Source organism: Gorilla gorilla, chromosome X, assembly GCF_029281585.2.
Source record: "Gorilla gorilla gorilla isolate KB3781 chromosome X, NHGRI_mGorGor1-v2.1_pri, whole genome shotgun sequence".
Lineage (NCBI taxonomy): Eukaryota > Metazoa > Chordata > Mammalia > Primates > Hominidae > Gorilla > Gorilla gorilla.
Window position 1 is genome coordinate 163,613,502 of NC_073247.2, and position 72,089 is coordinate 163,685,590.

Genomic DNA, 72,089 nt, shown 5'->3' on the forward strand with positions numbered 1-72,089 from the left:
AATGTCCCTGTTTATTCAAAGTAATTTTCCTTCTTATGAAAGCAAGAATTTCTGATGTTAATATTGTTAACTACAGTTTTCTCATTTTCTTATTTTATTTTTTTAAATTGTCAAATGATAAAACTCTTTTTTTCCCTTTTGCTGTATGTACAGTTTTAGGCTTTAACACATGTACAGATTTGTGTAACCACAACCACAAGGAGAATGTGGAACTGTTTCATCACCCTCTGCAAAAAAATTTCACGTGCTATTCATTTATAAAAGAAAAAAAGATAAATTAGACTTCCTCAAAATGAAAAACTCCTTTCTCTTCACACATAACCTTGACAACCACTCATCTGTTCTCCATCACTATAGTTTCGCTTTTTGGACAAAGTCATATAAATGGGACAATAGAGAATGTAACTTGCTGAGACTGGTGTCTTTCACTTAGCACATTATATTTGAGGTTTATCCAGGTTGTTGTGTATATCAGCAGTTCATTCCTTCTTATTATTCAATAGTAATCCATTGTATGGATGCAACACAGATTATCCATCACTGTGGAAGGACATTTGCATTGTTTCCACATTTTGGCAAATATGAATGCAGCTTATATAAAAACTGATGTGTAGGATTTTGTGTGAACATATGTTTTTATTTCTCTCAGGTGTGGCACTTCTGAGTCATACAGTAAGTGTATGTTTATGAGTAATTACCCAATCATGTTCCACATCTGCTGTACCATTTTACATTCCCACTAATAATGTATAAGAGTCAAAGTTGTTCATTATTGCTATCATTTTGTAATGCTATTTTTAACTTAAAAAATTTGTTTGAATTTTATTCTCTCTCAAATGTATGCATTTAATTTGCATTTCACTAGTGCTAAAGATGTAGAACAATTTTCCATGTGCTTACTGGCCATCCACATGTCTGCTTTGGGTGAAGTACGTATCGTTATCTTTTGGCAATTAAAATACTGTGTTGTTATTTTATCATATTGGAGTTTTGAGAGCTCTTCATGTAATTTGCGTGTAAGCCTTTTTTTTTTTTTTTTTTTTTGAGACGGAGTCTTGCTCTGTAGCCCAGGATGGAGTGCAGTGGCGCGATCTCGGCTCACTGCAAGCTCTGCCTCCTGGGTTCACGCCATTCTCCTGCCTCACCCTCCCGAGTAGCTGGGACTACAGGCGCCTGCCACCACGCCCGGCTAATTTTTTTGTATTTTTAGTAGAGACGGGGTTTCACTGTGTTAGCCAGGATGGTGTCCATCTCTTGACCTCATGATCCACCCGCCTTGGCCTCCCAAAGTGCTGGGATTACAGGCGTGAGCCACCGCACCCGGCCGTGTGTAAGACCATTATTAGATATATGATTGGCAAAAATTTTTCCAGTTTGTAGCTTGACTTTTTATTCTTTCTCAAAGCAAACGTTTTTCGTTTCGAGGAAGTTTAATTTATCTTTTTTTCTTTTATGAGTCATTCTTTTGGTGTCATGTTTAAGACCTTTTTGCCTAACTGTAGGTCATGAAGACTTGACTCCATGTTTTCTTTTAAAACTTTTATAGTTTTTCATTTAACATCTAGATAATGCATTTTGAGTTAATTTTTGTTTAAAGTGTGAGGTTTAGGTAGAGTTTCAATTTTTAACAAAAGGATGTCTAATCGTTCCAATAGCACTTATTGAAAAGCCAATATTTCTCAATTGAATAGCCTTAGTCTTTTGTAAAAATTGCTGGGCTGTATTTATGTGAGTCTGGTTCTGAACTCTATCTGGTTTTATTAATCTATGTCTCTATCTCTTAGCTAAAACCACACCATCTTGATCACTATAGCTTTGTACACTATTGGCAGAAATGTAAATTTTTATAGCATTATTAAAAACAGTATGGAAGTTCCATTAAAAAAATTAAAAATAGAACAAACATATGATCTGACAATCCTGCACTGGATATAGATCTAAAGGAAATAAAATCACTATCTCAAAGAGATATCTGCACTTCTATGTTCATTGCAGCATTATCTCGGCTACTGTGGTAGCCAAGATATGGAAACAGCTTAGGTATCAATCAACAAATGGATAAATAAAGACAATGTGATATGCACACATACACACGTGCAATGGAATATTACTCATCTTCTTTATTGAAGCATATTTTTTTCTGGGTATAGAATTCTAAATCAGCAGCTATATTTTTTCTGTGCTTTGAGCACATCATACTATTGTATTGTGTCTTCTATAGTTTCTGTTGAGAATTGAGCTGTCCATCTAATTATTTCCTTTTTGAAGGATGGTAGACTGAGTAATAGCCTCCCCAAAAGATATCCACCTCCTAATCCCTGTAACCTCTGAATATTACCTTATATGACAATTTACTTTATAGGTCTGTATGAGAGAGTGGCAGAAAGAGATTTGACACAGACAAAAGAGAAAAAAGCAATGTGATCATGGAGGCAGAGATTGGAGTGATACAGCTACATGCCAAGGAATGCCGGTTGCCAGGTGGAAGAGGCAAAAAACAGCCTCTGGAGAGAGCACAACCCTGCTAGATTTTGGCTCAGTGATGCTGATTTCAGACTTCTAACCTCCAGAACTGTGAGAGACTAAATTTCTTTTAAGCTACCAAAGTTGTGGTAGCTTGTTAAAGTAGGCATAGGAAAACGAATACCTGATGATAATCTATAGAATATTTGTAGATGATTTGAATAGGTGTTTATTCAATTGCTGCCCATCCTTATCACCATTTATAGAGACTTTAAAAGGTTGTTTTTAAATAGTTTTTACTAGTTTCACTTGGCAGTGGGTCTGCAGAGTTCCTCATACTCTCATGCAGGAAGAAGTTTTCTCCTCTTCAGTTTTTAATTAGCAAAACTCTGCAGAGTCCTAAGGCCAGAACCCTTTTCCCAGACTTCCCCAAAACTTACTCGCATGATTACTCTTCCTTCTATGAACTTTTTTCTTTAACTTTTATTTTAGATTCAGGGATACACATGCAGGTTTGTTATATAGGTAAATTGCATGTCACAGGAGTTTAGTGTACAGATTATTTTGTCACCCAGGATATAAGCATAGTACCTGATAGGTAGTTTTTCCATCCTCACCCTCCTCCACCCTCCACCCTGAAGCAGGTCCTGGTGTCTGTTGTTCCCTTCTTTGCGTCCATATATACACGAAGTTAACTCCCACTTATAAGTGAGAACATGAAGTATTTGGTTTTCTGTTCCTGTGTTAGTTTGCTTAGGATGATGGCCCCTAGCTGCATCCATGTTGCTGCAAAGGACATGATCTCCTTCTTTTTTAGGGCTACATAGTATTCCATGGTGTATATCTACCACATTTTCTTTATCCAGTCTACTATTGATAGACCAGTTCATTCCATATCTTTGCTACTGTGAATAGTGTTTCTATGAACATGCACGTATATGTGTCTTTATGGCAGAATAATTTCTGTTCCTTTAGGTACATACCCAATAATGAGATTGCCGGGTTGAATGGTAATTCTGCTTTAAGTTATTTCAGAAATTGCCAAGCTGCTTTCCACAGCAGCTTGACTAATTTATATTCCCACCAACAGTATAAGTGTTCCCTTTTCCCTGAAATCTTACCATAACTATTATTTTTTGACTTTTTATTAATCACCATTCTGACTGGTATGAGAAGGTATCTCATTGTGGTTTTGATTTGCATTGCTCTAATGATGAGTGATGTTGAACATTTTTTCATATTCTTGTTGGCTGCATGTATGTCTTCTTTTGAAAAGAGTCTGTTAATGACTTTTGCCCACTTTTTAATGGGGCTGTTTGCTTTTGCTTGTAAATTTAAGTTCTTTATAGATTCTGGATATTTGACCTTTGTTGGACGCGTATTTTGCAAATATTTTTCCCATTCTGTAGGTTATCTGTTTACCCTGTTGATAGTTTCATTTGCTGTGTACAAGCTCTTTAGTTTAGTTAGGTCCCATTTGTTAATTTTTGTTTTGGTTACAATTGCTTTTGGTGTCTTCGTCAAGAAGCCTTTGCACATTCCTATGTTGGTAATGCTATTTTCCAGGTTATCTTCCAGGGATTTTATAGTTTTAGGTTTTACACTGAAGTCTTTAATCTGTCTTGAGTTGATTTTTGAATATGGTGTAAGGAACGGGTCAAGTTTCAATCTTCTGCATATGGCTATCCAGTTATCCCAGTACCATCTTATTGAAAAGGAATTCCTTTCCCGATTGCTTGTTTTTGTCATCTTTGTTGAAGAGCAGATGGTTGTAGGTATGTGGCATTATTTCTGGGCTCTCTCTTATGTTCCATTTTTCTGCGTGTCTGTTTTTGTACCAGTGCCACAATGTTTTGGTTACTGTGGCCTTGTATATTTTGAAGTCGAGTACTATGTTGTGCTCAGCTTTGTTCTTTTTGTTGAGGATTGCCTTGGCTATTTGAGCTCATTTTTTGGTTCCACGTGAATTTTAAAAGAGTTTTTTTTTTTTTTCTAATTCTGTGAAGAACGCCATTGATAGTTTGATAGGAATAACATTGAATCTGTAAATTGCTTTGGGCAGTATGGCCATTTTAACAATATTGATTCTCTCTATCTGTGAGCATTGAATGTTTTTCCATTTGTTTATATCATCTTTAATTTCTGTGGGCTACTACCTAAAATGTTTGCCTCTTTTCTTACATTCTCTTGAACTGGGATCTAATCTAAGTATAAAAATAGAACATAATTGCTTTTCTCATGAAGGGCCAATATTTCCTGGCATGGCATTAATACTGTATTGCCCCTAACAGACTGGATTTAAATTTTGACTACCACATGGATGGCTGCTACTATTTCCCTTGTTGTCAGTCAGACTTAGTGATAAAAATAAGAAACACCTAACTGACCTTCCCGTAGGCTGCTATTATTCAGTTATTAAAATATAAAACAGATTTGAAATACACACCACACTGGGTCTCCAATTTTGAGGCAATTATTTTACTTTTAGACTAGCTCATAAAGCTTTTAGAAGTCCATCCTTTTGGCTTACAAAGCATCTACTTTGTTACTACCACCGTGCTGGGGTCCGTGCTGGACTGATTACAACTCTTTTGAAATGCAACATGGGACTATCATGTGCTTCGGACCACACTTTTTGTCCCTTTTATGAATTTTTCCCCCAATTTCAAGTGCTTTACTTGAGACATGTATATTTGACCTTGGAGAAGTCATAACGCTGCATTTTCCCTCATGAGTTTATATTTACTCCAGTGGGAATTAGAGTAATCCTCTGTCTGAGGATTTTACTTGTCTGACCTTACTTCAGGTCCCTATCAGCTTCACTGGGGCCAAGGCAAAACTGCATTTATCAAAGAATTAAACATGCCACATGGTGGCGTGAACCTGGGAGGCGGAGCTTGCAGTGAGCCGAGATCATGCCACTGCACTCCAGCCTGGGCGACAGAGCAAGACTCTGTCACAAAAAAACAAACAAACAAACAAATAAACCAAAAACAAGCAAACAGAAAACATGCCACATGGTTATTGAGCTCGAACTAAGAGTGTGTAAGCTGCACTAGATTGAATGTGCCCCACAGGATAAAGCAAACATCAGTTTCAGTATCCATTCTTAGATCTTATGTTTTCAAATTTATAAATCAAGAGGTACAGGACCCCTTGGATTCCCTTTCTGATTTGGAATTCCAGGAGTGCTCCTTTGTGCAAAGACTGAGAATTGAAACAATTCACTGGAGGGAGAGAAAAGTCTCACTTGCAAGAATTTTATCCACTTCATACAGGAATATTATTCGCTAAACCCTAACAATATTCCCATCATTTTTCTTCTTTACCCTGGTCTCAGCCATCATGAACTCTCACCTAGACTCTTGCAGTAGTTTTATAGATAATATCATAGACTAATTTTAACAGTGTAGCTTGGGTGATCCTTTTAAAAACTAAGTCAGATTAGAACATTTCTCTGATCAGGAGCCTTCACACTCAGAGGAATAGTCAAAGTACTTACAAATGACCAACAGATTGTGATAGTTAACTGTATGTGTCAGCTTGACTGGGCTAAGGGATATCCAGAGAGATGGTAAAATGTTATTTCTGGGTGTCTGTGAGGGTTTTTCCAGAAAAGGTTAGCATATGAATAGGTAGACTGAATAAAGAAGATCACCCTCTCCAATGAGGGCTGGCATTTTCCAATCTGGCTAAGACCTCAAATAGAACAAAAAAGTAGAGGAAGGGCACACTCTCTCTGCCTGAGCTAAGACATCCATCTTCTGCCCTCAAACATTGGTGCTCCTGGTTTTTAGGCCTTTGGACTTGAACCAGTACTTATACCAGCAGCCCATAGTTGCTAGGGCCTTCAGACTCAAACTGCAACGTACACCATTGGCTCCTCTGGTTTTCAGTCTTTCAGCTTGGACTGGAACTGCACCCGGTCTTCCTGGAAGATAGCAGTGCAACTGATAACATTTACTCAGTGATGAACTGAGATGGTAGAGAATGCATGGCAGATGCAAAATATCAAGTATTTGAGAATTGCAGAGGAATTAAATACAAGAAAAATAGAATGGGTGAACGGTGCTGGGAGCAATAAAAATATTGGAGAGAGGCAATCAAAGGCTGAGGGTGATTAGTCACCCATTAGAGGTTGTGTGTAAAATAGAAGACCTCCTTGGCAACATATAGAAACTCTACTTGCAGCCAGAAGGTAGGCAGGAAATGCTGACTATGAGACCCGGGGCGTAATTATGAGAAGAGCAGGATAAATTCTAAATTTCTGGAGGTCAGCTACGTAAAGGTCAGTGCCCTGATTGGTACCCTGAGACAAGAAGGAAGAACATCTAAGTTGATGTACTCTAGCATCTTGATTGCCCAAACTTCTCTGAACCTCCTAGGCTTTCAAAGGGGACCATTTCTCCCTATTAAAAAACAGTACCCCATGCTTGCTTAAAGTCCATGTGACCTTTATAGACAATATGTATCCCCCTCAAGGTCTGCTTCCACTCACCCTCCCATATACCAGAGCAATAACTAGCATTAAGTTACTGTATAACCTGGTCAGAGAAGTGCTAAACTTGCTAGAAGATGAGACAAACTGTTTTCCAAAGGAGCTACAAGATCTAGCAAATATATACCATCAAGCTGTGACGGTAAGCATGGGACTAGGTTCTGAGAATGTTGGATCAATGGAGGTGGAGCATAACATTGGATAGGAGAGATATTATAGGTATAGGAGTACTCTCCTGTAACAAAAGATGTAACAGCCTGGCCAGGCCCCTGGGAAACAGTGTTAATGTACTGTTTACATGGTTCTTAGAAGCATTAGGAAAGTGATGGGCCACACTAAGTGAAGGTAAAATGCCAGAACTGTCAAGACTGACAGTGGAAGAAGGGATCAAAACACTCAGAGAAATTAATGTGGAAGAGTGGATATCCTGCATCAGACCAGAAAACCCACAAGAATGGCCATGGGAGAGCCAGGAGGATGCTCGGTTTAGCACAGCAGTAAGTAAATAAGTAAGTACCAGTAACATGAAGAAGTTCAGTGATGGGTATCTGAAGGTCAAGGTAGCCAGTAAAATATGCTGTTACAGAATTGGGTTCCCTATTAACAATAAGAGGATGCTTCAATAATGGAGACCAGGTGATGGTGATTAACCGTTATAAGGAAGGTGAGCACAACTATCAGAATGAGCAACAACATCAAAGTAGCAGCCAGAGGTCTGACTTGAAGAGGGCTATGAAGATAATTATTAGAAAATAAATTTTCTAGTGGCAGACACCAAGGCTGTTGCTCCATCTGTACCACCAAAATAATGGATAATCAGGAGGCAGATGAGGGACACTTCAATAAAAAGTCATGATTCCGTGCCTAGTTTCTGGATGTGAGCCATTCTTCAAACTCAGAATCCATTCAATGAATTTGTGTGTGTGTGTGTGTGTGTATGTACATAGACACACTAATTATTATGTATAATATGTACACTATTCATTATATATATGTATATACTATTTTTTATATATATATACACATTAACAAACATACATATATGCTCTGTGTGTGTGTGTGTGTGTGTGTGTGTGTGTGTGTGTGTGTGTGTGTGTGTATGCGTCTCATCCTGGGCCGCGTCTCCTTCTACACAAAGTTAACGACCAGGTAACTAGGTGCACTGCTTGCAGCTCCACTCGTTGGGGAGATTTTTCCCCTCTACTGACTTTTAACATGAGTAACTTCACACTATGGGGCAACTGTAACACAAGGGTCTGGGCTACTGCTCTGGCACTGACTCTTGCCTTCTGGTGATGCTCAGGCTCAATTTAGGAAGGATTACTACTGGATATGTCTTTATGACTTGGTAGTTCTGATAGCAACTAGCTAGCAGGCACACAGTCACTTGGTGTCCCATGGTCAAGCATTGTCTCTATCAGGGCCCAAAAGCACAATGGAAGCTAGTTGTCTTACGTGGATGGCATGGCCATTCTCCAGAACCCTAGGGGTCTGTATGGCGATCCTCCCATGGGGAATGGCCTTAAACCCTACCCTGCCTCCTTTCTTATCACTGACACCTCTGACACTGCACGGTCTGTCAGATGAGATGGTCCAAGAATTGCTTGCACTGCAGCCAGGACTTACTGCAGATCCCTCTCTTGCTCCCAGACTCTCTCACAACTCTCAGCCTTCCGTGTCACCCAGTGTGTGGACTGGAGAAGTTATCTTATGGGCGGGACATTTTCTCCCACAAACCCAAAGAGGTCTACCAGGTGCACTACTTTCTTCTTTGCAGTGGGAGATTCAAGAGGCAGTGATTTGTCTTTTCCTTTGGTGGGGACATCCTGGCATGCCTTTGACCACTGGACCCTTAAAAACTTCACTGATGTAGAACTCTGAATCCCCATGGCCTTTATCTTCCAATCCTCTGGTGTGCACATGTCTTACTAAGGCCTCCAGTGTGCAGGCTACCTCTTACCTGTCCTGTCCAATCAGAATGATGGTGTCAGGGTAACGGATCAAAGTGATGTTTTTCATGATATCCTGACAGCCTAAATCTTGTATGACAATATTATGACTGGAGGTGTGAGAATTAACATAGCTTTTAGAAAAACTGTAAGTAAATGTTCTTATCTTGCCCACTGTTTTTAATCCTCTCTTCTAATTAGAATGGAAAAACACACACTTGCCAAATCTGTTGTATACCATGTACCTACTCTAGTGACAATATTTGCTAGCAACAATCACGGCAGCTGTGATCTGAACTACCACTTAGTGAAGCCCTGGCTTCTTTAGCCAGGATCCATCCAGTTTCTACAGGGGCCAGACTGATGAATAAAATGGAGATGCAATAGGAACATCCTTAGGATATTGAAGGGTAGCATTAATTTCCTGTGTTTGGTTTGCAAAATTGTGTTTGATTTACTATCTTGGCAGGAGGAAGGTATTTTAAGAGGTTTTCACTTGGCTTTTCCCACTACAGAAGCTCTTATAATGATCAGAAACTCGATGTGGGGGTTACTCCAACTTCCAGGTACGGCAAATCCAATTATGCATTCCAGAACTGGGAGGATGATTGGATGCGTCTGTGAATCTGATTGGCCCACTAAGAATTGTACTCCAGCCAGGACTAAATTTATTTATTGGTTTCCAAAAGCGTGCAACTCTAACAGAGAAGCCTAATAATGCTTTAGTCTTCTGGTATCGGTGTTAATTTAGACCTATATCCAATAGTTCTTGAAATGTCTGGGTGTTCCCTCCTCTCCCAAGTGTACAATCACCTGAGTAAATAGATGGAAAACCCATTGGAAAAGGAGTGGGGATATAATCACAGTATATACTTGCCACGGTGTTGCAGTGTACTTCCTCCTTCAGACCTAGCCACTTGTTCTGTCAGTAGGCTACAGTTCTGAAAATTGTCTCAGGTGCAATAACTGAGCAAAGCATCATGCCTTTCTAATTTGAGAAATCAGCCTTAGCTTTCTGATCCTGCATCCTTGTCTTTTGAGTGTAGATTTTAAGCAACACCTTTGTTTACTATTAATCTGTTCTTACCTGCTTTGTTGACCATCTCTACAACTTCCTGTAGGTCAAGTTTCTGTGGATGCCCTTCCCACTTTGCTAGCTAACATAACAGACCCTGGTTTCTGGTGGTTAAGTACTGCTACTTGGTCTCTATTCCTTCAGGGCACTGTCATCCCCATTGCTATTAGCCATCTACTGTAGACTGAATGATTGTTGCCCTCAGATTCTTATGTTGAAATCATAGCTCTTAATGTGAGAATATTTGGAAGTGGGACCTTTAGGGAGTGATTCAGTTATGAGGGTGGAGGCTTCACGAATGGAATCAGTGTCCTTATAAAAGGGACTCCAGAGAGCTCCCTCACTTCTCCAGCCATGTCAGGACACAATGAGAAGATGACTGTCTGTAAACCAGGAAGCAGGCTCTCACCAGACACAGAATCTGCCAGGGCCTTAATTGTGGAGGTCCAATCCTCCAGAACTATGAGAAATATTTTTTGTTGTTTATATGCTACCCAATTCATGGCATTTTGTTTAAGCAGCGCAAACAGACCAAGACACCATCCAAGGTAATATTTCTGCTATGGTCAGTCCCGGCCTGCAGAGAATAACTACTTCATTTCTTAGTGGTGTTGGTGCTTCTCTAATCAATGCATTCCTCGTGGTTTTGGGGAATTACATGCCCTCTGGGTCCTCTCATGGAACGTAAGTGTCTTTGGGCCTCACCTAGTAGATGATGGTTCTAATCAATATATTGTAGCATGCAGATTTCCCTCAGTCTTTGAATCTTTTTTTTTTTTAATACTGTTTGCCGAGGCAACTCAGGCATTTCCACCTCACTCAGGGTTGATCATCACTTTCTTCAAGCTTCTAGGAGCCACTCTAGCAGAGATTTTTGACCCATCCCTTGGGTTTCTTGCCAGGTTTCAATCATCTCATGTCTTGAAAAACTGTCCCATGTCAATGGATTTCTGTTTATCCATTTTTATGTCTCAGTTATCTTAACAAAGGATCCTCAAACCAAGTCCCTGTGCTACCCCCCGACGCCTTCTAGTACATGACAGTTAATTCTTATAGCTCATCCAGGGTGTAATCTTTTATCTTTTTATGAGACCTAGGACTGTCCTAATGGATTATGTCTATTTCTTTTTTTTTTTTGAGATGCAGTCGCGCTGTGTCCCCCAGGCTAGAGTGCAGTGGCGAGATCTTGGCTCACTGCAAGCCCCGCCTCCTGGGTTCACGCCATTCTCCTGCCTCAGCCTTCCGAGTAGCTGGGACTACAGGCGCCCGCCACCACGCCTGGCTAATTTTTTGTATTTTTAGTAGAGATGGGGTTTCACCGTGTTAGCCAGGATGGTCTCGATCTCCTGACCTCGTGATCTGCCCGTCTCGGCCTCCCAAAGTGCTGGGATTACAGGCGTGAGCCACCACGCACGGCCTTGTCTGGATTTGATTCCAATTATTGGCTTAACAGCCAGGAAAGGAAGTTGGGGTGCTCTTGAAGCAAACACCTGTTATCTTGATGGAGAATAGTCTCCAAAAGGTCTTCCACTACTGAGAAGTGCTAACTCTTATAGGGAGGGGTGGACCACCTCTACAGGCTTTGAGAGGGTTCAGGGAAGTCTATGAAGCCTCAATCCTTGATAGCACACATCCAGATGACCTCACTCAATGTTTTGGAGTTCCAGGCTTTTCAAAACAGGGCCCTCATTTTAGCCTAATAGATAGGGCTTGGTTGGACATCTGGTCATATCTGCAAATTTGCAAATCTAACTCTCAAGTTCTGCATTTGATCCTCATCTATGCCTGATTTCCCACTGAAGGAGATAAAGTCCTCTTCGTAAGTTTTCCAAATGGCCCTCTGACTCTCTTCCTTAAATTTTAACTGTTGTTGACTATGTCCTCAGTTTCTCCTTATTTCTCTGTAGAGCATCAGTACAATCTAATAATAACTGGCCAACTCTACCCTTGTTGTGTATACAATGTTCCCCTCACAGCCTTCAAATGCCTGAATCAGCAATGGGGTTTCCCCCCAACCGGGATGTTTTCCCAGGTAACCATCAGTGAAATCTTCAGGATCTGGACTGTCACAGTGTGCCAGGTACCATCTATGCCCCACATACTACTCAAGATGGTGGTGAGTAATCCAGTCTGAGAACTCCCTTTAATTGCATGTTTTCTTGTATTATTGCAATTGGTAGACATATCCATGCTCTTGTACCCCTGTTATATTCAGTCCTGGGCTAGGAGTAGCCCAAGAACAGCATGACCTCACATGAAGCATATTTATGCTGAAATTTGTCATTTACCAGAATGAAATTTGGCTATATTTGCCAAATCCAGCAACCCTTCCACAGTGGCAGGGTTAGAGGTTATATGTAGGCACAACAGCATAGCTACCTACACATTAAGGCTCATTTAGCTATTGTCCTTGCCTATAAAAGATGCCAATGGTGAGTCCCCAATATGTCACCATTCTTGAAGGAAACCAATAAGCAACTTGGGGACAAATATGGAGTCTCTTCAAAACTGGATGGAGCAATAATTCAGTTTGACTGCAATTGACACAAATTCTAGTTGTGATTATTTTCCTGGAGGTCCTCAGCCAGTTGTTGGTCAAGAGCATAGTGTTTGACTATGACAAGATTTTATATAATCTTGTCAACAATATACAGAGACAAGATTTTATATAACATTGAATTGGACCCAGAGGTTCCCTTTCCAGAAAAAGGAGTGCAACATTGGGGACATGATCTGGAATTCGATTACCTGCCATACTACCCTGAAACTACTAGCCAGATAGAGTGATGAAATGGTGTATTAAAGACAGAGCTGAAGTGTAAGCTTAGGGATGATACTCTAAGAGGATGGGATTCCACTCACCAGGAAGCATTTTGGACCCTAAATCAGTTTGCACCCTATGGGGTAGAATGTACAGGTTTGGGAACTGAGGAGTAGAAGTAGAAGTTGTTTTGCTTATCCACTCCTGGTGACCCACTTAGGGGAATCTGTGGCTCCGGTTTTCATAGTTCTGGGTCCTACAGGTTTAGAGCTCTTAGCTTCCAGATTGCCAGTGCCTTTACCAGGGAACACAAGAGTTCCATCAGATTTTACCCATGGCCGCTGCTTGGTCATGTTTGGCACCAGCCAAAAGAAAACAAGTCACCTTCCTAGAAGGGGTAATTGATTCTAATTACCATGAGGAGATCATGCCATTTCTTTACAGTTGGGGCAGGCAAGAATAAGTTTGGTATCCAGGGGACCCATTTAGATATCCCTTAGAAATGATAAACAAGTCCACCAGCCATGGCCTGAGAATGACACGGTATCCAGAGGCTCAGAACCTCCAGGGGTGAAGGTTTCAGTCAGTCCATGAGGTAAGCTACCTAGATAAGCAGATACTAGCTAAGGGTGAGAGGAATTCTGAAATGAGTAGTACAGGACAGAGATGATGAGTATCAGTTAAGGCCCTAAGACCAGCTCCCATAACAGATGTGTAGTAGTGTGTTTCATTAGTCTTGTAAATCCTCTAAGGAAAAGAAGCTCAACATAACCAGGGGAAGATGATTCTGGTATGTATTTGTACGACGCAAACGAGCCTCAGCAAGGTAAGGGATGAATGATCGTGGATGCTGTAGTGTTCCACCAAGTCCTTCCTCTACCACTGCCCGTTGGGCACAGCTCTCACTTCTCCAGCTGCTGAGATTGTTGGAGGCTGACAGCCTTTAACTGAGACCGTCTCAGGCATACCCATGCTCATGCTCACATTCAGTGAGAGAGTATAAGGGCCCATCCCCCTTGCCCTGATTTGTGATCATTCGGAAGGACCATCTCAGCTTGAGAACTTCTAATTTGTTAATCTGAGGCTCTTAACAGCCAATGCATCATAGTCCAAATTCTTCTCCACCTGACATTGTTCCCTGCACTCTTCCCAAAGGCAGGGATCCAAAGAGCACTCCCCAACCAACTTCCTGCCTTCTAATCTTGGTCTCAAAGACTGCTTCCCAGAAAACCTGACCTATGAAAATGTGAAAGTGTGGTGAAAGTGTGTTTTACTCTACATTTTTTTCCTTTTTTTTGTTATTATTTCTTAATATGAACACTGTTTTCAATCTTTTCCTTTCTTGTTTCCGGTATTTTACGTCATGCTTAGAAGGACCTTTCCCATTCCAGGAATATAAACATATTCACCCATATTGTCTTATAGTGTCTTTATGGTTTCCTTTCAAAAAGTTTTTAAATTTTTGATTCATCTGTAATTTGGATGAGGAGAGACATAGGGACCTAGCTTTATTTCTTGTTTTTCAAATGTTTAATTGGTTCCCTGTGCTATTTATTTTTAAAATTCCTTTAACGCTCCAAATTTTTCTAATGTATAATGTTTTTATCCTTTTTCCAATTTCTAGTTATCAATGCCTAACTCAGTTTTCTTCCATTGTGTTTAGCAATTGAAATGTTTAAATTATGAATTTTTCTCTAAGTGCAGTGTTGGCTGCATGTCATTCATTAATTTTATTTTTTAGATATTATGCACTTAATTATGATTTTAATTTTTTCCTTTCAAAATAACTATGTGAGCTTCTAAAAATTTACCGATGTAGGGATTTTATGTATTTGTAGATTTATTACAGTGATTAAAAAATCTGGTTTGCACTATTTCTGTGTTTCAAAATCCGTTTAAATATGACTGCTTACAAATTTGCATGTCTACATTGCCCAAGAGCCACACTGCCTTTTTTCCTCCCTATATCTTTAGTGAGGTACTACTTTCCTAGTTCTAAAATTGTTCCTTATATTTTCTGTGAGTTTCTTGCATGCAAAGTGTTTGAGCATCATCGTAAAGGCTTTATGGCAAAAATGGCTGTTCAAATATAGCCTTTTTGTCTCCTCTTTGGTTCTCATTATTGTTTCTGAGTTCCTTTAGAGTTAGAAGTGTCACAGGATGCCAGGGCCACACTTCCCAACATACCTTTAGAGTCTCTTATTTTGAAAGGTGAATCATCCAAGGTGTCCAGGCTTGCTTCAAGCCTAGCCAGGGTATTAGCATTTCTAAGGTCCAGCCCCACTCCACTATTAAGTCCTTGTGTGACAGGAGACAAGTATCTCCTGTTTTCTGTGCCTCAGAATCCTCATCTTTCCATGGTAGAGGAGGGGAATGTTTTGAGTCTGGTGGTCCCTAGGAACCGTCTAGTTCTGATAAGGGGAGCTAGAGTGATAGGCAAGGCAAAAGGGACATGGAGCCAGCAGGGGCATAGGAGCAATTAAGGGAAACTGTAAAGGGTGCCACATACCCAGGCGCACTTCTCCCTTCATTCCCATTCCTTACTAATGAGAGAAGGGTACATGGTCCATGCCTGGCAGGTCTGGAAATTATGGATGGGAGAGGGGAGCAAATATTTGGGTCATGGATTTCAGATTTAAAACCTGGGCTGAGAACAACCTTGAACACCAGAGAAACCAGCCACACCTTGAATGCTTTGCTGATATATTTATTTACATATTTCCCCATTTCAGATGATGGTGACAAAAAGTAGATGGAGACCCCACCCTATCCACCCCCCAACAAATTACAGACACAGATTTCACTTAGCATATAGAAGCATTGGGGCATGTCCAAATTCATTCCACTGGGTTACTACAGCCAGGAGAGATTTGATCTTGGGGGCAGTCTGAGCACCTCAGGCCCAGAAATTGAGCTAAAGAGAGGTCGCCATTCTGGGCCCTGCCACTGGTGTGCCAGCAGAGGTGACAGAATAGAATCATGGTGAACTGAGCTGCCTAGCCCTATCATGTGGTCTAGAAGGCGACAGTGGGCTCTTGGATAGCTTCCAGTGAGATCCACAGTCCCATAGAAATCTGTGCCTCAGGGTTTCCATCTGCAAAATGGGGATAAGAATCCTGCCCTAAAGATGTCACAGGGCTATCATGAAGCTCCAATCAGACACAACTTGTCAAAAGTGCTTTGCCAAAGTTCCAGTGCCATACAAATTTAAGGGAATTTGATTGATTGATTATGATTGTTAGAGTGCCCCGGGTATAACAGAGGACTGGTTTATGGGTCCAGGGATCAAGCAAGTGATAGAACTCCGACGGTGTGCCCTGGGCGGCCACCAATCAATGGCGAGTAATGCCTGTTGCAAAGCCGAGTTTCCTTAGTTTCTTGGCCCCAGGAAGTCACCAAGGCCTAGTGCCTGGGTCAGGGCTAGGGAAAGTCACTGGGAAAGTTACAGAAAAAGTCACAGGGGTCAAAGAGAAGGAAGAAGGTGGCATATAAAGCAGGGAGTAGTTACTATAATCACACACAAAAATAGATACCCATTGGATGAAGGGCATTGAATTGGTAGTGCAGACGAAAGATGGAGCCAGCAAAGAGAGGGAGATGTCACAGCAGCAGAGAGAGAGGAATGCTGTCCCAAACAGGCTCTCTTGCTGCCCCCCCCCTTCCTAAAGGGATAATGCCAGTGTCTATCTATCTGCAGAGAAAGGGGTAGCAGGGAGAGAGAACTGAGAACATAATAATCTGACCAAAGGAGAGGGATCTCTTCCTCCTGTTATACTGCTGCCCAGCATCTTAACGAGGTGCCAGGTATAGGCAAGCAACTAGTCGGTGCACTTTGAGGCTGAGGCCAGAACTGGGCCGAAAGCACTACAAAGGCAATAGTGGGCTTCTGGAAAAATGCAGTAGTTGTCTGGTTGTCAGCATTGTTGGAAGATAGCTAATCCGCCTGTACTTAGGCATGGTTTTAGGGAGCTGATCACTAAGTGGCTATGGTTTTTAACACTGAGCATCACGGATGCTCCTTGAAGAAGAGGAAGGTGGCCCATTTATTAATAATTTGAAATGGTCTGCTAAGAAGACTCAGTGAATGGGCCAGGTCGGGGAGAGGGGCAGCAAAGACAAACCCTCTGCGAGCTTCTGTTTGGGGAATGGGGCAGGAAAAACTCTAGTTGCTCCTGCTGCTGCTTTCCCCCAACTCCCTTGGCAAGGGGCTTGGACCTCCTGGGGAACTGGAGAGGTTGCCCCACAAGGTACCAGCTGGTACCTACAAGTTAAGGCAAACAAGCCAGTAGAGCACATTGAAGAAGAAGAAAGTCACTGGGAAAACAACTCTCGAGTAGTTATCCAGGCGGTAGACATGGATGCAGAGGCGGCCCTGCTGCCAGGTACTGCCCTCACAATCGGGGACCATGCAGAAGTACTTCTTAAAACCCTTGCACCATTCACAGCAGGCCAGCTTGGAGCAGAGGCTGCGGGGACCCTCAGGGCTACCTGGGCTAGGGGGCTGCTGGGCTGAGCAAGACGGGCGCTCCTCTCCATCACTTCCCTCAGTGGTGACAATCTGGCACACAAAAGCTTCCTGATGTTGGCGGGCACAGGCTCGGGAACGTGCACGGGTACGGGCATGGGCACGGCTATTGATACAAGGCTAAAATGGACAAGGAAAGAAGTGGGGAAAAGTCAAGGGAAGATAACCCAAGTCTAAGTGCTGCCTCCAGATTTTCTGGAAACTGTCTTTGGCACACCATATCTTGGCTTCTCTCCTCCAACTTCTCACCATTACATCAGGAAGTTGATTCAACCCCCCCGACCACCCTGGGTAACATTCCATCACTCAGCAAGCTGACCACCCATGTGCCATAACCCCAGTACCCTTGCTAGCATGTCTCCACACTCCAAAGCCTTGCCACCACTCCCATACCCAGCTCATACATGGCGGAGTTTCGGAGAAGCATGGGCTTTTGTCTGGTTGTAGATCAGGAAGTTGAGGACAGCAAACTCCAACAGAGCGCAGAAGCAGAAGACGAAGCAGATGGCGATATAGAAATCCAAGGCTGTGATATAGGAGACACGCGGGAAATTCTTACGAGAAAAGGTGCCCAACGTGGTCATGGTCAGAACAGAGGTGATCCCTGCAAGAGCACAAGAGTGATGGGCTCAGCTCCTGACCTATGTGCGACATTGGTTAAAAGACTCCATGACAAGGCAACTCTGACCTGGCCCAGCCAACTCCCAGCCATGTGCCTATGCGTATACCTGTTTCTCCTCTTACCTAGAGAGGTCCGGGCTGGAGCAGACTCTGTCTTGATCCAAAAGGAAACCCAGGAGAGCATCGTGGTCACGGAAGAAGGGACATAGTTTTGAAAGGCAACATAGCCAAACCGCCTGCTCACATTGAAGAAAATCGTCATGACCATGAAGTCACCTGAAAGACACAAAAAACATCACTGCATTACAGTGCTGACACGACGGTCCCCCTTAGCAGGACGTGAACAGTAAGGGTCTCATTTTTCAGCTCACAGTATTCCCTAGGATAGAGGCATGATGTGACATTGCAATACATACAAATAGGACCAGAAGAAGCCCAGAAAAAAGACTTACTGCAAGACCAATGGCCAGTTGAGAACTAAGCCAAGGCCAGAATCTTAATAGCTTCCTTCTCAGTTCACTGTCCTACACCCAATGTCTGTCTCTGCAGGTTGGCAAGAGAGTCAGGTGAAAGTGAAAAAATCAATTAGCCTTCTAGATATCATGCCCACGCAGCTGATATCCAAATGGCTGACTAAGGGCTTCATACCCTCTGAGGCACATCACACCCTCTGAGGCACATCACACCTGCACTGCTGGCCCTCAGAATGTCTACTCTCAGCAAATGAGACTACGGAAGTCTGTGCTGTGGTGGAGAAGCACAGAATGCTTTTGGCCTCCTTTCTGCACATTCATATTTTGGCAAAATGCCTTAGTGAGTGAGCACTGCTCCACAGGTGGTCAAAACCGGCACTAGCCTGCTCCCCAAAGTTTTGGTGGTTCCCTGTTTCACATGAGCTATATAGACTACCTGCACTCTGGAATCTGATGCTAAAGGCCCACCATGACCCGGCTCCAACTGACATTTTACACACGCACCTTACCCAAAGCCAATCCCATCTGCTCACAGATTTCCTGAGATGGCCTGCAATTTTACACCAAGATTCTAACCCTGGACTCTTTGGTCTTAGTCTATGACCCCTAACCCAAACTGAGTGTTTCAGGAAAAGAGAAGAAAAAGCTTAAAATGAACATTTCAGTCAGCCCTCCAGAAGTCAGGTCTGTGGCGTACACATCCACAGGGCAGACTGAGGTCCTCACAGTCACTTGGACATTGTGTCCTTGGTCATGGCTCTCAGCTAGACGGTCATGGCTCCTCCAGGACCTGATGACAACCTGTATCTCTAGTTGGCATCTTCTTTTGTAGCATTCATGCTGCTTTATGCTCTGACACACCCTCCCCAAGCACTCTGCTGCTATCATGACTCCTGGGCTGGTGTGGGCTTTTCTCTGAGCCCAGGACATCATTTTCCACTTTCAGCATCACATTGCAGTTGCAATACTATGAAATTCCTAGGCCTATAATTAGGTGGTCTTTTAAGTCCCTTCAAGGCAGGGCTCATGCAGGCCCTGTGGCTTAGCCCCTGCCCATCCAAGCTCAGAACAGCCTGGAACCCAGCAGACACTCAGCAACTCTTGCTCCTGTCAGGCAACAGCTTTGTAAAGCAGACCAGAACACTAACCTGTCCGTGTGTCCTCCTATTTTGGAAAGTGGATCAACTGCCCAGCAGGTCTGGGTGGGCTGGAGCTGAATGAGAAGAGCAGCCTTTCCTACTCACCTTGGCAGCACTGAAACTCAAGGAGCAAAGCTTCTCAGATTCTTCTGGAAGAAGGCAAGGGAGCGACCTGTTGTCAGTGGGAAACCTGTGTGTTGAGTATAGCTTTGGGATAGAACTCCTCCAGAGCTGCTGCACGGACCACCCTCGCACTTGCCTACTGGCCAGAATGTATTTATCAAAAGTCCTATTGCCGTGGGATCTTGACTGCAATTTAAGACACTTCTAATTAGTTATACCCAAGCCCTGCAAAATTGCTGGGTTTATATGATATATTCTTGTTGCACGAACATTTATTATTCTGTTGGATGATTCTATTTTAATTTTATTTATTCTGGCCAAAAAAGAACCTTCTCCGCTCGTCAAGAGATGCCAATTTGTCTTGAAGGACAAGAGAAAGATGCTAACACACCCTTTCTTCTTCTTGAGGAGTGAGAGAAGCACGGGTAAGGAAAACAATACATCTGGGGCTGATGAACCAAAGCAAAAAGATGGTTTTCTGCTCAAACTCTTATCCTCTTTGAGCAGATCATGGTTGGTCACTGCAGCGTCAGAGGGACACAATTAAATAGACCATGTCCAGAGGACTGGGACTAGAAGAATGAATGGACCCAAAGCTTTGAAGAATAAGGGAAGAAAAATAAACTAGGGCTATGTAGACTACAACAGACTATGATCCATGCCGGGAATGATGATGCTGATCGTTTAATCTCGGCCCTGTGAAACAGTGGCTGGACTAATGTAACCTGGATAGTTCCAAGGAAAAAGAACTAAGCCTAATGTGTGGAACTTCCAGAGACTCCAATTTCAGAAGAACAGGGAGAGTTTTCTGATGAACAGAACTGTCTAGAGAAGAAGGAAACCTCCTTGTAAGACAGTGAATTCCTGACCAGCAATAATATTCCATCAGAGGCTCCACAGCCATCAGTGAAGGGCAAGCCTCTCTCTGGAGGCAGGGCTGGACTCTCTTAGAACCTCCTGAAGCAGAGATTCTCTGGATCAAGGTCCAAGATGGCCAGAGTAGCAGGCTACCACTGCATTCTGAACCCTTAATCGCCGAGCACGTAAGTATGCTCCAGATGGAGAGACCTGCCCCAGGGCCCAACTGGAAGAGTTTGAGACCAGTCCCAAAGATAACTCTGACATTGAAGGAACCATGTCTCCAGATCAACTAGTCTCCAGCAGAGGAGAAAGAAGACCTCTTTTCTCCTCAAGAATCCTCCTCACTCCCAAGGAGGTCTGGTGCTTACCTACTGTCATTGCTTTGATGATGATGCTGGCTCTGGGGCTTTGTAGTCACTAGGGCACCATTTTGAAACAATGCACAATCATCTACTAAACGGAACCACTAGTGACTTGAAAGCCCCTGGGCCTTATCTTCTCTGTCACTTTTGATGATGGGTCCCCACCTATCCGGGAAAAGCTGAGGTGCAGAAAACCAAGAGGCAGGCCCACGGTTAGCTGGCAGAAGAGCAAGGCTCCCAAGTCAAAGGTAGTAAAACTGCTTCCCCAGAGTCCCCAAGAAAAAGGGCAAGTATTTTTAAGGTAGCCCAGCCCTCTGCCCCTGCCTAATACTGTGCAAGCAAAGCTCTAGCCACATGAGCATGAGCTTTCCCTCATCCAGAGACTGACTCAATAAATGAAACAAAAGCAGATTTTCTGCCTAGTCACATGGTAGCAGAACAAGATGCCTCTCACGACAAATGGCTGGTTGGGTGACTGGCTCCATCCACATTCTGGAAACGATGAGGGCAGTGCCTTCACTGCCCTGAACTTGGTCAGGATGTGTGAAGAGCGTTTCCAGGATTGCTCTGGGAGCTACCCTGGGGAGGTCCCTTGGCTCCTCATTCAGATCACCTAGGAACATAAGTGAAGATGCTCACATCTAATTGGGAGCTGAAGTGTAAGATACCCAGGACCTTCCCGTTTAGTCTTTGTCAGAGAAAAGGTCAGAAAACCAGTGGCCACTATGTCTATGTGGAATCCACCATGAAGCCTTTGATAAGAATCTGTGCTTTTCAGACCTGTTCCTTTAAGATAAATGTCAATGCAGCAGCCAGTGTAGCTGCTGTAACTTTCTCCAGACTTTCCCAGCCTTAAACTAGCTGACATTAGAACTCTAGCCTCCACCTCCCGCTACAATGGACTTTGCTTCCCATTCAACCAGACTGGATTGTTTCTGGGTATGGAGAACTCACACGAGCTCCATTCCCCAAAGTCATCCAAAGAGGTCAGTGTTGTAACCTTGAAACTGAAGGGTCTGCATGAAAAAGCCAGCTGCACATTCTGACAGCAGCAGAACTTTATCTACTTACCTAACCTCTCAAGGAGCTTGGCAAAGCACTTACTTCTTTGCAGATGAGACTGAGACATAGTTACAAAGTCTCAGTTTCCTCTGCAAACAGTTGTAAGTGCTTAGCAATTATAAGACAGGAGCCATGTCTTACAATGTTTGCATGGGATGACTGCAAAGCATTTGTATGGATGGCCATCTCCAATCATCCCTACCACCTTCCTGGACTTCCGCCAAGCCCTGGCACGCTTACCAACTGGGGTTGTGATTATTTCAGTTTTGTTGCTCACTCCTGTAAAATCAAACTGGAAGAGCTTCCAGGAGTTCTTCTCATTGATTTCAAGCTTGAAATTTTCCCACTTGTAGATCATCTCATTCTCAGGATAGGAAACTGGAAAGGAATGTGAGAAAGAGGGTCTTATGAGACTTGGAAGCCCACCTGAGGTCTCCAATAGCATGAAGTCAGCCTGCACAATGCCTTGGAGTCCTGTCTCTGGCCTCACCAGCTGTGGGACCTTGCCTCTCTTACCTCATTGTTGAAGTCCATTCAATGAGTGCGTTTACTGAGCATTCCTCAGTATCAGGTCCTGGGCCAGAAATACAGAGATGAGCAAGGCATGAACCCTACCCTCAAGCAATCACATTTAATTTTATAAGACAGTGAGTATATTACTGTGATTCTTTTGGAGGAGCTCTGAAAAACCTATGTCCACAGAACAGCGGGGAAACAAAGTAGATAAAGATCACTTGGGGACATACTCAGAAAAGACTTCATAAAGCAGGTGATATTCCCATTAAATCTTGAAACTCAAGTAAATATTCTCAATAAGAATGAGGTTGAAGGGGTTAAGGGGCAGTATAGAAAGGTGACACACCTGGTGTATTGTGGAAAGGACAAAAGTTCAGGATGGCTAGCTCACAGAGGATGAGGTGCACAGGATTGGGTGGCAGGGTCCAGTTCATGAATGGCCTTGAGGTTCATTCTAAGGAATTTCAAATTGCTCCATGAGAGTTAACGGCAGATTTGAGACTAAGAAGTGACCCAACCTAGGTGACCCTTCACCTAGGTCACTCTGGTCCTTCTGTGAGGACAACATGTTGTCAAGGAGGCCAGTGTAGTAATCCAGGCAGAATTAAATTAATGCAGGTGGAAGTCAAAGCTGTACAGGGTGCAGAGAAATAGACAGCTTCGATAGAGACTGGGAGGAAACACCAACAGGATGTGCTGATTGATTAGATGCAGGAGGTGAGGGAGAGGGAACATCAAAGTTCTTGATTTGGGCAACTGGGTGAGTGATAGTCCTCTTCAATGAGACAGATGGGAACCCAGAAGCAACACACTTGTTTTGGTGGTAGAGGTTTGGAGGAGACAATGAATTTCATTTTGGACATGTGCAGTTTCAAAGTGAAGATGTGGCAAAAGTCCAGGTGGAAGATAACAGAGGCCTAAACCAAGGTAGTGCCAGTGGAGATGGAGAGGACCAGACATACTTGAGATACACTTCAGAGGCACGTGGAAGGGATGAGCAACACAGTAATGTTGGCAGGAAAGGAAATGAGGGTGGAGGATGGAAGTCCTGCACAACCTTGGCAGCATTTTAGAAGAAAAGCAGAGGCAGAAAAATGTAAATGGCAAGGATGAGAAAAAGAAGGAGCCCAGCATGTTTCTGGGGCCCCAGAAACTTAAGAAGGTACTCACAGCTAGAGAAAGATAGAGGGCAAGAGTGAGAATCCATTGGAAATCTGAGCATGTGGAGTGAGCATCCAGCATCAATGGTCATCCTGGAAGGGAGAAAGGAGCCTCATTAGGCTGGCCCTAAGCACTTCCGTATCCACCCAACTTTGGTCTAGGGACTACCACCAATGAATGGCCGGAGTCAATTTTTTTCTTTGTTTGTTTGAGACAGAGTCTCACTCTGTCACCCAGGCTAGAGGGCAGTGGCGTGACCTCAGCTCACTGCAGCCCCTTGCCTCCCAGGCTCAAGCAATTCTCATGCCCCAGCCTCCCGAGTAGCTGGAATTAGTGCCAGCACACCCTGCTAATTTTTGCATTTTTAGTGGAGACAGGGTTTTCCCATGATGGCCAGGCTGGTCTCGAACTCCTGACCTCAAGTGATCTGCCTGCCTCAGTCTCACAAAGTGCTGGGATCACAGGCGTGAGCCACCGTGCCTGGACCTCGCTAGAATTTAAGACAAAAAGCTCAAAGGAGAGATAACAAGAGAGAAAACAAAACAAAAAACAAAACAAAACAAAACAAACAAACAAACAGCTTAGAAGTATCTGGTTACTCTGGGCTCCATCATTAGAGAAACGTATGGAGCAACTTCGATCGGCTTTTGTTTTCTCGCCCAGCCTAGTTTCCAGGACCTGCCAACATCCTCCCTACTATCCCCCACATACAACCTTCCCCTGCTGGGAATTCAAGTATCCAACTTGATCTTAGGTACCTTTGCCACTACCGTACTGCTGCTCTGCCTGAACAATTCCACCACTGTGGACGTATCTTTATATCGAGTGCCCACTTAAGATGGAATTGTCTAGATAATGCAGTCATACTGGCACATCCTAGTTGAGGGAGCTCTGGACTCGGAGCCAAGTAACTGAGTACCAGTTCCAGCTCTGCCACAAACTTGGTGTGTGGCTTTAAGCAATATCTTTCTATTTTGAGGCCTCTATATCTGTTACATAAGGGGGCTGAGCTCATGGTCTAGGAAAGCTGGACAGGCCCTTAGAGGTATCACTCAGGATGAGATCTCTGCCCATGGATCTTTAGCTAAAATTATCAGAAGAGGAGAGAGAATTCCAGGAAGTGAGACTCCAGAGGCTTGACATACCTAATTGTGTACAACACCTTGCCATCCTTGTAGATGCGGACCATCTGGTTGGGCATGGTGATCTCATGCTCGTGGGTCCTCTTAGAATTCCTAAAAAAGGTGTCCGGGATCCATAGCTGGCTCACCACATTGCCATTCAGAACAAGAGACTCAAAGGTGTCGTTGTAACAGAGGCGTTCGTCGTACCAGGTCTGGGAGAAGATGATGTCAATGGTGTATTCCTGGTGGGAAGGACAGAAAAGCACATACTTGGGGATGAACAGAAAAAGGACATTCACATGCAAACACATTGTTTGCCACTCCCTAACCTAGAATCCTAAAGGCAGTGTGGTGGAATGCATTGAGCACTAGACCAGGAAGTAGGAGTGGGATGAGGTCCCTTCTCTCTGCTCAAAGACTCTTCCAATGTCAGAACTAGAAGGGAACTCAGAGGTTACCAAGCCTAATGATCCCAAATGAGAAGTCAGTCATGCCCCGCTTGATTACCGTGAGCAAGGGGAGCTAGGTCCTCACATCATGCAGCAGTTAACACAATTCTCACACAACTCAGGACAATAGAAAAGTTTGCCTTAAACAAAGCTCCCTAATACTTTCTCTTATAATCCCCACTGTGCTCTCAGGTAGCACATAGAGCAAGTCTAGTTTCAGTTCCAGAGGAGAGATCTCCAGAAATGATACGTCATTGAATCTGTCTTTTTCCCACATTTCTGAAGTCAGGGTGCATCTTACAATTGACACATATCTTTAATGGGGCATTTCTTATTTTTTCTTGACAGTGGCTTAAATTGGTTATGATCTTAAATCAGAGCCAACATTGAATCAAGGAAAGGCACTTGAAGACTGCAATCTTGCCCTCCTGAGTCTTTTCTCTAGGGTAGACATTCATGACTAAAAGTTTTCAGCTTCAACAACCCAACCACTTGTTTTACCAATAGATCTGCAAGGATTGCACAGTCAACTGACAGTCTGCTCACAGGCAACTCTTTTCACCAAAGTGTGATAGTACTTGTTAGTACTTGGTCCATAGCACTACTACTCACTTTGTGCTGTGTTTATCCTACAAGGTCAACCACACATTTTAAAATGATTCCACACTTTGGGAAAGTGTTGCCCAACAGAATGGCAAATGTGACTATGGTCCATGCAGATCTTACTGACATGGAGCAAATTGAAAGACACTACTGGATAAAACTGAAATCTAGAGCACCTTCCTGGTCACACCATAGTCAAGACTACTGGATTAATGCAGCTGAATTAAGGAAGCCTATGATCACTAGGTATACATAATCAACATGAACACAACAATGGGATAGGTGAGATTTGGTGACCTTTAAAGGTACCAAAAGCTCTGATGTTATAGACTCTGAGGATTTTCATTAGCACATGTTTCAGGTTTGTGTGTCACCACAACTATCCAGTTGTTTTTATGTTTCCTTATAAGTGAGAGTAAGAGAACATTTCACTTAGGCAAACAATAAGACAACATAGGACTTGATCACTAAAAATGACATGTCTGTACACTACGCCCACATGTGGAAATATAAACATGGAATTATGTCAAAATAAAAAAAGATTAGAAAATATCCAGAAGACACGGACTGACACTACAGAAAACTGAATGTGCCCCACAAATAAATGATTTCAAGGTAATGTGGAGGCAAGGAGAACTGTTAGACTCTAGCGACAATTAGTCTCACTTTTTTTTTTCTGTAGAATTGTTTCCATTTATAATCAAAGTCTTAAATAAATGTTCTTGTGACCTTGGCTAAAACTTGTATCTTTCTCTGCTATCCTCTTTGTTAAATGGGAGACTATAAATAATTTGTAAGTGCCCTCCTCCTCAAAACAACTGCCCTGTTTCCAGAGCTGACATTGACACCCTCCCTTTACCAGTGGGCAAAGGTTCCATGCTGTTCTGTGATGGGCTTATCAAGTAGATGGACCCTTTGGAATCCACTTAGGTTTGTACAGAGGAAGGTGGCATGAGTTTGGCTGTAGGAGTTTTCTATTTCCAGGTGTTCCAAAATAAAATATAATTCCCAACTAGATCACAGTCTCACAGGATACATTTCATCTAGAAACAGACAGGCGATGGTGGCTTAATTCCATGGGCTGGGCTCTTCATCTTATTGCTCCTGTGTAGGCCGTGATGCTACTCCAACCAGGTCAACACCCTCTCAATCCCCACATTTCCATAGTAAATCAAAGATCCCAGCTCAAAATTGTTTTACAAATTTGCAAGCACACACACCATTGACTGCATACAGTGGAGTTTCCCCTTTCAGCTTTTATTTGGGGAGCACCAATGTTAATTAACCCCAATCCTTCATTCTCCAGAATTATAATAAAAATGAAGTGTTTTGGAGGCCAGGCGCCATGACTCAAGCATGTAGTCCCGGCACTTTGGGAGGCACATGTTTAAGGTTTGTGTGTCACCACAACTATCCAGTTGTTTTTATGCTTCCTTAAAACCTTCTGGGAGGTTTTACAGCCTTCTGGGAGGGCGGATCACGAAGTCAGGAGTTCAAGACCAGCCTGGCCAACATGGTGAAACCCCATCTCTACTAAAAATACAAAAATTAGCCATGCATGGTGGCAGGCATCTGTAATCCCAGCTACTCGGGAGGCTGAGGCAGGAGAATTGCTCGAACACGGGAGGCGGAGGTTGACGTGAGCAGAGATCGTGCCACTCCACTCCAGCCTGGGTGATGGAGCGAGACTCCATCTCGGGGGAGCGGGGGGGGAAAGGAGTGTTTTGAGTCACAAGAGAAACCTCTGTTTAGTCTCATGTTTTTTAAACAAGGAGAATCTTTTTTTATCTTGCTTATTTTGTTTTTCCTTTCAAATAAGCACCTGTAACCTCTGAATGTGTGTGTTCGTGTGCATAGATGTATCCGTGATTATTTGGTCTCCAGATATTGTCTGTCCCATAAAATGTCTGTTAAACATCAACAATGATATTGAATAGGAAGAAGCTAGAAATGTGCACCACTGGTGTTGAAGGGAGAAAAAAACCCTACTGCAATAGAACTCCAAGCAGCTCGAACAGCAAGTACCACAAGTAGGCCAAGGCAGAACTCTGAGTTATTTTAGAGATAAGGAAACTAAGGCTTTATGAGAAAGGGGGCTATCCAAAGTCACACAAATAGTCAATGGCAGCCTGGCCCTGGGATGGCTTTCACTTGCACCAACAATCTCTTTAGGTACCAAGGTCCAATTTTCTCTGCAGAATCCCTAGGTCTTTCCGCTGACTTCTTGTGCATCAAACAATGAATACCCACAACCATGGAGGCGGGCACGGCCCTCGGGGAAGAAATCAAGAAAATCCCTGATTGCCTTTGCTGCCCAGGACAAAAGATTGTAAAAGCAGCCACCAAACTGCTGGGGGCCAGCCATGGAAGGGAAGACTGAGAATGTTCCCTGGAGTAGGCCAGAGAAGCAGACAGAAAAGAGCTGGCAGAGCCTGGCTCCCATTTGAATGAGAGCCTCTGACCCCGACCTGCCCCACCTGCCTCCACAAATGTCTTCCAAGTGTTTCTACTGTCCCAAGTGGCTGGCAGTTTAAACTTGGCCAGCAGAGCCTCCTTCATTCCCAGGCCTCGTGAACTGCTTGGTAGCCAGTGGGAAGCCTTTCCCTCTGCACTCACACTGTGTTTATGCTCTATGTTATGAAGTGTTTCAAATAAGCATTTAATTTCTATTCAACAACTGTAAGTTCATCACATATCAACTAATAACTAACAGTTCACTTTTTCCCCAGTTTGACAAAGGAGCTTGCAATGTACATCCCTTTTAGCTCAGCCGAAACTCTAGAAATTCAGTGTTTTGGAACTAGAATCAACTGCGATAATTACCACAGCAAGAAAAAGCGTTAGCAACTATCGATGCTATGATGGGCAGTGATTCCCAGATTGTTCATTGCCTTTTAATCTCAGACTGGGTGTTACAAAACTGTGCACTCAGGTTTCCTTCCTGGAGGACAAGGCCTGCTTTCTAAACAACATCTGACTGAAAGGTGTTGAAACTCCCCTCAAGCAACTACACCAACTATGTACCCAATGCTGGGACTCACATTTCTGAGAAGGCTCAGCTTCCTCAAATGTAAAACAGGGATCCATATCCTAAAGGCAGCTTTGGCTTCCATGCAGGCTGTCATGAGGATCCAAGGAGACAAGAATGTACTGGGTACTGGTATGTTCTGTGACTATGTGGCAGAGACGTGTGTCCCCTCCTTACCAAGTACACCACAGAACAGGGACCTCCCACAGCTTTAAAGAACTATTTGGAACCATGTAGAAGGCAAGGCATTTCAGGAAAATTTAACACCACATGTGAGGGTTTGGAATTTTCAAAAGACACTTGGCTCAGGCTAAAGTGCCACCTTACTGGCCAAAGAAAGTAAAGTTGTTGTCTCTTTTCTGAACCAGTCCTGTGTTCCATGCTAGGTTTGGTGACTGCTGGGTTATTAGACTATATCCTTCAAGCATTGTCAGGTGAGGCCACTGCTGGCAGCATGAATAGCCATGGAGCAAGGAGAGACAGCGCATTCAGCTACTGTGAGTGGGGCTACTGCTCTGCTACAAGGGCTCTTGTAGATAGAAATTGGTTTCCCAAACAGCAAGGAGATTTTAGTCACAAATTCTCCACTACTCTTCAGTTTTACAGGATGCTCTGTCTCACCCAGAAAGCAAACCAAAGCATCTTAGCGCCCCCTGCTCCATTTGTCAGTGTGTGGTTCTCTCCACTCCACCTAAGGAAATTTAGCCACCACCAACTAGGTGGAGATTGACATGCTAGAAAAGAAGGAGCAAACCAGCTTGCTGGAAATTAGACCGGTTACTTCCAAGTCAGGTTGGCAGTGCCTTAGTCAGCCAAAGGAGCAGAGAACTAGAAGAAAGGAACAAACAAATAGCTATGCAAATTTCTGGGAGCCATGAGGTTACTGTGGACTGAGCACTACATTTGGCTTTTGGCATGCTGAAGAGGATAGGCAGAGACTGCTGTAGGAGGCTCTCTGCCCAGCTAGAATAGCATCGTGAGCCACTTTCCCCACTCCTACACCAATGACCTGAAAGGGTCAACAGTGACAACAATGGTGGGACCACAAGCCCTCAACCTCTGGTTCTTGCACAGAACTTAGTGCTTCTTAGTTTATAAACAATGCTAGCAAAATTAATTGCTAAATTCATACCCATTTTTAAAAGGTAAATTGCAAGACTAAAAGGAGACTACAATTCTCATAGTGGTAAACGCACTGGTAGCAGCAAAAAGTAAATCTGATTATCAACGGAAGAGTCAAGAAAACCCCACCAATTTTAAAATGTAGACGGAAACTCAAAAACGTCTATCTACTCTCATGCTTCTGTTCTTGTTAGTTCTCAGCAACTCAATTCTAGGAGTTGCTCTAACAGAAGAACATCATGACCATGTGTAGCAGGCAGACTCTTGAGATGTCCTCCAGTGCTCTTCACTTCCTGGTGTTTGTGCCCTTCTGTAATCCCTTGACAGGGATTACACTTGACTTGGGATGGACCTCATGATTTGCATCTGATGAGGAGAATACCACAGAAACAATGGGATGTCACTCCTAAAATTAGATTATAAAAAGTCCGTGATTTCCATCTTGAGCACCTTCTCTCATACTCTTCCTCACTCTGAAAAGAAGCCAGCTACCATATTGTGAGCTACCCTGTGGATAGATGCACATGGCAAGGATGGAGGGAGACCTCCAGACCACAGCCAGAGAGGAACAGAATCCTGCCAATCCTGTGAGTGGTCTTGGAAATGGATCCTCCCTCAGTTGAGCCTTCAGATGAGACTCCAGCCCCAGCTGACACCTTGATTACAGGCTTGTGAGAGACCCTGAAACACAGAACCCAGCTAAGCCATGCCTGGATTCCTGACCCACACGAACTGTGAGATAATGATTATTTGTTGTTTTAAGACACTATGTTTTGGGAATAATTTGTTACATAGTAATGCATAAGTAGTGTGCCTGAAGAATCAGGCAGCCAAAGCCTCATGGTTTGGGGGTGGGGAACCTTGCTTTTCCACTTAGCCTACGTAAACACCTTGATTTTCCATGAAGGTTAACTTAGCATTGAGGGTCTATTTGCAAGGCCCATCTCAGAGCCAAGGCTCTAACTCACCCAGTCACATGGCACTTTTTGAGTACCTGTGAGTATGCTAAAATTTTGTTTGCCCTGGGCCAAGCCATGTCTGTGGCTGTGATGGAGTTGCTTACCAAAGCCTTCCTCAGTGTCAGGCTCTGCAGATGCAAGTGATTCTTGCAGAGCATCATTCATCACTCATTTGCTTAGCTAACATATATGGAGCCCTTGACATCAAGGAGTTCATGGAGAAGACAGCAAGGCCGACATACCACAGATAATTACAATGAAATGATGTAGGCAAGATCAGGTAAACACCTGTGATATAAGCTGGAAAGATGTAACTGCCAAAGAGAAGAATGTGGTGTGAGAAAGAAAGGAGCAATTAACAGGTGTGGAGGTCAGGGGAGATGCCATGAATGAGATGCTGTCTGAGCTAGATACTGAAAAAGAAGGCAGCTGACAAGTAAGAAAGCGGAACAATGGCATACCAAATAGAAAATCACTTGAATGAAAGCTCAGAGGTACAAGGTGGTCTGGGAACACCAATATTCTAGTGTGACCAAAGCATGTGGTCTCTAAAAGGGTGAAGAGGAATACAACCATGGAGGGCCTTCAACTGCATGTAGTAAGCAGTGCTGGGACTGCAGGAGGTGCATCACTTGGGAGGCAAACTTAGTAGGTGGAGTAGGTGTATTCTAGGTGGGAGATGATGAAAGCTAAATGGGGGCAGTGCTGACACTATGATGATACGAGTGGAAAAGGAAAGAAGGAAGTAGAGCAAAAATATAGAACAGTCTTAGAGCAAGAGCTAGTAACTTTAGACTTATGTCCATACAATAATTATCAGAAGAAAAGAGGCAGTCCATTGTGGTGTTTAAAATTGCTTTATTATTTTTATTTTGAATGAAAAAACTGGAAGATATGGTCATGATTCTGAAGATCCTCTTCAAGTAGCAAGGGACTTACCTTTTCCAGTCTCATTCTCAAACCAGTGGTTAAAAAATCCCTTCCTCCCTCCAGAAAATAAATTATTGGAGTTGTTACAGAAGTACAGAGCAGAAAGCAGAAGTCTGTGGAAGGTCCCATAGGTCAGCCCCTGGGCTAGGAAATAGTACTAAAAAAGCTTAGTACTCACCATGTCTAGGATAGAGAGAGGACCAAGGCTGTTGACGGAGATCTCAACAGTGACCACAGTGGGCTTCTCTATAAGGGAAGCAGAAGCAGCAGAGGGTAAGTGTCAAACAGGCGCATGGGACAGGGGAGGAAGTGGTCAGAGGGGATGAAAGGGGAGTCAAGTAAGTGTTGGACCACACAGTTTCAGCATCTAATCCTATTTCTTTATTTATTCTTTCATGGCAAAACCAAGCTCATGGACTGTTAAGAATTGGACACACATCTTGAAGATCAACAATCTAGTTTAGTCCTCTCATTTTACCACTGGAAAAACTGAGGGCGAGAGAAGGGAAAAGTCTTGATCAAGGTCAATGACACTGCCGAGAATAGAGTTAATATCTCTTACCTGACAGGTCAATAGCAGATCTTCCTGTCCATGAGCATGGCACCCTCTGTTACTGCCCAGGTGCATTCTCCATGCCTATGCCCTCAACCCCTGGACCCTCTAGGAGGGGAAGAACTTCGTTCTGCTCCTCACCTCCAATGCCAGGGCGCAGTTTGTGGTCATAATTACTCAGGATAGTGTTCAGGATGCGAGAGGCTTCTGGCAGTTTGCCAACTCTGCGCCCAGTCTCAGTCTCAGTTGACTTTGTTTCCTCAGAGAGGAGCTGATTTTCCAGAGGCTGGGGCTGGGGGCCATAGACAACATCATGGGAAGAGGCTTCATTCTTTGATTCAGTCTGAGGTCCCTCGACCCTAGAACATTCAAACGAGAAATGAAGCTCTGCCCTGCACTCTGTAGGGGCCCCACCTACTGCCTCTTGGGACAGAAGCAAACCAAAACAAGTTTTCAACACAAAACTTAGTTAAATTGTGACTGGTAATAGCAAATTATAAGACAGTGACAGATTAGGCTTGTGAATTTCTTTTAAACCTTGCTGCTCTTCGGGGACTTTCTATGCTGTCCCTCTTTTATGATCACTCTTTTATTAAAAAAAAAAATCAACAAAACCAAGACCTAGATTTTAAAAGAATGTTACACGTGAAATGAAGAGGGCATTTATGTCTGAGCGCTGGCCCACTGTGACTAGCCTTGGCCTCTAGTCAGCCTGACCAGCACCAACCGGGAGTGAGGAGCAGGCAGAGGGCCAGGGCTGAGAGGAGTGCTTGCGAAAGCCAGAGCGGCCTCTCCCAGAGAGGACCAGAAAATTGTGGGAATATTTTGCGGTTTTGTTGGTTGTGTAATACTCGTTGCACTGGGGGCAGGGGAACGGGATGAAGGGAAGGAGGCTAAAGAGCAGCCTTTGTGGGTGTCTAAACAGGAAAGGCAGGAGTCCTCCACCCACAGACAGCCATCCAGGAACTGGCTGCCCAACAGGGAGTCCACCCTGAGCTCCACAGCCATGCACCACAGCCAAGAAAAAGAAGAAGATTAGTAAGAATAATTGAATTAAACAAAAATGTTAAAGGCCATCTGCCAAGGTATGAAACTCACCGATGGTGTTAGAAGTCCGGATAGTGCTGCCTTTGCTGGGAGGCAGTGACAAAGGGGGCTTCTGAGGTCCTGCTCACATTCGGGTCCTTGATTTGGCTTTCTTTACACCGCTGTGGTCATATTCTGACAACTCATCAGCTGTACACTTATGATTTGAGCACTTCTCTGTATACATGTTCTAATTCCGTAAAAAGTGTTTTTAAAAATCAAAATGCCCCACTTGCTAATATCTGGATCTTATTTTATTTAAAAGCAAACTCTTGAAAAACAAACAGAAATCATTTATGACACAATAGGAGAGATTTGAACACTGAGTGGACAGTTGAGACATGAATAAATTATTCTTTAATTTTTGGTGTAATTATGGTATTTTCTTATGTTTGTGAAATATTAATGACTAGAAATACATACTAAAACAATTACATATAAAATGATATGATGTCTGAGATATGCTTCAAGACAATCTAAGTTGGAATTGGAGGGTGGGTGGGATAAAAGAAAATAAGAGTGGCCATGAGTTCACAAACAAAGGGGGTGGTGATGGCTACATGGAGATTCCGTGCACTGTTCCCCCTACCTTTATATGTCTTTAAAAAATTATAATTAAAAGTCTTTTTAAAAGCCATCGTCCCATATTAATCTGTGATACTGGAAGGCAGGAGAGTGGTTTCCTTTGGGGAGGAAAGTGTACGGGGACAGGCATTTTGGAGATGCATGCGTGTGTGTGTGTGTGTGTGTGTGTGTGTGTGTGTGGTGAGGGGGTTGCAATGCTGCATTTCCTGATCTAGGTGTTGGTTACACGGGTCTGTTTACTTGTGAAAATCCACTGAGCTGTTCACTCATGTTGTCTATGCTTTTCTACTGGCACGTCACACTTCCAAAATGATTTTTTTGAGCCATAAGGCAATTTGTTTCCTAAAATAAGGGGTAAACAGGGCAAGAGACGTTGGCATGACCCCTGTATTGCGGACCAAGGGACTGCCAACTTAAGAGGCAGAATGCATTTTTTCTGCAGTATTTCAAGCTGTTAGAATTGCTTAAGTGGCATACAGATGTGCCAAATCCACACCATTTCTCATGTCTGAAGTGGCTACTTCCCATTGTGGGCGAGGGAAGAACTGGGCTTGGAAAATACAGTTTCTACTTTCAAATGCCATATCTGGAAGATGTCCTCTTTCCCTGAGGCCAAACTCCCAGCCATCTCAAAAGATAAGGGCCAGTGACTATGGGAAGAGAGGAGGAAAAATGGAGACCTGAGACCCTGTAAAATGAGTGATGTGGCTGGAAACGTGGCACAATCAGAACCGGCAGTCAGTGGTAGACTGAGCACTGCCAGACAGGACCACCTAAACGCCTGAAGCAGCCCCTCCCAGATGTCTGAAATCCATGGACGAGATCCTCCCCGCTGCCCCAAGTTTAAAAGTGCAGAGGCAAACAAATAAACCTGAAAGCACTGAGACCACCAAAGCCCTCCTGCCCCTAGACTAGGTCTGCAATAAACATGATATCAGAGGGTCATAAGGTGGCTTTAATCCTAAAATTGGCTTTTGCCAGTTAAAAAAAAAACACAACAATAAACAAACAAACAAAACAAAACCTCATCTTGAGGTCCTTGGGGTTAAAGAGCTGCTGACAATGCATACCTTTCCCCAGCCAGCCATTAAGCTCACTTTCGGGGCTAGACAGAATAAAAACTTGAAAAACACTCACACATTGGAATAGTGGGATTTTCCAGGGCAGTTTTTCAGACATTCACATGTCTCTAGACATAATGGTCCAGCATGAAGTTGAATCTCTGCACTACCCCCTCCCAAACAGTCGACTGTTGGTGGTGTGAGAAGTGGGGGGGGGGCGCATAAGATGTTGGATTTTTTTCTAAATCAGATCTTTTTTTTCATTCTACAGATGGACAAACTGAGGCCCAGATGGAGGAAGGACTGTGCCCCAAGTCACACAACTAATTTGAGGCTAAGCCTGGACCAGGGAGAGGTCTTCTGGTTCAGTGTGGCCCAGTACACCCCACTGTCACCTCCTCAGCTCTTTCCTGACACCACAGGTTGCTATGCTTGAAGGGTAGTTTCCATTTCCCCAGTCCCTTTTCCCTGCTGTTTTCCTCTCTGACCACCCCTTCTTATTTCCCCCACCCTAGAGCCATCTTTTGCCCTAGCCAGTCACCATGTCAGCTTTCTCAACTAGTCCAAATCCCATTTTGAGGGATGTGGATGACTGGAAATTGCTAGCACGCATAGAAAAACATTTATCAAGCCCCTGCTGAGGCTAGCCCCACTCCAGGGCACCAGCGAGCCAGCAAGCAGCTACACATCCCCTTCTCTGAAGAGCTAACGCAATCTGGGGTAGGGAGAGAAGCCACCCCCCCTCCCCAGAACGGATAAACAAGACACAAGCCCAGTGCCATGGAAACTTCGAGAAAGCTCCACAGATCAGGAAGCTTGCAAATTTGTGACACTTCACACACAGCAGGAACCATCTCAAAACAACAATAACAAAACGAAGCAGTCATCTTCCACCCCAAAAAGCCACAAATCCAGGGCACGACCTTCCTAGCCAAGTCTCAGGGCGAGGAGAAGGTGTGAGGGAAGATGGTTGTTCAAGGGAAACCTGAAAAGGGAGAAGGGGATTGAAATCTACGGCCCAAACCACAGACTTCAGAGGAGAATAATATTCCTGGCCTCTGGCTCCAGTCTGCCCAAGGCCCAGCAGGGTGTCTAGGGATGAGTTAAGGAAGTGGGAGGCTGTCGGCGGTGGAGAGGAGGCATAGCTGGTGCGGGAACCCTTAGACTAAACCAAAGCTCGTGCCTGAGACTGGCACCAACAGGAGCAGCGGCATGGGAAGCAAGTAAAGTCTGAGTTGCCTGGCGCAGTGCCTGGAACTCAGTAGGCACTCTTAAAAAAAATGTGAGCAGCAGAGAACAGACGAGGCAACACTCACACATTTTTGGCGCAGTTAAGCTCCCTCAGCCCGCGCACCCCCTTCTCAAAATGCACCTCCGGCCCCCCAGTAGCTGAAGCCTGCCCTGGCCGGTCACCCCGGGGCCGCTCCCCTGTTCCTGCGCAAGACTCCGAGAAGGAGTGCTTGTCACCAGGCCACCGCAGTGCTTCTGAGAGCGGGAATCCGCGAACTGGTGTCCCGTCTTCCTTTTGGCGTCCTGTCTTCCTTTTGGAGCTCCCCTTCAAGGACCCCGGGAGCCCATCCTACAGTGAGGCGGGCCGAGGCTGGCGCGCATCGAGGGGACGCGGGACTCGGCCAGCCCGCGGTAGGGCCGGGGCAAAGCGGGCGCGGGGCTCGAGGAACGCGGGGCCGCTGGGGTCCCGGGAGCCGTCCCTGCTCCCGGGGAGAGGGAGCTGGGCGCGAAGGGCTCCCGGGTCCCGGGATGGAGACTCACCTCGACTGGAGGATCAATAAGATGCCTAGGAGGACTGGAAGAACTTTGGACAACATTTCCGCGGAGACCGGCGCGACCACCTGTGCGGAGGTCGCGGCTCACGCTCTGGCCGCACTGAGCGCGGTGTGGAGGGTTTTGCTGGGCTCCAACTTTCACTCCTCCCACTCGCCCCGCCCCGTCCCGCGCTCCCCGCCCCAGGCCCGCCCCGATGGAAATCTCCGACGACGTGACGGCTGCCGCGGTGGGAAGCGGGGGAGGCTCGCGCGGGCGCGGGAAGGAGGCGGGAGCCCGGTTGCTGAGGCCCCCAGTCCCCACGCCGCCGCTGCGGCGCTGCCAGACAGCCAGGGGCGGGGCAGGGGGAGGGAGGAGGCGGCGAGCCCGCGGCGCGCGGCCTGGGCGGAGGAAACTCGCGGCCCCAGGCTGTGGCCGGCAGGGAGCTGCTTCAGGGACAAGATGTGGGGCTGGATGTGCTTACGCCCCAGAGGCGACCCCCTCCTGCCCGCTGGCACGCCGCGGGGTCAAACCGTGCTCTCCAGCCGTGGCCTCCTCCCCGCCACCTGTTGCACCCCATTGCTTCCCCAAGTGTCCTGGCTTCAACCTAGCTCCCTCTCTGGTTTTCCCAGCTCTCAGCCCACAGTCTTCAGTCCTTCGGAATACAAGTCTTGTCATATGAAGGAAGCCGGGTAACTCAGCACCTTCCTTGGCACCGAGAAGAAGAGAGACAGGGGTCTCCCCAGCAAGCTCTGATGTGAGGTATTCCACAGGGCAAATTCCCAGGTATTTGGGGGCAGGGAGGACCCGCCAACAGAGGACCAGGCGGAGACATTCACTGGAGAATTTTCTCTGAACCCCAAGGGGGCACTGCCACAATGTGGCTCCCGCTTTGGCCCCCGAAGCTGAGTGTGAGAGGGACCAACTGGAATAGAGGAGGCTTTGGAAACCTCCTTGAGACTGGATGGCCGAATCTTTCTGGAGACTTGGCACCAGGTGATAGCAGAAGAAGACACGAGAAGGCACAGAGGGGGAAGGGGAAGGGGCAGTGCCCCTCTTCAGGGGAGACACGTCAAGAGTCGCAAGCCTACTTGGACTTCATCTTCTTTCCCTAGACCCTTCTGATTTGCTTCAGAAGGAGAAGGAACGGCAAAGATTTGTGTACCAAGCTGATGCCGGACACTAGCAGCATCCTCACCTGTTGCTCTAGAAAGGGCTGTGTGCATCCTTGAAGAGGCTTAGCTCTACCACACTCATCTACAACACCCTCTTCACCACCCCACCTCCCAAGCACATCACTCTGCTTTGTCCTCTTCACAACACTGCTCACTCATTGATGATTATCTTGGGCATTTTTTATGAGCTTGTTTACAGTGGGTCTCTCCTACTGAAGTAAGCTCAGGGACAAACACACACATGCATACACACAAAATGTGTCTGCTGGGGTCTCCACTGTATCCCTAAGACTTAGCAGAGCTCTGGGTACACAATAGGCACTCAACCAAATGTGTCACTGATTTGTGTGCAGCTGTGTGCGTCCTACTACCACTGAGTTAGTCCACTAGGACCTGGGGCTGCCTTCAGACTACGGTGCAAGAGAGAAGAGACTGCAGGACGTGTTTAGGCTTGCACAGCCCCTCACCCCCGCCCCCCGACACACACAGGGAAGAGCCCCATACTTTCTTTCATGCTTTGCTGCTGAAATTTTTAATAATTTTTGAACAAGTGGACCTGCATTTTTCTTTTTTCCTGGGCCCTGCAAATTATATAGCCAGTTTTGCCCTGGGCAGAAATGCCGCAGAGCAGGGAACAGGCAAACACGCGGCTTTGCTGAGGCCATGAGGAAGAGAAGGCTGCCAGTCCATCCGCCTGCCGTCCTGTCCAACACCAGACTGCTATGGAAAGGAGCATGTCTGCCCTTACTGTAGCCAGCCTGGGATTTGAAGTGTCCTGTATGCATGTTTCTTCCTCCACTGACATTGGACCTCCGGGAAATGAAGGTTTGTCTGATTTACCTGTATTCCCCTGGGTTGAGCACAGTGACCAATGACCAGTAGGCATTAATTACGTTTGCTGAATGAGCGACTGAATCCCAGGCAGACAAAGGGAGCAAGTGATTACAGCTCCCTCATCAGAGATTCCCAGGCACTTTTCTCTTACAGGTTGATATTAATCATACTTTGCCATCTTCCTTATAAACCTCATCGAAGGGATAGCTCATCCACAGGATAGCTGTGAGGATTTGTGGAGGCTACAGAATGTTATTATTATTTTGTAGTTTTTCAAGTATTTGCCACATGCTTGTCTAGGTCAGGCCATCGACTTTATGATAGAGGAATATATGGCAAGGACTCAGATGATGTCTTGGCCCTTACATATGTTTTTCAAGAGAGGAGTGGGAACTTGTGGTGAAATTAGTAAAAAAATTACTATTTTTTCAAAAATTACTAACACAAGGTACAAAGTCATGAGGGCCCCAGAGTTCCCAGGAAAACACTTATGTGGTCTCGAGCCTCTCAAAGCAAGAAAAGGGTATTATAGGCAGCAGAGGTGCAGAGATGGACATTCCAAATTGAGAGCCAGCCAGGGTGTTGAAACCAGCTATGTGTGGTGTTTGACAGAGAACAAGGAGGAGATTGCCTCAGGCATTTGTGAAGAGAAGTTTTTGGAGATAAAGCTGGAGTGGGAGGCTGGCCAGGCAATTGCACTTTATCCTGTGGGCAACAGGGGAGTTGCGGACGAGTACCAAAAGGGTACATTGTATGTCCAAACGCTGTTTCAAAAGATCCCTCTGGTGGGGGTGGGCGGGAGAGTTTGCGGGATGGAGAGCTGGAGCCTCTTTTCTGCCAGTGAACAGGGTCAGAGCCACAGGGATGGCCAGAAGAGGAGCCGCAGGAGGGAGCAACATCTAAGATGTAGAATTGACAGATGGGGTTGGGGAGGAGGCAAAGGAGGGAGGTTTGTTGGAGAAGGCTCACAGGGTCTTCCCGGGTGACCAGGGTGGCAGAACAGAATAATGAAGCCAGGAGGAGGAGAAAGAGCTTTTAGTCACAGCCGTGATAGCAGCTCCCTGCATTTTGCATTTCGCTTTTTAAAGTTCCATTAGAAATAAACATTCTCATTTAGTGTCTAGGTACGTGTATGTGTGTGTGTGCATGTGTGTGGGTGCACACCCCTCTCCCTGGCTGTTTGTACTTCAGATGTGCTTCTCTTCAACTAGATATTCAAGCTGAATATAAACAAAACTGTTAATACAGCAGCTGTATTTTCATAACTAAACCAAACTACCCATTGATTGGAATAGCAGTGAGCAACCCCCTTGTCAGTTGTGAATTATCAAATTAAATAACCAACAGCAAACCACCATGTGACCTGCTGTATATGTGATTTAGGGACAAAACCAGAGTTGCTGGTCATAAAGTCTGTGTGTTCATGCCCTAGCATGGCCTAAACTGTAGCACATGCACACATGCTTTTCTTATTAGCTCAAGGAAAAAATACCAGCCCAGACAAATCTTACATGGCTCTTAGCTTGTTAAGTACCTGGGCCGGCAGCAAGACCGAGATGCCAGGGACACTGGGGAAGGCACCTAGAGAAAGAACTATATGTACAGGGCTAAGCCAAGTGCAGAAGTGGACGAAGGAGCAAGCAGGGGACAACCAGGCTTCAAAGCAGATAGACTAACAGTGGAGGCAGAGGCAGTACAGGGTAGTGACCAGACCTCTGTGCTCCACTGCACACAGGGCACAGTTTGAATTTCAGATCATCCCCTAACTACTGGCTAAATGACTAGGAGAAAGTTCCTTAAAGCCCCTGAACCTCACATTACTCACTTGTCAAATGGAAATTATAATACTTCCCACCTCACGTGGCACCTGTGATGATTCAATGGCAAAGACCAGGTAAAGCAGTTAGCACCATGTCCGGCACATGGTCAGTACTCAACACAGCTTACCTGCCATTCTCAACATTACTATTATTAGCTAATAACTGATAAATGACAGCGCAGGCACACCTGGTATCCTTGAGGTCTTGAGTAACACCAGGAAGTATCTGGCCAAAGAGCAAGACCTCAGCCCTAGACATACACTGCAGAGCAAGGGCTCATGTCCCAAGGCGGTTGAAATGCTGTGGACAGAACAGGATTCTAGACCTCAGGAAACTGGACCACTGTGAGCACTGCAGGCTGGTGGCACCAGGCTATAAGGGAGGAGAGAGGCATGACTGGGGGTGGAGATTGCCTGGCACATGGGTGGCATTCAAGACCATGGAACTGGATGCAGTCACCCAGGGAGAGATAAACAGGCTTAAGCTTGAGTCCTGAGAGGGGTGTCAGAGAAGCCAACACAAGGGAGGGCATTTCTTATAGGCTGGTGGTTTTAATCATGTGCTAATAAGTCAAGGACTGAATGGTGTCCAGTGGATGACTCAACAAGGAGGTTATTGGTAAGCTTCGGGCAGGGGCTGATCCTCAACACAGAGTTGAGGGGGGTGTGAGATGGACAGGTAAGAGAAAAGAGCGTATGACTGTAGACAGCTTGCTTGAGAAGTGGCTCGAAAGCAGTGAGAACTGTGACTGTCTCCCACACCAAATACAGGGAGAGAGGCTTAGTGCAGGGGCCATGTCTGATTCTGCTCTGGGCTAGAGGGTTTTAGAGAAGGAGAGGAAGAGATTTAAGGAGAATTCCCATCATGCTGGCAAATGATGTTGGTTGAGAATGTTGAGATCTGGAAAGTGTCTGCTCTGAGGGGTGAATGTGTGAGGAGGATGTGAAATCAGCAGGTATAGACAACTCCTCAGGAAGCTCAACATGAAGGAAGACACAGTGCAACAGCTAGAGGGAGGCAAATATTTGAAACATTTTGATTTTTGTGTTTTACAGATGCATGAGACAGAAACATGTTTATAGGCTGAGAGGGAGAAGCCAATTGAAGGGGAGAGGGTGGAAAGCCTTCATGAAGCAGGTGTGTATGGTCAGAGCCCAGTGGGGAGAATTGGCTGCTAGTGGAGGATGAATGCTTCTTCCTCATAGGAGGGAAGGACAGAAGGAGAGGAGAGGACACAAACAGACTCATTCATTCATTCAACTAATATATGTTACTATGTGCCAGGTACTAGCCTAGGTGCTAAAGATCATAGTGATGAGAAAAGCAAATTGAAATCCTTGTTCTTGTGAGGTATACATCCCAGAGAAATGAGACAAACCTCAAATAATAAATATAAGGAACAGACAAGTTACTTATATTTATACAGCACATTAGAAGGTAATAAATGCTTTGGAGAAAAATAAGCAGAATCTGATAAGTAGGATTCGGAGTGCTACGGGGGGATAATTTTAAATAGGGTGCTCAGGCAGAGCATCACTGAGAAGGTGATGTTTGGGGAAAGAGTGTTCTAGTAAGAATCAAGAAAAAGTGAAAATTATTAACATGTTCCAGGCCCAACAAGAAAGTCAGTGTGGCTGGAATAGAGTGAAGAAAGAGGAAGTAGCAGGAGATGAGGTTAGAGAGAAAACAAGATTGAGCTGGAAAATCATGGAGTGTCATGTAGCCATTAGAAGAAGTTAACTTTTCTTCTGATTGAAAGTGGGAGTCACTGGGAGAGTTATGAGAAGAGGAGTGACACAATTTGAATTACTTTTTTAAAGGACCACTGCCCTTAGAATAAATTGATGATGGTGAAGATAAAAACAGAGGGGCTAATGAAGGGGCAACTGCAGCAATTGCAAAAGAGATGATGGTCACAGTGGAGATAGTGAGAGGTATTCAGACTTTGGCTATATTTTGAAAATGGAGTCAATAAGATTTCCTGCCAAATTATATGAAGTGTGAAAGAAAGAGAGACGTCAAGGATGGCTCCAGAATGGTAGAACTACCAACAGCTGAAATGGGGAAGGCTATGGATAGAACAGGTTTTTGTTTGTTTGCTTGTTTGTTTGTTTGTTTGTTTTTTCTGCTGTTTTGTTTTGTGGGAGTTTGGTTTTCCTGGAGTTTTGGTTGGTTTTGTTGGAAGATAGGTCAGAAGTTCAGTTTTCCACGTGGTGATGTGAGGTGTCTATTAGACTTCCAAATTCAGGTGTGATCTTGAGTCTGAAATGTGGGTGGGAGAAAAGTGTAGCCTGGATATATACATTTGGGAATCATCAGTACAGAGATGGCACTTAAGGCCTTGAAACTGAATGAGATGAACATGAGAGTGAATGTAGCTGGAGAAGGGGAGTGAGACAATGACTGAGCCCCGAGGTGAAGAGGATGGGAAGAAGAGAAGGAGCCAGGGAAAAAGACTGAGAAATGTGACCAGTGAGGTAGGAAGAGGAAAACATCTCTTGATGTTTCACTCAAGAGAGTGAAACATCCTGCAAGTCAAGGAGAGAGAGATCAACTGTCAAATGATGCCGGCAGGTCCAGAGGAGTAAGACTAAGAATTGACCATTGGGGCTAGCAACATATAAGTCATTAGTGCCCTTGAGAAGAAAAATTTCTATGGTGTGTGCGTGTGTGTGTGCGTGTTGGGAAGGGTGGGCAGGAGAGGTAAGACTGCTCAAGTGGGTTCACAAAAGACTAGGAATTAGAGATAATGAGCTTAGAAACCTCCTTGGAAGAGTTTTGTTGCAGAAGGCAGCAGCAAAATAGGGCAGTTGTTGAAGAAGGAAGGAGACTCTAGAGAAGGTTACATGGGGAAAATAACAGCATGTGTGTATGCCAAGGGGAATGCCTAAGTGCAGAGTCAACCCTTTATACTACCAGGGAGGGAAGAGGAGTGCCGTGGTGTCACTGAGTCAGCAAGAAGGGATGAGATGTAACCCTTTGGAAGCTGAATTAGAGGAGGTGACTACCCTACCTCCAGACTCTGAGAAACATGGAGTGTGGAGAATGAATCTCTTCACTTGCCTCCCGGAACTGGTACCTAATCACAATGTATTGATTGGGTTAAGGACTGAGTGAATAGTCGAGAGGCCTGCAGGGGAAGCTACATTCTCCAGGCAGAGAGGAACTGTAGTTGGATTTGGACAAAGAGGTAGAAGTAGTATTCAGAGATGAGATGGGAGTAGAGGAGGCATTTTTCTCCTAGAGCAAGGTGCTGGTGGGCCAGTGGGAGGTTTTGAAGATGTGGAGGGGGCACAGGAGTGCTCAGAGGTTCCGTGGAAGTTGAAGAAATGCAGAGTAGTACCACAGAGCACAGTGGAGGGCTGAGGTGGGTCTTGCTGAGGTTTGAGGGAGATGATTAACTGCACCCTCTCCCCTCTCTTGGAAATTCAGAGTAATTAACACAAAAGACATTGGAGTCAGAGAGATATAGAAATGTGGATACTTCCCCCACATCCCCTATAGTTCTCAACTTCATAAAGCCCTTCCCCCAATGTACAACCCTGCCTCCTTTGTGTATTCTCATTCTTTGTAGGAGGGTAACACTTCCAGCTCCTCCCTCCTCTCTCACAGGCGCAGTTCTGGGTGTTGAGGATGCAGTGACAGGGCAGATTAAGTCTTTGCCTTCATGAAGTTTACATGTTTATGCAGGGAAACGGGCAATCAGCAGACAAGGAAATACATCTGATAATTTCCAGTATGAAATGCCATGAAGAATGACTACAGGATAATGACTGGGGGGGACTCTCAGTCTGCCCAGGGTGCAGGGAACATCTTGGTCTCCTCTTGGGCTCTCTGGGAAGCTTGGAACCACAGGGTAATCAGCTCTGAAGGCCCTTTTGCCATTTCTAATTCCAATGTGGAATAAAGGGAGCGGGAGGAAGGCAAAATGACAAGGCTATTAATATACGAAAGGCTGCCAAGCCATTATCGTTTATTTCAAGTGGTGGTAAAAGCAGATGACTCATCCTTCAGAGCTGCAGGACTTTGCACCAAACAGTCTGGATAGTTTATTGGCTTGCCTATTTTTCTGAGCTTGAAGTCAGGGGGACAGGGCTTCTGAGCTTGAATAATCCTGAGGAGCCATATTTCCTTACCCCAACCCTAAGAAAGACTTTCCCAGAAGGTCTCAAGGGAACAAATAGATGTTTCAGCAATGGTTTGGAGCAAGGAAGCTTCCTGGTGAAGATGAAGCCAAGCAGCTACACTGAAGAGTTTTTTTTTTTTTTTTTTTTTTTTTTTTTTTTTTTTTTTGAGACAGAGTCTTGCTCTGTCGCCCAGGCTGGAGTGCAGTGGCATGATCTTGGCTCACTGCAACCTCCACCTCCCAGGTTCAAGCAATTCTCCTGCCTCAGCCTCTCAAGTAGCTGGGACTACAGGCACGTGCCACCACGCCTGGCTATTTTTTTGTATTTTTAGTAGAGACGGGGTTTCACTGTGTTAGCCAGGATGGTCTCGATCTCCTGACCTCATGGTCTGCCAGCCTCGGCCCCCAAAGTGCTGGGATTACAGGCGTGAGCCAACGCGCCTGGCCAAGAGTCTTTGTGTTTTTCTTGCCCTCCCTTACCAGCCATGCTTGCTTGCCCTGCTGTAGGTTAGGGAGGAAAAGAGGGAATCTCTTTCTGACATTTCCAGTAGTATCACCTTTTCCCTGGCAATCTGGTGAAATGTAGCCTACTAATGAAAGACATTTCTCTTCCCAAAGCTGTGGAAAACCAATTGTTGAGTTCATAATGCTTGCCAATCAGTTAGAACAATTGGGAATGTTGAGATTGGTCAAGTGCCCCAAGAGGCTCCTTGGATGGAAGAGCTGCCATCAAATTTATGGTGTGTAGCAGCCTGTCTTACAAAAGGGATTTGCTCCAACAGATTGGGAAGTGAACTCATCAGGGAAGTAAGTGTAAAAAGGTCTTTGTAAAGAGCAGGTGTTCTGTCTTTTCTGATGCATCATCAGTGATATCACTGGTTGGGCCTCAGTTCCAGCATTTTTATTGCTGGTGCTCATGTATGACATAGAAAGGGCTCAGTGGTGAGCTAGATCACTTTGATACTGCCTGTTTCTATGGGCAACTTTGACAGGAACAACAACAGAGAATATTTTCCTCCCTCTAAAAGGGCTGTAAGAGAAATCAGGATTGGAAAGAGACTATAAAAGACTTGATGACATCAGCCTTAACTTTTTCCTGGAATAGAAGTCTTCCTCACAAGTAGGGCATTCAAACTCAGTTTGAGCCAGAGATGAGGAGTTCAGTACCTCCACAGGGCAGCATGTGTCACTTTTCAATAAGCTCCACAGCAAAATAGTCCTTTGACATGGTAAGTGAAGAATTTTCTGAGAGAAGGTAGAGGAGTCAATCAGATCATCCCTTACTTTTCAAGTCCAAGTTGGCCAGGACAAAACCGTTAAACTTGAGATTAGAGAGCCTGTCCCTACTACTCTTGTGCTATGTGCACTCAGGCAGGCATAGTTTGAGCCCCCCCCACACACACACACACATGGAGGCATCCACTCTGTGACATTCATTATTTATTTTCACAAGAAAAATAAGTAATTGACACATTGTCCTAATAGTTCTGATGTGATATAGACCAAAGATTAGCCAAGTATATAGAGACATCATACTTATCTCAATGTCCCAAAATCAATGCTAAAGCTCCTGCCATTTCTTCATAGACAAGCTTTTTGGAACTTCACTCAGAGTCTGTTTACACTTAGTTTACAAACAGATCTACCTGTCTTGCAGAAACCTGGTTTTCCAGTCCACAGCAGCTTAACAGCAAAACTAGAAGAGAACAGGGCTTATTCACCTGATAATCCAGACTAGAAATAGTTATTAGTATTGTTATATTTTATGCAATTAACCATCGAATTTTCAGTATGTTCTTGGCAAAATCATTTTTCTTTTTCTGAACCTCAGTTTCTGTTTTTGTTTGTTTGGTGTGAGAAACTCCCTTGCATACTTAGGCTGTGTTATTGCTTAAGTCACCTATTGTGTTAGATAATTTACAGTACTTTTAGCTGCAAATAATGGAAACCCTTACTCAGACTGACTCAGACAACAAAAACATTTGTAACAGGAAGTCCATTCGTGTGTGGGCTGCTGGGTTGCTTAATTCAGCAGCTGGACATGTTATCGAAGACCATCTCACAGACATCACAATGTAGTTGGCTCTTTTCTTTAGTGGCAGAACTTGAACTAGAACCAGAACTAAATCTAACATCATATGACAGCTAACACGGTTCTGTTAGCTGCCTGTGCTGCCTTAGAACTGTGGGTATTCCCAAGTCAGCAGTTGCTTTCTGTATGAGGCTGTGTTTGGGGAAAAAAAAAATCACTGGAAGCAGAAGAAAGCTGTCTCAGGGCACTCTTGATGTCAAATAGGCTTCCCCAACTCTAGGAAGAATCTGATTCCATGATATGGCTCCTTGTATATCAGAATGGAAAAAAGCCAAAGACGTTGGCGAGGACTTGGTCTGTTCAGGATGTTTCTCATCGGGAGAGGTGAGAACAGTGGATACTTTAAGGGATAGAGTGAGAAGTGAAACTGGCATACGTTTTCTCCTTTAGGTGTACAAGGTGCCTTTCAAGGATTTAAGGAAAGCAGTTTAGTCGGATTTGTGTTTTGTAAGGTTAACCTGGCTGTGATGGCAAGTCTGGATTTGAGGAAATGGGTGTGTGACCAGAAGTAGCTAGGTCTCTTAAGACTGTGTTGCAATATTCTGGGACAGAAATATTGAGAATTTGACCGAGATCAGGGCAGAGGGGAAGGAGAAAAAGGGCTGAAAGTCTGTCAGATATTCATCCCAACCTGGTAGTTGTTGGCAGATTGTATGTAAGCTGGGAAAGGAAGGTTCCACTGACGGAGACCATTAGGTTTCAGGTTCCATACCCCGACACTCTGAGTGTCTCTGATGCCCTTCGCTGAAATGGGCTGCACAGAGAAGACAGGAAGCCATGTACTAGAAGATGGGGGTTTTGAAAATTTGGGATATGTTGACTCTGAGTCCAGGTGGAAGTTTCCAGGAGGCGGTTGAATATATCAAGCTGGAGCGTAGGACAGATATTTAGGTTATAGATTGACTTGTTAATATTAGGAATAGTATTATACAGAACTATGTGATTTACAGAGCAGCTCCATCTTCATGATTTTATTTAGCTCTCACCCAAACTCTATGAGGTAGACATTATCTTTCCCGCTTCCCAGCTGAAATAACTGTGTCTCAGAGAAAGTAGATGACTTGCCTAAGATTACACAGTCAGAAAGTAACAGAGGTGGGGCTAGAATGCAGGTCCCTCAATGCTGAGTGCCACTTGCTTCCCCTTGTTCTTCAGATAGCAATGTCAGCCGCAGCAAGATCATGATAGAAGCTGTGGCAATTGCTGAGGTCCCTGGGAAAGCTTATGAAGAGCCAGAAGAGAGCTGGGCGGAGGATGGAGTCCTAGAGCTTTCGTGAAAGTAGACGTAAGTTGCCTGCAGCTGGGCCTGCAGAATTCTGATTGATGGGACAAAGTTATTATTCCACTTGCCTTTGGACCTTGCCTAGTCTCTTGACCCTGGGGATGCTGCAACTTTGCCTTTCCCAGCTCTCCTCCCACACCTACCCCAGCCTTCTCCTCCCTTTGCTCCTGCTGGAGTCACTGAGTTTTGGCTTGCAGTTTGGATCACGGTTCTGTACATTGTGCCTTGTAGTTCTGAACCTTGGCCATGTCCCTAGATTGTTGACTCACTGGATCCACCCTGGGCCTCCCTGGTTTGGTTTTGGACTCTGTCCAGGGCCTAGGCTGCCTGCTGTGTCACAGGGATTCAGCCACGTTTCCTCATCCCCTCTCAGGCCTGTTTTCTTAACAGTAGGTCACTGAAGAATGGCTGCGATTTGCCTGATTGGCAAACAAGACCCAGTGAAAGTTCACAGGGCATCTTCAACAGAAATGAGGGCTTTGCAGACTGGAGAGCTATTCTCTAGGTGGCCCTTGTGGAGAGGCAGTACAAAAAAGTCTATAAGGCAAACATCAGCCAAATCGGGGAGAGTTGGAGGAAAGAGGGTACCAAGGAAGACAATGCAAGCTCTGGTTTCTGCCTTCAGGGAAACGAGATGCCATTTCTTTGAGTCCTCAGCAGGAAGCAGTGAGCAGGAGAACTGCACTGAGGACAACCATACTTCTTGTATCACATTTTCCAGCCTGGGGAGTGAGGGATCTACACAAGAGTACTGAAAGGAAGTTCACCACTTTTAGCATCAATGCTCTTGAAAAGTATTATTTAAACCATATTATGAAGGAAACTCATCTCCCAGATAAGGCTTATTTTTCTACCCTAGGGAAAGGAAGCACACCAGACATATGTAACCTGTTCCTAATGACTCCTGGTTCTTATTGTAAACTTCACTTCCTGTCCTTGGCCATGACAGCAGTTGTCTTGGTTGCCACTTAGACAAAGTCACTTTATTCCTATGGAAAATGGCCTAGATGGATGTGCTTTTTGTTGTGTCTCTCTTTTTACAGGACTTTTTTTCTCTTTCTTTGCTGTCAATCTGTCAACTGCCACTTCTTATGATCATCACTGAGCTTGCTGCTTGCATGAATCCACTTTTTCTCGCTACTTCTTATTTACTTTGAGATTGGAATTTAAATACCTACGTTTCATAGAATTTTATGTAAACTAAAGTTTGTGGGCTCTGAGTGAAATCCTGAGGGGGCCCCCTCTGAAGAAAGTGCATGTGATATGGAGCTTGGGATTCGTGGTCACGATTTCAATTGCTCTGGAGGCTTTCCCTTTTTTTCTTCCTCTCTCTCTCTCAGTTGTGTTCTCAATAAGTGTGCCTTATTCATTCTTTCAGCAAATATTTTCTGAGCGCTTCCGGTATGTCAGGGATTCTTTTGAAGCTTGAGGATACAGAAGCAAGCAAAGCAGGAAGGATCCTTGACCTCATGAGGCTTTCATTTTGTGGGAGGAAATGCTTTGAAAATAAGTCCATGACACTATATATTTGAAGGTGGAAAATGCTAGGAAGATAGATGAAGTAGAGGAGGGGGTGATATAGTGCTGAGGGTTCTGGTCATTATTTGTATTAGGATGCCATGATTGATAAGGGAATTGGATGGAGAGAATGAGCCGTGTGGATATCTGAGGGGAAAAATTCCAGAGAGAGGGAGGAGAAAGACAAGGGCCCCGAGGTGGGTGAGCGCATGCCCACTGTGTCAAAGAAATAGCAATGGGGCAAGTGTGACTAAGCAGAGTGGGCAAAGAGGAGAGTGGTAGGACATAAGGTCAGATAGGTGGCAGGAGCCGGATCCTGAAATGTCTTCAGAGCTGTTGGAAGGACACTAGTTTTCACTCTGAATGAGATGGGAGGACCATTAAAGTGCTTTTCAGCAGAGGAGTAGATTTTTGGGCTGAATTGTGGACCCTCTACAACTTCTTAAGTTGAAGTCCTCACCCGCACTACCTCTGAGTGTGACTGCATTTGGAGATAGGGTGTTTAAAGTGGTAATTAAGGTAAAATGAGGTCATTAGAGTGTGCCCTTATACAATGTGACTGGTGTCCTCATAAAGAAAAAGTGATTAGGACACAGACACACCCAGAAGGAAGACCATGTGAAGACACAGGGAGAAGACACCATCTACAAGCCAAGGAGAGAGGCCTCAGGAGCAGTTAACCCTACCTACACCTTTGTCTGTGATGTCCAGCCTCCAGAACTATGAGACAATGCATTTCTGTTGTTTAAGCCACCCAGTCTGAGGTATTTTGTTATGGCAGCCCTAGCAGACTAATACAAGTGGCATGATCAGACTTAACTTTAAAACAGCATTCTGGCTCCAGTGTAAAGAAAGAACTATTGAGACACAAGGGCAGCCACATAAATTATCTGTGGATATGAATATTGAGGGAGCATAGTGAAAGTTGTTCAAAAGTGTGTGTTGGACTCAGAGTTGAAGGAGCTGATGAACATAGGCTGGAAGAGAACGAAAGGGAGGGTATGCCAGGGAGTGTGTGACGTACAATGGGATTGAGAACCTGTTTAAAGCAATGATGCAAAGGACAGAAAACACCTTGGTCTGACAAGGCCTAGGAATCCTCATTGGGAACACATACCATCAAACTGGCAAGATAAAGAGAGTCTTGTTCATGTGAGGCTGTGTTATGTCCTGGGAAGTGTGAAAGCAGTACGCAGGGCAACAGTGGAGGTGAACTGAACTAAGAACTATATGCAGATGACTCTTAGAAAGCGGGAAAGATGGAACATAGGATAGTAAAAAAAAATGCACGTGCTTGGAGTTAGGTGACTGGAGTACTAACCTCAGGCTTGCCACTCGTGTGGGAGATAATTTGAGCCTTGATATATTTCTTTTTCCATTGGAGCCAAAAATTTACACCTTGCCCGCCTCACAGTACTGTTGGGAAGGCCAAGTATGATAAAGGCTAAATAAATTTTTTTCTAAGTTATATAGAGACCTTTAGGTATAAATGCATGTGAAAGGTTAAGCCTAGCTTGTAGGTGTGAAGGAACAAGAGGAAATTGGTGTGGCCAAAACTGCTAGCTGTGTAGCTGAATCTAGTTTCATTTTCTTCCATAAAATAAAATTGTAGCTGGGCATATAGCTATCCAGCAAGACCACATTTCCAAGAATCTCCTGCAGTTACATACTGTCATATGACTATCTTATCAGTAATGGAATGTAAGCAGAAGTAATTATATGTCACTTTCTGGCCTGAATCTTAAGACCACAGTATGTCTCCTCCTTGTACTCTTCTCCCTTCCTACCAGCTGGAATCCTTTTATGGTGACCACCCATACTTAACTATGTAGATGATGCTAATGTTGTAATGGATAGCCAAGCAACAACTTGGAAGGAACATGGTTCCTAAATGACTTCAAAGGGGCTGAGCCACTTGCCAATCAGATTCCTTCACATCGGAACTCTTAAGTGAGAGATAAATATCTGCTTTGTTATCTCAGTCATCCCTTTGGTGAGTTTCTGTTACAACAGTTTGCCTTTACCCTAACTAAAATGGAAATGTATCTTCAAGTAGGGTACTATTGCAACAACATCTCAGCAGGTAGATTGCAGGGACAACAATATTAATATTATAGGCTTGAAAGCTGGTAACTTTTCATGTCATGGCAAAGCATGAAAAGCATGATAGCATGGCAAAACTGTCAACTAAAATAACTTTGAATGCAGTATGATGCCTACTGAGACTATAACTCTAGAGAAAGTGATTGGAGTCGGTGTCTGTGTTGGCTGTTCCTTGATGCTTTTAGAAAAGCATTAAAAAGAAGTGATCTCAGACAAGAATTTCCCTGACCTGCAGTCTGAGATGGAAGGAAATAGACGCAGTCAAAAGGTGTGGGATCCTTGGGTTTGGGAAAGGCAACTACTTAAGTAATTTTAAGTGGCTACAAAGAAGACAAGCATTCTCAAAGTTACAATAGAACTTTTCAGCCAATCAAAAAAAGACGAGAGAGAGAGAGGAGAGAGAGAGAGAGAGAGAGAGACTGTTGAAAAAGATTAGACTAAGGGATTGCCTTAATGCCTAAACCCATTGTTTTCAGCTTATTTCAGGGAGCGACTCCTAAAATGGTGCAGAGCATTATGAACCAAAGAAGTAAAGAAATAAAGCAAGTTTAAGAGCTGTGTCTACAGACTAAGATATAAAACTGACTGGAAGCAAATGTACCAGAAGTCTACCAAATTTCGTGTTAAAAATCGTTACAGAAATTTTCACTTGGGTAAACTGTAGAGAGACTAGCACGGCGAACTCCCAAGTACCCATTTTTTAGCCCTGCTTCAACAATCGTCACCTCATGGTAAATTTAAATTCATCCATACCTCCACTTATCCCCTGACCTCTTGCTTCCCTGGGAATACTAACACGTGTTGTTTTTTAAATTAACTTTTTATTGAAGACACACACACACACACACACACACACACACACACACACAGAGAGATAAAGAAAGAGAGAAAGCGGGGGCAGAGAGAAATGAACATAATCCCTAGAGGTACAGCTTAATAAACATATTCTTGTAATCAGTACTCATCTCAAAAAACTGAACATGATCAGCTCCTCAGAACACCTCTTGGGCTTCCTTCCAGTAATTACACACCCCAAGCAAATAACCGCATTATATTGATTTCTGTCACCATTGAATACTTGTGTTTGTTTTGACTTTTATATAAATGGAATATATAGTTTGTATTCTTTTGCACCCAGCTGTTACTGCTAACCAGAATGTCCATTGAGGTTCTTCCATGTTGCGGTGTGTATCAGTAGTTACTTCTTTTTATTGTTATGTAATATTCCATCATATACTATATTTTAAAAGATCCATTCTACTTTTATTAGGCATTTAGAATGTTTCAAACTTTGGGGGTTATTACGAATAAGCTTGCTCTTAAAATTTTTACATATTGGTAAATGAATGTATTTCTTTTAGTTATATTCCAAGAACTAGAATTGCTGGGTCAAAGGGCATGCATATTTTCAGCTTTAATAAGTGTGGCTAAACACTTTTCTGAAATGGATGCGCCAATTTACATTTCTGCCAGCAGTATATGAGAGTTTCTTTTGCTCTACATCCTCATGAACACATAGTATAGTGAGGCTTTTTCATTTTAGCCACACTGTTGGGGGTGCAGCAGTATGTAATTGTGGTTATAATTTGCATTTCCCTGATGTTGTTGGGCATCTTTTCTTTTGAACATTTGAATATTTTTGTTTTGTTTGTTAAGTTCCTTTTGTCCACATTTCCCCTGGGATTTCTACATTTTTGTTATCGATTTTTAAAAGTTCTTTATATATTCTGTATATGAGACTTTGTTGATGATATTTTAAATATCTTCTCCCATTATATGAGATTTTTATAGCCTTTTAAATATGTTTTTTCTGTCCCAATGCTATGAAGATGAGCTCCTGTATCGTTTTCTGGGAGCTTTAGCATTTTATCTGTCACACTTGGATGTGTAATCTTATGGAATTTATTTATGTCTGTAGTGTGATATGGGGGTCAATTCATTTTTCCCCAAATAGATATTGAATTAATCCACCATTGCTGTGGCATTTTTTGTTATAAACCAAATGACAATGTTTATATGCATTTTCCTGGTCTATGTTATTACGTTGGTCTTAATTATTATAGCTTTGTAATAGGTCTGATGTCTGGTAGTGTTATCCCTCTGACTTCGTTCTTCCAGATTGCCTTGGCTATTCTTGGACCTCCGCATTTTCGTATAAACATTAGAATCATTTTGTTAATTTATATATACACATATACACACACAAACATACTCAAGCCTGCTGGAAGTTTGAGAATTGTGTTGAATCTATAAATCAATTTTGGGAGAGTTGGCTTCATTAGAATATTGAGTTTTCCAATCCATGAACATATTTACACAATTTGAGAGGAACTTATGGCTAAAGAAATCAAAACTACCCAGTTTCCATCAACTGACAAATGCACAAACTGTGACATATCTATGCAGTGGAATATTACTCAACCATAAAGAGCATTGAAGTACTGATTCCTGCCGCAACATGTACGAACCTTGAAAATAATATGTTAAGTGAAGGAAGACAGTCACAAAAGGTCACGTATTATGTGATTTCATTTACATGAAGTGTCCAGAATAGGCCAAATTGTAGAGATGGAAAGCAGATAGTGGTTGCCTAGGACTGAAGGAGATAAAGGAAGTGGTGGTAAGTGATAGCTAAAGGGTATGGAGTATTTTTGGGGGTAATAAAATGTTATAAATGGACTCATTTTATAACACAACTCCATGAATACATTAAAGAATATTATAAACTTTAAGTGGTGAATGTGTGGTATATAAATTATATCTCACTAGAACTGTTTTACACACACACACACACACACACACACACCCCTGGTCTGCCAAATTTCTTGATTGTTTAAGCCCTAAATCAGCCCCTATAAAAAATATATTCTCCAATATTGTGTCACTTGGAGATTTCGGAGAATGGGTGTCTGCAGTAATTGGATGAGGCTGTGGGTTGTTTCCCTTGTGAACACTGTTGTGTGTGTGTGTGTGTGTGTGTGCAAATAAGGTTGCACACAAATATTGAGGTGGACAGGTAGGTGGATTGTAACGAATATTGTTAATTGCCCACAAAAACCCACTTGGCATTTATTGCAATATAATATAATTGTTAGAGAACACATGGCTGCTCATGGTGACTACATTTTCCAACACTCTCTGCAGTTAGGTATGAATGTATGACTAGATTCTTGCCAGTAAATTAGAAGTAGAAGTGATGTGGGCTCATTCTAAGCCAGGGCCCTAAAAGACTGGATGTTCTCTTCTCCATTCTTGCTGGCTGAAACCCTTTTGTGGTAGCCACTGGGTTTGAAATATGTAAAAGATGACATGTCTTAAGGGATAGAAGGAATGGGAGAGCGATGACTTGGAAGGGAAGAAACTGAGTCCCAGAATGACCTTGTTATGCAGCATTGGATCATTCACAGGGAGAATGTTACATGAAAGAGAGATACAAATATCTATTCTTCATATGTAAACATATGTGTATATTCACACCTTAATCTGCTCTATTACTGGTTATATTTTTAGTAGCTTATGTTTACCGTAACTAATACAATAAAAAGGACTTCATTTTTGTGCTCCCTCTTCAACTGAAAATCTGGAATTTGGAAGCTGACAGTTAACCAAGCCCAAAGAAGAATCCACCAATCACATCAGGATTTATGATCATCACCTTGTTACCTGGCCTCACTCAGAAGAAAGTGCCTACATGTGGCACTTCCTGTCATGCCAATAATTAGCAGTTGGCCTTCAGGAGAAATCACTCATATAGGAGGGCCCCAGGGATGGAGAACAATACCAGGCAGAAAGGACTGAGGTCTGGCTCTGAGATTATGGCACAAGCTGAAAACCTCAAAAGTGTTTTCTAGACTTCTGGCTCTCTAGAGTCCCACTAGGTTGCTAAAATCTTTGTATCCTCTGCAACAGGGGTGTCCAATCTTTTGGCTTCCCTGGATCACATTGGAAGAAGAAAAATTGTCTCGGGCCATGCATAAAATACACTAACACTAACGATAGATGATGAGCTAAAATAAATCACTAAAAATCTCATAACGTTTTAAGAAAGTTTACAAATTTGTGTTGGGCTGCATTCAAAGCTATCCTGGGCCACACGCAGCCCATGGGCCATGGGTTAGACAAGCTTGCTCTACATTCTATGCCCAGGTTGGCTCAGACTTTGAAGTAAGGAAAGCTTACTCACTCACTCATATGGAAATAACTCTTTGGTAGCAGGAAGGCCCAGGGGTAAAATTATCTCCAAATTTTTCAGGCTGCTTTATAATTTCAAATAAAAATCATGCTTTATTTGAAGAACTTTTAGGGAATGAGAAAAGAAACCAAACAAATACCCAGTGAGCTTTTTTAGGGAATAGTGAGGTCAAGTTATAAGGGTTATTTGATATTTTTAGAAAGTGGACTCTGAAGGTTGGACCAGACTTGCTCCTGAGTCAGTAGCTCACTGAGGGAATTCCAGAATTCTACTGCTGACAGAAAGGGCTCAAAATCCAAAACTGTTGATGTTACAACATAGACAGTAATTCTCAGAGAGGGCAAGGAACTTGCCTAGGGTCACCCAGCATGTCAATGGTGGAGTTGGGATAAGAATTAATGGTGACTACGTTCTTGTCTAATTATTGCCCTAGCCCAGACAAAACAGAAAATCTAATTTTCTGGAAATTACTAGTTATGTCTATGTATTTTGCACAAATTTTTTTTTTCTACCTAATTATTGCTGTCTGGGAAGCTTGAAAGGATTGCTAAGCAAAGACCATGGAACTACCTCTAACCAATAGGGCCTGTGCTAAGGAGGTGCACATGAGAATTATTTTGGCTCCATTCCACTAACCTTATGAGTCAAAATTGCTGGTCATTCTCCTTCTACAAAAGCACCATGGAAGCACTGTACCTAGTGCTTCTCACCATCTCTGTCCCCTCCTGCTCCCCCAACCTTATGGGCATTGAACCTGTATATGTGGGAGGTCTGAGTCGACACTGTATTTGAAGGACAGAGAACATTTCTTTGTTTTTCTGTCTCTAACTCCCCTCCCACCCAGCAGGAACTCAGCAAAGCCCAAAGGCTGGAATCGCTTAGCAACTGTGACATTCTAATGGGATACATGACCAAGATCATGCAGGTGACTCGCAATGTCTGGTGAGCAGTTCCAAATAGTTTTAACTAGAGCTGTGACGTGGTAAACAGATTAGATAGCAATCAGTCGAACTATTTCTTTATGATTAATAATGCAGCTTGCATATCCTCAGCTATAGGCTGGATGATGTGAGTGACAGTTCAAGATGGCTTTGTGGAGGTGGGGCCCACTCCACTCCTCCAGACATAAGTGTTCTTTTTAATGAGTAAGACCATCCGCAGAGCTAAGTATTGGAGAGGAATAAGCTTAAAGGCTAGGGAAATTCCATGTGTGGGCAGACATATGAAGCAGTGCTTGAACTTCCATAGTCATCAGAACCACCTGAGGAACTTGTTATAAGGCTGATTCCTGGGCCCTGCACTAGATGTTTTGATACAATAGGCTTGGGCAAGGAGATTCTGTTGCTGATAGCTCAAGAAAAAACTGCATGTTGATCATTGGTCTCAATTACACCAGAGACTCACCTGACCCAGAGTCAAGTGAGCTGGAAGGTTCTTCTTTCCATCTTCAAATGTATCCAGTTACTCCAGTTGGCCAGCTAGTCCCTGGTCAGCATGCTACCTGAAATAACCTGACAACAATAGCCTCTGATACCTGTACTAGCCTTTGAAGTTACTGAAATGCCTCCCAGGAACACATTCATTTGATTTTCATGTTACCCTTGGGGTAGGGCTGGCATGCTGGCTTGAGCATCCCATTTTACAGATGAGGGACTCGGTGAAGGAAAGCGTCTTGCCCAAGGCTTCAAGTCAGAGTTGCCAAGCTGTGATTCAAAGCCTTATCTTCAGATTCTAGCTTACAGAGTGTCCTGCTCCCCCAACCTCTGACCTGTTCAGTCAGGAGGCATTGAGCTTCTGATGTTACCCAACTGCAAAAGGCCATTGGAGACTGCCATTTATTCCAATCCATCAAGTAAGTGAAATAGGACTTTGAAAAGTTAGACTCAGAGGTGCATATCCCTGGCAAGTGAGAACTGTGAAGCAAAGGCCAACTCTCAGAAGAAGAGGCTGCCAATATCCCTCCCATTATCCAAAGCCCAGTCCAGAGCCTGCTATCCTCCTCCATCAGCCAGGCTGTCCTCCCTGAACAGGGTGCCATCACTCACACCTCTCCTTCCTTCTCTCCATCAGAGCACACTGCCCTGGAAAGGACTCCTGTCCTCAGAATCACCAGGTCTAGTGGTGCACACTAATTTACTGAGGTCAGAAAAACCTGGGAGGCTTGGCTTAAAGCCCAGACTATTTCTCGAGAAGGATCTCTTTCCATCTTCAGACCTAGGGATCCTCCCTGCTAATCATCTTTCTCAAACTTGCCATCTGACTATATTTTAAGGAATTGGCCCCAAAGATTGGCTTCAGTGTAGAATATAGCCCCTCAAGCCCCATATACCAGCTCTGGGGGATTAGAGGCTCTTCTATTCATCCCCATGAATAATACACAATTTGCTTATGGGAAAAGCCTTTGGAGCTTGCTTGAAGCTACAAGGTAACCATACAGAAGCCCAACTAGTGTCACACATAACACGTCTGAGGGGTCGGCTTACTAATTGTCCCCTCTCACATTTCCCCCTCCGAGAAGATCCTCATCTCAGCCTCAGTATTATTTCTTTATTCAACACATTTTTTATTGAGAGCCTGCTGTGTTCCAAGCATGGTAGCAGGCTCTGGCAGTACAGCAGTAAACAAAACATACAAAAGATTGCTATGCTAAACGGGCAGAAAAGAAGAGTAAGGTGTGTGTGTGTGTGTGTGTGTGTGTGTGTGTGTGTGTGTGCATGCATGCGCAATGCACTTTTAAATAGATGGTCCTTCATTTAGAAGGTAATACTTTAACATTTGTCAAAGACCCAAAAGAGGTGGAGGGTGAGCTACGTTATGGATATCTGGAAAAACAGCATTCCAGACAGAGAGAAGAATCAGTTCAAAGTCCCCACATTGATTGCATGCTTGGTGTGTTCCAGGAAAAGTAAGAAGGCCAAGTGTAGCAAAAATTGAGTAAGTAAGGCAACGAGTATTAAGAGTTGAGGTCAGAAAGAGGAGGGGAAACAGATCATTAGGGACTTTAAGGCTATTGGAAGGATTCTAGCTTTTACTATGAGTGAAATGGGGGAAGCATTGTATGACGGGGAAGTGTCATGATCTGGATTAGTTATTTTAAAAATCTACTTCGTTGAAGCATTTTTTAATGTACAATAAATACACCAAGTTAAATTGTACTACAGTTGCATAGCAGTTTTAGAATACTCACAGCTTGTCAACACCACCACAATCAGGATACTGAATGTTTGTGTCACCTTAAGAAAGTTCTAAATGCTGTTAGGAAGTCAGTCTCCCACTCCTGCCTCCTGTCTCATGTAATGCCACTGCTCCAATTTCAATGACAATGCATTAGCTTTGTCTAGTCCAGAATTCACAAAAGTGCAACTATATAGAATAGACTCTTTTATGGCTGCCTTCTTTTGCTAAATATTATGTCTATGAAATTAATTGATGTTGTGTGTAGGAATATTTCATTCCTTTTTAGTGCTGAGTAGTATTCCATTGTACAGATCTAACACAGTTTGTTAATCCATTCACTTTTTTTTTTTTTGAGATGGAGTTTCGCTCTTGTTGCCCAGGCTAGAGTGCAATGGCGCAACCTCTGCTCACCGCAACCTCTGCCTCCTAGGTTTGAGCAATTCTCCCGCCTCAGCCTCCTGAGTAGCTGGGATTACAGGCATGTGCCACTAGGCCCGGCTCATTTTGTATTTTTAGTAGAGACAGGGTTTCTCCATGTTGGTCAGGCTGGTCTCGAACTCCTGACCTCAGGTGATCCACCCACCTCGGCCTCCCAAAGTGCTGGGATTACAGGCGTGAGCCACCGCACCCGGCCAATCCATTCACTTTTTGATAGATATTCATAGCATTCTTAGTTTTTGTCAAACATAAATATGCAATGAAAATTTGGGTAAATATTTGTTTGGACATATATTTTCAATTCTTGTAGGTAAATATCTAATAGTGAAATGGCTGGGTTATATAGTAAGTGCATGTCTAATTCATAAGAAACTGTCAAACTGCTTTACTAATTGGTTGTGTCATTTTACATTCCCACAAATAGTGTAGGTGAGTTTCAGTTGCTCCCTGTGCTTGTCAGCACTTGGTATTATCAGCCTTTTAAATTTTAATTTTAGCCATTCCAATGGTGTATACTGCTATCTCACTGTGGTTTTAATTTGCAATTTTCTGATTAATACTGTTATGTGAGCACCTTTTAATGTTTTTGTTGGCCATTCGTGTATATTTTCTTTTAAGATACATCAACTCATTTATTTTGACCATTTAAAAAATCAGGCTGTTTTTTAAAATTATTTTTAATCTGAAAGAATTCTTTATATATTACAAACATAAGTTGTTTATCAGATATATGTGGTGGGAATATTTGATCTTAGTGATTTGTCTCCTCATTTTCTCATTTTCTGTCCTCCTGATTTTCTGTTTCTCCCTCTCCTCATTTTCTGTCTTTGGAAGAACAGATTTATTTTATTTTTCAACATATTATTATAAAACCATTGACACACATAACAAAGTAAGCACTTGTATACTACTATCTAGATACTACCATTGTTTGTTTGTTTGTTTTGAGATGGAATCTTGCTCTGTTGCCCAGGCTGGAGTGCAGTGGCATGATCTCGGCTCACTGCAACCTCTGCCTCCCAGGTTCAAGCAATTCTCCTGCCTCAGCCTCTCAAGTAGCTGGGACTACAGGCACGTGCCACTACGCCTGGCTAATTTTTGTATTTTTAGTAGAGACGGGGTTTCACCATATTGGCTAGGCTGTTCTCAAACTCCTGACCTCATGATCCGCCCGCCTTGGCCTCCCAATGTGCTGGGATTACAGGCATGAGACACCGCACCTAGCCGATACTACCATTGTTCTACATATTTGCTATATCACACTTATCCATCCCCCATCAAATATCTAATCTTATGTGTGTATTTTCAAACTAATTACAGATATAAGTTATTTTCCTTATAAATATTTAGTTAGATATGTTATCAACTAGAATTCAATATTTGTCTGCCATTTTTTCTTTTAATTTAAAATGTACATGCAATGAAATGCACAAATCTAAAAAGTATATCCCTTGAGTTGTGACAAATTCCAAACCTGAGTAAGCCATGCCCTTGGAAAGATGTAGAACGTTACCATAACCATTTACCATTACCTCATGATCCTCGCAGTCAAACTCTGTCTATACCTCTGTCTATACTAGTCTCTGGAAGCAACCATTGTTCTAGCATTTTTTTCTTTTTTTTTTTTGAGACAGAGTCTTGCTCTATCACCCAGGCTGGAGTGCAGTGGCGCTATCTCCGCTCACTGAAAGCTCTGCCTCCCAGGTTCATGCCATTCTCCTGCCTCAGCCTCCCGAGTAGCTGGGACTACAGGCACCCGCCACCACGCCCGGCTAATTTTCTATATTTTAGTAGAGACGGGGTTTCACCGTGTTAGCCAGGATGGTCTTGATCTCCTGACCTCGTGATCTGCCTGCTTCGGCCTCCCAAAGTGCTGGGATCACTTTGGCTTGAGCCACCGTGCCCCGCCTGTTCTAGCATTTTTAAGGATTACTTTGCTTGTTCTAGAACTTCATATAAATGAAGACATACAGTATGTACTCTCTTGTCTATGCCTTCTTTCACTCAGTTTCAGATTGCTCTTCTTTGCTCTATTTTTGAGAGATGAATTAACGTTTTTGTGTATATCAATAGTGTCTTCCTTTTTAATGCTGAGTGGCTTCCATTGTATGAATATACCATATTTTATTTATCTGTTCTTCTGCTGAAGCAGAAGTTCCCAACCTTTTTGGCACCTCGGACCAGTTTCATAGAAGACAGTTTTTCCACAGACAGTGGGGAATGGTTTTGGGATGAAACTGGTCCACCTCAGATCATCAGGCATTTTATTCTCATAAGGAGTGCACAACCTAGATTCCTTGCACGTGCAGTTCACAACAGGGTTCCACTCCTCTAAGAAGCTAATGCCCGCCAGGCGCAGTGGCTCATGCTTGTAACCCCAGCACTTTGGGAGACCAAGGTGGGCAGATCACTTGAGGTCAGGAGTTCAAGACCAGCCTGGCCAACATGTTGAAACCCTGTCTCTACTAAAAATACAAAAATTGGCCAGGTGTGGTGGTGTGCACCTGTAATCCCAGCTACGAGGGAGGCTGAGGAGAATCGCTTGAACCCGGGAGGTGGAGGTTGCAGTGAGCCAAGATCATACCACTGCACTCAAGCCCAGGCGACAGAGTGAGAAAAAAAAAGAAGAATCTAATACCACCACTGATCTGACATCTAACAGGAGAGGTGGAGCTCAGGCAGTAATGTGAGTGATGAGGGAGTGGCTGTAATTACAGATGAAGCTAGCTGGCCTACCACTCACCTGCTGCTGTGTGGCCTAGTTCCTTAAAGGTCACAGACTGGTACCCTGTAATGGGGACCCCTGTATTGAAGGACTTTTTTTTTTCTAGTGTTTGGCTATTATGAATAAAGCTGTTATGAACATTCTTCTACAAGTCTTTTTATGAACACATTTTATTTTTTCATTTCTCTTGGATAAATACTTAGTAGAATGGCTGGGTCATATGGTAGGAAAATGTTTAGTTATCAGAAACTTCTAGACCTGTCCCAAAGTGCTTGTAACATTTTATGTTTTGACCAACAATGTGTAATAGCACTAGTTTAGCCCTAGTCTTTTAAAATTTTAGCCATTCCGATGTGTGTGCAGAGGTATTCCCTTTTGGTTTAATTTTGCATTCTCCTGATAGCTACTGATGTTGAATACTTTTTCATATGTTTTTAGCCATTTATATATTTCTCTTGTGAATTTTTGTTTTTTTGAGACAGGGTCTCAGTCTGTCACCTAGGCTGGAGTACAGTGGCATGATTAGGGCTGACTGCTGCCTTGACCTCCTAGGCTCAAGCAATTCTCCCACCTCAGTCCCCCAAGTAGCTGGGACTATAGGCACATGCCACAATGACTGGCTAATTTATTTTTAAATTTTAGTAGAAATGAGGTCTCATTATGTTGCCCAGACTGGTATCAAACTCCTGAACTCAAGCCATGCTCTTACCTTGGCCTCCCAAAGTGATGGGATTACAGGCATGAGCCATCATGCTCGGCCTCTTGTGAATGGTTTGTTCACATATTTTGCCAACTTTTAAAGTGTTTTTATTTTGTCTTTTTCTTACTGAGCTGCAGGAGAGCGCATATATATATATTCTGAAAAACAGTATTTTGTAAGATATGTGTTATACTTTCTTCCAACCTATGATTTGCCGTTCATTTTATTAATTATGAGCAGAAATAAGTGTCTTATTAAACAGAAATTTTGATTTTAAGTTCACTTTATTTTTTATTTATGATTAGTGCTTTCTGTGGCTTAAGAAACCTTTGCTTACCTCCAGTTCTCAAAGACATTCTTCATTTTTCTTAAAAAGATTTAGGATTGTAAGTTTTTACATTTAGGTATGTGATTTATCTTGAATTAATCTTTATGGTGTGTGGTAGATTGGAGGTGTATGTTTTTCAATATAGCTAACCAGTTGTTCCAGCACCATATGTTCAAACGTTTTTTTGTTGCCCCTTGTATTGCTTGGAAACCTTTGCGAAAATCAAATGACTGTGCATGTGTCTATTTCTGGCTTCTCAATTCTGTTCCACTGATCTATGTGTCTATCCTTATGGCATTTCGACACTGTCTTGATTAAAAAGTAGATCTTGAAATCTAGTAGTATAGGACCTCCAACTTTATTCTTCTTTGTAGGGGCTTTTGATTTTAAGAAAGCACAATTTATCATTTTTCTCCTTTTATGGTTAGTGATTTTTATGCCCTGGTGAATAAATATTTGTCTATCCCAAGATTATGGGAATTTTCTCCATTTCTATCTAAAAGTTTTTTAGTTTTAGCTTCTACATTTAGTTTTATGCTCAATTTTAAATTAAAATGTTGTATATGGTGTGAAGTAAGGATTAGGATTCATTTCCCCCCGCCCCTACAGATATCCAGTTTTTCTAGTACCATTTATTAAAAAGACTTTCTTTCATCATTGGATTGACTTTACACCTTGTTTGTAATGGTCTGAATGTTTGTATGCTCCCCAAAGTTAATGTGTTGATGCCTAACCTTCAAGAAGGTATTAGGTGGTGGGGCACTTGGGAAGTGATTAGATCATGAGCATGAAGCCTGCATGAGTGGGATTAGTGTCCTTATAAAAGAGGTTCCAGAGAACTGCCTTGCCCCTTCTACCATGTAAGGATGCAGCAAGAAGGTGGCATCTATGAGGAACAGGCCCTCACCAGACACTGAACCTACCTGCTCCATGTTCTTGGACTTCTCAGCCTCCCATAAGAAATACACTTCTGTTTTTTATAAACTACTTTGTTTATGGCATTTTGTTATAGCAGCCCAAATGGACTAAGACATTGGTCTAATGTAAATTAAATTTTGTATGCACAGGTTTCTTTCTGAACTGTCTTTTCTGTTCCAGTGATTTTTATGTCTAAGTATTACACCAATACCACACTGCTGCTTTGCTGCAACTTTATTTTCAGTCTCAAAATCAGGTAGTGGAAGTCCTTTACTCTGTTCTACTTTTACAAAATGGTTTTAACTATTCTAGTGTTGCGGGAAGTCAGGGACCCCAAACAGAGGGACCGGCTGAAGCCATGGCAGAAGAACATAAATTGTGAAGATTTCATGGACATTTATTAGATCCCCAAATTAATACTTTTATAATTGCTTATGCCTGTCTTTACTGCAATCTCTGAACATAAATTGTGAAGATTTCATGGACATTTATCACTTCCCAGTCAATACCCTTGTGATTTCCTATGCCTGTCTTTACTTTAATCTCTTAATCCAGTCATTTTCATAAGCTGAGGAGGATGTATGTCACCTCAGGACCCTGTGATGATTGCATTAACTGCACAAATTGTTTGTAGAGCATGTGTGTTTGAACAATATGAAATATGGGCGCCTTGAAAAAAGAACAGGATAACAGCAATGTTCAGGGAACAAAAGAGATAACCTTAAACTCTGACCACTGGTGAGCCAGGTGGAACAGAGCCATGTTTCTCATCTTTCCAAAGCAAATGGGAGAAATATCACTGAATTCTTTTTCTCAGCAAGGAACATCCCTGAGAAAGAGAATGCGTCCCTGAGGGGAAGCCTCTGAAATGGCCGCTTTGGTGGCAGCTGTCTTCTATGGTTGAAACTGTAGGGATGAAATAAGCCCCAGTCTCCCATAGCACTCCCAGGCTTATTAAGATGAGGAAATTCCCGCCTAATAAATTTTGGTCAGATTTGGTTGTCTGCTTTCAAACCCTGTCTCCTGATAAGATGTTATCAATGACAATGTGTGCTGAAACTTCATTAGCAACTTTAATTTTGCCCCACTCCTGTGGTCCTGTGATCTCGCCCTGCCTCCATTTGCCTTGTGATATTCTATTACCTTCTGAAGCACGTGATCTCTGTGACCCACACCCTATTCGTACACTCCCTCCCCTTTTGAAAATCACTAATAAAAACTTGCTGGTTTTACGGCTCAGGGGGCATCACGGAACCTGCCGACATGTGATGTCTCCCCCGGACACCCAGCTTTAAAATTTCTCTCGTTTGTACTCTGTCCCTTTATTTCTCAGACCAGCTGACACTTAGGGAAAATAGAAAAGAACCTACGTGAAATATCGGGGGTGAATTTCACCAGATATCTGGCTGAATTTCCCCCGATATGCTAATACCTTTGCATTTCCATGAAGATTTTGGAATGGATTTCTGTTTTTTTTTTCCTGGTATAATTTTGATTGGAATTGCATTAAATGTAGAGATCAATTTGGGGGAATGGACATATTAACAATATTGTATTTCCATTCCAGGAGTACACTATTTCTCTGTTTTTAATCTTAAATTTCTCTTAGAAATGTATTTAGTGTGGGGGTTTATCATAACTTTTATTACATCTACTCCTAGGTGGTTTATATTGTGATGCTATTGTTAAAGACATTTGTTATTTATTTCCAATTGTTTATTGCTGGAATATAGAAATATAATTGCTGTTTGCATATTGACCTTGTATCATGGCATTTTTTTAAATTTATTATTATTATACTTTAAGTTTTAGGGTACATGTGCACAATGTGCAGGTTAGTTACATATGTATACATGTGCCATGCTGGTGCACTGCACCCACTAACTCGTCATCTAGCATTAGGTATATCTCCCAGTGCTATCCCTCCCCCCTCCCCCCACCCCACAACAGTCCCCGGCATTTTGTTAAATTTACCTATTTACAAATTCTGTTAGGACATATGTGTGTGTGTGTGTGTGTGTATGGTAAGAGAAAGGGAGAGAATTTTCTTTGAATTCTTCTTAGAATTTTCTTTGTGGAGTTATATTCTCTGTGAAAAAAGACAATTTTCCATTTTCCTTTCTAGCCTGTATGCTTTTAATTTCTTCTTGTTTTATTCCTCTGGCTATGACCTCCAGTACAATATAGAGTGGAAATGGTACGAGTGAATATCCTTGCCTTGTTCCTGATCTTAGGGGGAAAATATTCAAATGTTTTATCAGATTGAGAATGTTTCTGTCTATTCTTTGTTTCCTGGAAGCATTTATAATGAATGAATGCTGATTTTTGTCAAATGCTTTTTAAAATTCTATTGAGATAATCACATGATTTTTCTTCTTTATTCTTTTAACTTGGTAAAATACAATGATTGCTTTTTGAATGTTAAATCAGCCTTGCATTCATATTATAAACTTTACTTGGGCACGGTGTGTTAACATTTAATATATTGTTGGATTCAATTTGCTAGTATTTTATTGAGGATTTTTTGCACTCATAATCATGAAGAATGTTGGTCTATAATTTTTTATTTCTTAAAAAATATTTATTGGCCTTATAAAATGACTTAGGAAGTGTTCCACCTCCTGTTTTCTGAAATGATTTGTATATGATAGGTTTTATTTCTATCTAAAGTTTGAAAGAATACACCATCAAAATTATTTAAGCCTGTATATTAATTTGTGGGCAGTTTTTAAAAATATATAAATTAAAATTGTCTAAGAGACATGTGTTGTTAAGATTGTATATACCTTCTTAAGTCAGTTTTGGTAAATTTTGTTTTCCAGAAATGTGTCCATTTGATCTATATTATAAAATTAATTGGCATAAATTTGTTTATAATATTTGCTTATTACCCTTTTAAAATATGTTGAAATTTTGGTGATAACCTCTCTTTCATTATTATTATTAAAATTTTATATTTTCTCTTTTTCCTTGATTAGTCTTACTTTGAATTTTTCAATTGTGTTAAACTCTAACCACTAACGTCCTCTATTATCCACCTGAAGGGCTGCAGTGGCACACTGCTAGCTGGACCCAAAAGTTCTGTGGAGTCCCCAGTACTCTAGCCCACAAGGAATACTACTCCCTAGGGAAAGGAGACTGCAGTGCAACAAAAAGGGAGCCCCTGGGACAAAAGAATCCAAAGCATTAACTTTTCACACCCTGAGAGCTCCTTGTTGAGGGGCATGAGAAGTGATCCTGCCCCAGCAGTGGAACAAACACTGTGGTCAGCTTTGCAAGGAGAGCAAAATCCTCTTCCACTGGTAGAACAGCTTCTGTGCTTGGGCTCATGTGTAGAGAATGGGGTCCCTCCTCCCCATCTGCAGCATTAGACATATCATCTAGACAGAAAATACATTTTTAAAATAAGTTTTAGGCTGGACTTTAGACCAAATGGACATAACAGGTATTTACAGAACATTTTATTCAACAACTACAGAGTATACATTCTTTGCATCAGCACATGGAGCGTTCTCCATTGTAGACCATATGTTGAACCACCAAACATTTCTCAACATATTTTTAAAAATCAAAATTATATCAAGTATCTTTTCAGGCCACAATGGAATAAAAAAAGAAATCAATACCAGGAAGAACTATACAAATACATGGAAATTAAATGCTCCTGAATGACCACTGGATCAATGAAGATACTAAGATGAAAATCAAGCATTTCTTGAAACAAATGAAAATGGAAATACAAAAATACAAAAACAAATGAAAATGGAAATATAAAATATCAAAACCTGTAGGAAACAGAAAAGCTGTGCTAAGAAGGACATTTATAACAATACGTGCCTATATCAAAAAGGTAGAAAGATTACAAATCAACAATCTAACAATGTACCTTAAGGAAGTCGCAAAGCAAGAACAAACAATACCGCAAATCAGCAGAAGAAAAGAAATAACAAAAATCAGAGCAAAACTAAATGAAATAGAGACTAAAAAACAATACTAATGATACATGACATAAAAGTTGATTCTTCAAAAAGATAAAATTGATAAATCACTAGCTAGACTAGCCATGAAAAGAGAAGACCCAAATAAGAAAAATCATAAATAAAAAAGGAGATATTATAACCGATACTTCAGAAATGCAAAAGTATCATCAGAGACTATCATGCATGTCTACATACAAACAAACTGGAAAACCTAGAGGAAATGGATAAATTCCTGGAAACATAAAACTTACCAAGACTGAGTTAGGAAGAAATATAAAACCTGAATACACCAGTAACAAGTAGCAAGATTGAATCAGTAATAAAAAGTCTCCCAAGAAATAAAAGCCCAGGATCAGATGGATTTCAAGCCAAATTTTACTAAGCATACAAAGAAGAACTATACCAATCCTCTTGAAACTATTTCAAAAAATCAAAGAGGAGGGAATTATTTCTAACTCATTCTTGAAGAAAGGCCAACATCACACCGATACCAAAACCAGACAAGGACACAGTGGAAAAAGAAAACTATAGGCTAATTTCCCTAATTAACATAGATGCAAACATCCTCAACAAAATATTAACAAACTGAATACAACAATACGTCAAAAAGGTAATATACCACAGTCAAGTGAGATTAATATCAGGGATGCAAGGATGGTCCAAAATATGCAAATCAATAAATGTGCTACATCACATCAACCAAATGAAGGACAAAAAGTACATTATCATCTCAACAGGTGAAGAAAAAGCTCGTGATAAAATTCATCATCACTTTATGACAAAAATTCTCGGGTGGAGCCAAGATGGCCGAATAGGAACAGCTCCAGTCTAGAGCTCCCAGCATGAGCGACGCAGAAGACGGGTGATTTCTGCATTTCCAACTGAGGCACCGGGCTCATCTCACTGGGGAGTGTCGGAAAGTGGGTGCAGGACAGTGGGTGCAGTGCACTGAGCGTGAGCCAAAGCAGGGTGAGGCATCGCCTCACCCGGGAAGTGCAAGGGGTCAGGGAATTCCCTTTCCTAGTCAAAGAAAGGGGTGACAGACGGCACCTGGAAAATCGGGTCACACCAACCCAAATACTGCACTTTTCCAACGGTCTTAGCAAACGGCACACCAGGAGATTATATCCTGCACATGGCTCGGAGGGTTCTACACCCACGGAGCCTCACTCATTGCTAGCACAGCAGTCTGAGATCAAACTGCCAGGCAGCAGCGAGACTCGGGGAGGGGCGCCCGCCATTGCTGAGGCTTGAGTAGGTAAACAAAGCGGCCTGGAAGCTCGAACTGGTTGGAGCCCACTGCAGCTCAAGGAGGCCTGCCTGCCTCTGTAGACTCCACCTCTGGGGGCAGGGAATAGCCCAACAAAAGGCAGCAGAATCCTCTGCAGACTTAAATGTCACTGTCTGACAGCTATGAAGAGAGTAGTGGTTCTCCCAGCATGCAGCTTGAGATCTGAGAACGGGCAGACTGCCTCCTCAAGTGGGACCCTGACCCCCGAGTAGCCTAACTGGGAGGCACCCCCCAGTAGGGGCAGACTGACACCTCACAGGGCTGGGTACTCCTCTGAGACAAAACTTCCAGAGGAATGATCAAGCAGCAACATTTGCTGCTCACGAATATCTGCTTTTCTGCAGCCTCCACTGCTGATACCCAGGCAAACAGGGTCTGGAGTGGACCTCCAGCAAACTCCAACAGACCTGCAGCTGAGGGTCCTGACTGTTAGAAGGAAAACTAACAAACAGAAAGGACATCCACACCAAAACCCCATCTGTACATCACCATCATCAAAGACCAAAGGTAGATAAAACCACAAAGATGGGGAAAAAACAGAGCAGAACAAGTGGAAACTACAAAAATCAGAGCGCCTCTCCTACTCCAAAGGAATGCAGCTCCCCACCAGCAATGGAACAAAGCTGGATGGAGAATGACTTTGACAAGTTGAGAGAGGAAGGCTTCAGAAGATCAAACTACTCCGAGCTAAAGGAGGAAGTTCGAACTCATGGCAAAGAAGTTAAAAACCTTGAAAAAAAATTAGAGGAATGGATAACTAGAATAACCAATGCAGAGAATTCCTTAAAGGACCTGATGGAGCTGAAAACCAAGGCACGAGAACTACGTGACGAATGCACAAGCTTCAGTAGCTGATTCGATCAACTGGAAGAAAGGGTATCAGTGATGGAAGAGGAAATGAATGAAATGAAGTGAGAAGAGAAGTTTAGAGAAAAAAGAATAAAAAGAAATGAACAAAGCCTCCAAGAAATATGGGACTATGTGAAAAGACCAAATCTACATCTGATTGGTGTACCTGAAAGTGACGGGGAGAATGGAACCAAGTTGGGAAACACTCTGCAGGATATTATCCAGGAGAACTTCCCCAATCTAGCAAGGCAGGCCAACATTCAAATTCAGGAAATACAGAGAATGCCACAAAGATACTCCTCGAGAAAAGCAACTCCAAGACACATAATTGTCAGATTCACCAAAGTTGAAATGAAGGAAAAAACGTTAAGGGCAGCCAGAGAGAAAGGTCGGGTTACCCACAAAGGGAAGCCCATCAGACTAACAGCTGATCTCTTGGCAGAAACTCTACAAGCCAGAAGAGAGTGGGGGCCAATATTCAACATTCTTAAGGAAAAGAATTTTCAACCCAGAATTTCATATCCAGCCAAATTAAGCTTCATAAGTGAAGGAGAAATAAAATCCTTTACAGACAAGCAAATGCTGAGAGATTTTGTCACCACCAGGCCTGCCCTAAAAGAGCTCCTGAAGGAAGCACTAAACATGGAAAGGAACAACCGCTACCAGCCACTGCAAAAATATGCCAAATTGTAAAGACCATCGAAGCTAGGAAGAAACTGCATCAACTAACGAGCAAAATAACCAGGTAACATCATAATGACAGGATCAAATTCACACATAACAATATTAACCTTAAATGTAAATGGCCTAAATGCTCCAACGAAAAGACACAGACTGGCAAATTGGATAAAGAGTCAAGACCCATCAGTATGCTGTATTCAGGAAACCCATCTCATGTGCAGAGACACACATAGGCTCAAAATAAAGGGATGGAGGAAGATCTACCAAGCAAATGGAAAACAAAAAAAGGCAGGGGTTGCAATCCTAGTCTCTGATAAAACAGACTTTAAACCAACAAAGATCAAAAGAGACAAAGAAGGCCATTACATAATGGTAAAGGGATCCATTCAACAAGAAGAGCTAACTATCCTAAATATATATGCACCCAATACAGGAGCACCCAGATTCATAAAGCAAGTCCTTAGAGACCTACAAAGAGACTCAGACTCCCACACAATAGTAATGGGAGACTTTAACACCCCACTGTCAATATTAGACAGATCAATGAGACAGAAAGTTAACAAGGATATTCAGGAATTGAACTCAGCTCTGCACCAAGCAGACCTAATAGACATCTACAGAACTCTCTACCCCAAATCAACAGAATATACATTCTTTTCAGCACCACACCTATTCCAAAATTGACCACATAGTTGGAAGTAAAGCACTCCTCAGCAAATGTAAAAGAACAGAAATTATAACAAACTGTCTCTCAGACCGCAGTGCAATCAAACTAGAACTCAGGATTAAGAAACTCACTCAAAACCACTCAACTACATGGAAACTGAACAACCTGCTCCTGAATAACTACTGGGTACATAACAAAATGAAGGCAGAAATAAAGATGTTCTTTGAAACCAACAAGAACAAAGACACAACATACCAGAATCTCTGGGGCACATTCAAAGCAGTGTGTAGAGGGAAATTTATAGCACTAAATGCCCACAAGAGAAAGCAGGAAAGATCTAAAA

General features: G+C 43.2%; 1 protein-coding gene and 2 non-coding genes across 3 annotated transcripts; all 3 read right to left on the bottom strand.

The window, feature by feature from the left end:
* Positions 1–15,437: 15,437 nt before the first annotated feature.
* On the bottom strand, positions 15,438–36,988 carry GABRE (gamma-aminobutyric acid type A receptor subunit epsilon). Its single transcript, XM_055376104.2, has 9 exons — positions 36,860–36,988; positions 32,499–32,716; positions 31,983–32,050; positions 24,735–24,955; positions 23,599–23,681; positions 22,153–22,290; positions 18,016–18,168; positions 17,676–17,875; positions 15,438–17,391 (listed from the first exon to the last, which is right to left on the bottom strand). The coding sequence occupies exons 1-9, from the start codon at positions 36,913–36,915 to the stop codon at positions 17,008–17,010; spliced, it is 1,521 nt and encodes a 506-aa protein (XP_055232079.1). The 5' UTR covers positions 36,916–36,988; the 3' UTR covers positions 15,438–17,007.
* On the bottom strand, positions 20,892–20,972 carry MIR224 (microRNA mir-224). The gene has a single exon (NR_106260.1). It is a non-coding gene; the product is annotated as a microRNA mir-224 (primary transcript).
* MIR452 (microRNA mir-452) lies at positions 21,921–22,033 on the bottom strand. The gene has a single exon (NR_106424.1). It is a non-coding gene; the product is annotated as a microRNA mir-452 (primary transcript).
* Positions 36,989–72,089: the final 35,101 nt, after the last annotated feature.

Coding starts and splice junctions, on each gene's coding strand:
- GABRE (XM_055376104.2), bottom strand. CDS start 36,915: ATGTTGTCCAAAGTTCTTCCAGTCCTCCTAGGCATCTTATTGATCCTC. Junction 32,051..32,498: donor ACTGCGCCCTGGCATTGGAG/GTGAGGAGCAGA, acceptor CTTCCCTTATAG/AGAAGCCCACTGTGGTCACT. Junction 17,876..18,015: donor TCCAGCCCGGACCTCTCTAG/GTAAGAGGAGAA, acceptor GTGCTCTTGCAG/GGATCACCTCTGTTCTGACC.